The 66,491-nt window shown below is 50.5% G+C and overlaps 5 protein-coding genes across 19 annotated transcripts in view; 3 read left to right on the forward strand and 2 right to left on the reverse strand.

Moving 5' to 3' along the window:
- The window catches only part of LOC144719065 (phosphomannomutase 2-like), a 10,399-nt gene extending 4,391 nt beyond the window's left edge, over nt 1-6,008 (reverse strand). The window contains exons 1-5 of the mRNA XM_078594831.1: nt 5,734-6,008; nt 4,554-4,674; nt 4,340-4,416; nt 3,175-3,266; nt 1,716-1,815 (exon numbers count right to left, since the gene is read on the reverse strand). Of these exons, the coding sequence (XP_078450957.1) occupies nt 1,716-1,815; nt 3,175-3,266; nt 4,340-4,416; nt 4,554-4,674; nt 5,734-5,937 (594 nt within the window). The 5' untranslated portion in view covers nt 5,938-6,008. The remainder of the gene's footprint in view (nt 1-1,715; nt 1,816-3,174; nt 3,267-4,339; nt 4,417-4,553; nt 4,675-5,733) is intronic.
- A 1,553-nt stretch (nt 6,009-7,561) lies between these two features.
- TMEM186 (transmembrane protein 186) lies at nt 7,562-12,429 on the forward strand. Of its 2 annotated transcripts, XM_078594833.1 has the most exons (4): nt 7,562-7,724; nt 9,541-9,666; nt 10,780-10,933; nt 11,711-12,429. In XM_078594833.1, the coding sequence occupies exons 1-4, from the start codon at nt 7,609-7,611 to the stop codon at nt 12,071-12,073; spliced, it is 759 nt and encodes a 252-aa protein (XP_078450959.1). In that variant the 5' UTR covers nt 7,562-7,608; the 3' UTR covers nt 12,074-12,429. The 2 variants fall into 2 exon arrangements, with proteins under 2 accessions (XP_078450959.1, XP_078450958.1); XM_078594832.1 differs by lacking the exons at nt 7,562-7,724; nt 9,541-9,666 and having other exon boundaries at nt 10,392-10,933.
- Nucleotides 12,430-17,536: 5,107 nt separating this feature from the next.
- LOC144719067 (monocarboxylate transporter 7-like) lies at nt 17,537-38,290 on the forward strand. Of its 3 annotated transcripts, none has more exons than XM_078594835.1 (7): nt 17,537-18,306; nt 27,862-27,985; nt 30,926-31,298; nt 31,794-31,937; nt 34,331-34,459; nt 34,570-35,547; nt 36,473-38,290. In XM_078594835.1, the coding sequence occupies exons 3-7, from the start codon at nt 31,070-31,072 to the stop codon at nt 36,877-36,879; spliced, it is 1,887 nt and encodes a 628-aa protein (XP_078450961.1). In that variant the 5' UTR covers nt 17,537-18,306; nt 27,862-27,985; nt 30,926-31,069; the 3' UTR covers nt 36,880-38,290. The 3 variants fall into 3 exon arrangements, with proteins under 3 accessions (XP_078450961.1, XP_078450962.1, XP_078450963.1); XM_078594836.1 differs by having other exon boundaries at nt 30,972-31,298; XM_078594837.1 differs by having other exon boundaries at nt 27,884-27,985.
- On the reverse strand, nt 37,833-44,018 carry POLR3K (RNA polymerase III subunit K). The gene is made up of 4 exons (XM_078594838.1): nt 43,946-44,018; nt 41,169-41,318; nt 40,554-40,641; nt 37,833-39,898 (listed from the first exon to the last, which is right to left on the reverse strand). The coding sequence occupies exons 2-4, from the start codon at nt 41,277-41,279 to the stop codon at nt 39,771-39,773; spliced, it is 327 nt and encodes a 108-aa protein (XP_078450964.1). The 5' UTR covers nt 41,280-41,318; nt 43,946-44,018; the 3' UTR covers nt 37,833-39,770.
- A 35-nt stretch (nt 44,019-44,053) lies between these two features.
- SNRNP25 (small nuclear ribonucleoprotein U11/U12 subunit 25) lies at nt 44,054-57,429 on the forward strand. Of its 12 annotated transcripts, none has more exons than XM_078594847.1 (7): nt 44,054-44,119; nt 44,990-45,142; nt 46,361-46,554; nt 49,483-49,573; nt 53,006-53,111; nt 54,031-54,105; nt 56,351-57,429. In XM_078594847.1, the coding sequence occupies exons 2-7, from the start codon at nt 45,016-45,018 to the stop codon at nt 56,406-56,408; spliced, it is 651 nt and encodes a 216-aa protein (XP_078450973.1). In that variant the 5' UTR covers nt 44,054-44,119; nt 44,990-45,015; the 3' UTR covers nt 56,409-57,429. The 12 variants fall into 12 exon arrangements, with proteins under 12 accessions (XP_078450973.1, XP_078450975.1, XP_078450969.1 ...); XM_078594849.1 differs by having other exon boundaries at nt 46,364-46,554; XM_078594846.1 differs by having other exon boundaries at nt 44,111-44,294.
- Nucleotides 57,430-66,491: the final 9,062 nt, after the last annotated feature.

The following is a 66,491-nucleotide window of genomic DNA, read 5'->3' on the forward strand; positions in this document are numbered from 1 at the left end:
AGGCGCTATATAGATGCAAATTATTATTATTACAGGTGAACTCCTCTTATCCGCTGTCCTATTACCCACGACTCGTATTATCCGCGGTAGCTGTAGGGCCCGTATTTTTTTGAATGATTTAGAAATTTGGACTGAGGTTGCATCATCTCCCATTCGCAGAACTGGCCAATGAGCGCATTTTCACCAACATGTCAGGAGACATTTGCCAAGGTGTGCATCGGGCACTTAAGGCTTCTTTGCCTCGTGCATACAAGTCGTGAGAAACCGCGCGCACGCGAGGATTACGCGACGCTTTCCACCATGCGTTGGTGGATCGGAAGTATTTTATTAGCAGCACGGATACCAACGGATAGCTGCTTTGTGTTCTCAGATTTTTTTTTACCAATCGTTCGATCGATTTGGACGGTCAACTTTCGGGGATGTACCGAGTACCAACAAAAGTTTCTATTTCAGGTTCACCTCAACTGCAGCAGAGAGATGCGGCAGTTGGATTGCAAGTCCAGAGCTCTAACCGGCAGCCTCTGGGGGAGTAATCAATTCGTTAATCGCATAGCCCAGCTCTACTTTCAACCGTTAGTAGTACTGTGCTGGATTACACTGGAAAGTCTCACCGAGTCTCAAGACTCGGTGAGCTCGTTGCTGGACGGGGCAATATTGCTTTGTTTAAGCGCAATGGAGTAAATTGCAGGTAAATATTCAGCACTGGGATGTTTGCACTGGCGGAGTCAGTGGAGGGGGGGGTGGGGTGGCACATGCCCCCCCAATGATCCGATCGAAATCCCTAATTTCGATCGGATCATTGGGGTTTATTAGTAATAAATCGGCATTTTGCGACACCCACTGCCACTGTAGCATATTATTACGTGCCAGGGACTCTATGAGATGATAGGACAATAGTCTGAGTCCATAATTGGCAATAAGTAACGGCAAAGCAGTTATAAGTGACTCAGAATTGTGCGCAGTTGTGTATACACAGTACACGACTTCCCTGAGCGCGATGCCGATAACACACGGTTCGAATTCGACCCTCGATCGATGGCTGCGCCATCGCCGCACACGCGTCGAATAAAAAGCAAACGACAAGTCCTTACTTACTAACAACTCCTATTATTTTTCAATCCTACCTGAAATTCCTGGCTCTGCCATTGGATGTTTGGCCAATAGCAACTACATTGTGTTGGTATTGAACCCGGGATAACATACAAATTACACTCAAGTCTCACATTCACTCACACAAATATCCCCCATATACCCTTAACAGACTGTTGGGGCAAGTGCTGTTAACGAGGGGGTGGGGTGGCCAGTGCCACGCCCGGCCGCCTTTGTCTCCCCAGCTGTGATGTTTACACACCGCTCCAGAACCGATTCAGAAAATCGTCACTGGTGTTGGACGTGAACGGGAATCGAACTTGGGTCGCTGGATTCGTAGCGCAGCGCGCTAACCGCTAACATCACTCACACACTCCCTGACATACACACCCAATCACTCGCACTCCCGCACTCTCTGCAGAACAGGGGGAGGAGCGTACAAAATCCACGCAGAAAGGCGCCTGAGTTGGGATGCGAACCCAGGCACTTCTTGCCACGAGATGCGAGTGTTCACCACCGCCCATAATTGAACATCCCCGTCTGCCTCGGTGGGCGCGCGATGAGAGTGTGCGCGTGACGATCCGAGGCCATCGGGGGCGAGGCGCTGCGCACGCGAGCAAGCGCACCTTGTCAAGCTCGTAGAATTCGAGTCGCTCCTCCTGGGTGCAGCTTCTCCCCACGGGACACACGTTGAGCATGCCATTCCGGAACTCGATGAAGGTTCCCCTTGCGTGCGCACCGACGCAAAGCACAGCAGACGCACGGACACCGCGGCTCCAGTTAACGAGCGGAAATCAACGCCCACTCTCTCGATACGCAAATTATTTAATGTTGCTGCGACTGCTGCGTTGGCTGTGGTGCACAAGCACATCGATTATCCGGCGCGCAATTATGCGGCTTCCAACATAATCCGACGGTCCCGGGCCGATCTGGCGAACCTCCATCACAACTGATTGAGTTGGATTCAGACTCTGAATAACCACTTCGAATTCTACACCCCTATCATCACCCCATGCTGGGTCTTGAGATTGGAGTGTGAAGTACAGCGCAGTAAATTCAGTAACTTTTTAGGTAGGATATTTTTTAAAATCTATTTTTATGTTCATGCTAATTTCATACTGTAAACTAATTTTAAACACTAAAAAAACATATAAACGACACCTAAAAACGTGTTAAGGAATGAGCCATTAAAAAAAATACTCGCAAATTACTCAATTGGGAATACGCATAGCAACCATCACCCACTACTGCAAAACTACTTCACACTGATTCTGTGAAAACAGCAGTGCCTTCCTACACGAGAGCCTTGCGCTATAAGAATGGCACGGATTGTGAAGGTACTAGTCAATTGACGATGTAACGATTTGATTTCTAACGGTCGTGTAAACCAAACCACTAAACTATTTTTATTTTACCATATAAGGCCCACTGAGCTATAGAGATATTTTTCAGAAGTGACCCGGCCACAAATGATAGCTCAATGAAGTGGCTTATCATGTAGAAATGTATTGCAGCCAAATTCTCTAAACGCACGTTGAATCTAAATGTGGAGGGAAAAACTGGAGGACCCGGAGAAAAATCCAAGCGACCCAGAGAAACGTTGATATGTATCTATGTTGAACTTATTTCGCACCATACGTAGCCAAAGCATGCTAATCACAGATGCGGGGGAAGGACAACAAACTAAGAAAAAATTAGTTCTAAAGATGAAATGAGTTTTCAATCTAGATTTACAAGTGCATAGCTCCCACAGCTTCCTAATATCGGAAGGCATAGCAGAGCATTCCAGATGGCCACAAAAGCGCATCTGAAAGCACGCGATGTAGTGAGCGTTCCGACGGCCAGCCAAAATCCGCGATGAGGACGACTGGAGTTCGCGTAATGGTTTATGTTCCTTGACGAGATTCGCAAGGTATTGAGGTTCGTGGCAAAAATTAACCGGCCAAACACTCTAAATGCGTGATATTGATTCTAAATGTGGAGGGAAAAACCGGAGGACACGGAGAAAAATCCACGCCACCCGGAAAAACCGCTGAGGATCAGAGGCTCGGGGGAGGGTACGGTGGGGCGAGGGGGGGCCCGAACCTCTTGCGAGGCAGGCGGATGTGGCTCATGTAGGCGAGGCAGTAGTTGATGAATTCCTGGAGGATCTCCTCACCCAGGTGACTCTGGATGCTCTGAGCGGGGATGGGGAACACGCGGGGGGGGGGGGGTGGGGGAGAAGCCTCGGTCAGCACCGCGATGGACCGTCGCCGCTACGAGGAGCACGATACGTCAACTCATGAAATCATATTAAATCTCACGCTCACAATAAATGAACTGGATCACGTGCAGAGGTAAAAGTGCAGCGCTGCAATGTCTTGCCCGTGCCTCTGGAGAACTCTATGGGAGCAAGCTCTAGAGCAGGGGTCGGCAACCTACGGCTCCGGAGCCGCATGCGGCTCTTTACGGGCTGCTTCTTGACGATATGTACGTATGTACAGTATGTACTCAGATGCATTGCGGCTCTTGAAATACTAAATTTTGTACCGAATTGGAAAGAAATGGCTCTTCTTGTTATTTTGGTTGCCGACCCCTGCTCTAGAGGGCCCCTCCCGAGGACATTTTGGCCTACTCTTCAATGCTGGACAAACGTCTTAGACGAGGTTGTAATAAAGAGGATCTGTCCTCCCACCATGCCTTGTATAACCGTCACATCACCATACCACATGCATTCCAGTTACGGGGGTTGCGTAACCTTACTTCACCACGGTGGCCAGTATGGCTGATGGCAGCACAGCCATGAGCACGTTTTAGATATCACTCACTACTGAGGCTAGCCGTGGCCGGGAATGCAATGCAGGTCGCCAGTTTCACGGTGCAGTGACCTAACCACTTCTCCACCACTATAAATTGACACAGCAAAGACATGTTTCACTATAGAATAACATTATAGACTTTAAAAGACCGACAAAACTATACATTATTAAAGATCCACACCACTATAATCGATAGAATTATGCCACCACAGACACTACAGATTCTAACCATTATAGCTACAACAGCTTTGCTCCATGATAGATTCTGTTGTGGAATCTACACCCGCCACCAGGACAAAAACGCCGGCATTTCTGAACCACACCGCGAGCCTGAATGGTGACGATTCATCGGGTTGTGGAACGGCAGAGTCGCTACATGTTTGTTAAAAAAAAAGTTGACATTTGGTGGTCGTGGCGATGGTGGTCGTGGTGGGTGTCAGACACGACAATACCTGTTGGGCAAAGAGGCGACCATCCTTGTATGCCACCAGACCGTTCTCCGCAAACACATAGTCAAACTGGTTCACCACTGCCAAGCGAGAAGGTGAAAGAGGCTGAGCGTTAGTCACAAATGCAAAGATCCCCCTGTAGCCAATTAGGCTGTTGGGGACAAGTGCTGTTAGCGAGCAAAGACGCAGCAGTGGATATGCACAAACTCGCTCTCACCATAATCCTCGCTGCCTCCCAGCTGCTCGATGATCTTGCAAAAGTCGGAACCACCCACAACCCCGATTCGAACTTGTCTCCTCAGCCTCTGCAGCAAATCCTGCATATCCGGAGAAATTGTCTGCGAAGAGATGTGGGGTGGGTAGGGGGAGGAGATGGGCAGGATCAGGAGGGACAGCAGGATTTGCTCATGATCAAAACATGTTTTGAATCCCTTGTCAATCCACTGCTGTTTAAAGGCCTCTCCGACACCGTGTTGGGGGTGGTTTGACCATACTGCACCACGCTGGTCAGTGCAGGTTGGCGGAGGTAGGGACCAGGACCAGTTAAGACATCACCGGCAACTGATATTGCCCACTGCCGTGAAAGTTAACTCAAGCCGCCAGATTAATTACACAGAGTGAAGCCTCTGCCCCACTGGATGTAGACTCTTGTTGCACGTGCTGTTTAGTGTGAGCTGGTATCTCTGAGGGGGGCAGGCAGGGGGTTCACGACAGCCATGTCACAAAGTGTCAACAATGTTCAGAACCTGGGTACAATTCCTGGGCTTGGGTGTTTTGTTCTCTCTCTCTCTCCGAGGTTCATAATGGCTGTGCGAGAAACAACGAGCCACCATCTCCGAGATTATATGTTCAAGCCTGGCTGACTCCCTCCTCTCTCTCACTTGTGCCATGTCCAGTTTTGTCAATCCACTGCTGGATAAAGGCAGTGGCGGGTGTCATGGGGAGCTGTTTCACCATAGCTTATACCACACCGGTCAGCGCGGGTTGGTGAAGGTGGAAGCATAGACGCAAAAGCATAGAAGTAAAGTACAACAATGTACATTGCTGCTCTGCCCACCGCATGGTAGCCAAAATACCTGCTTAATGAATGAGTGGTCTTTTCACGTGCAATTTCATTGAGGGTCTGTGCGTTGCCTTGGTGTGTTCTGGGACTGTTCTTGCTGTTGTTTTGCGGCCTTACCCAAGCTTGGGAATTGGTGTACTAATGACACACACAAAACCCATAGAGCCACGGGCATAACTACATCTCAGCGGGCCTCCTCCCCCACCTGGTCAAACAACACCGACAAAGTTTGAGACCGCAGTAGTTTTCGCTTTATGATTTCAGGCTGTGTCGACCTAGGGGAGGCGAGAGAGAGAGAGAGGGGGGCGGGGGGGCTGGGCTGGTGTCGCCTCACCTGGCGCGCCGGCGTCAGGGTGCCATCCACGTCGAAGAGACACAGCACGGACTCGTCGCGGGTGCCCGCCATGGCCTCTTGCCACCACCACCAGCAGCCTCCTCCTCCTCGCTCACGGAGCGCGAAACCCGGCGGAGGCGGACACAGCCGGTCGTCACCACCCACGTAACCAACCCCAACAAGTTGCAAGTCGCGTGACGTCATTCACACACACACACACACGCAGTCGTGCGTGACGTCTTCCGCTTGCGGATTACGTCATCTTGACGCTAATGACGCCGGCTTACTATGAATGACGTCGTTTTACTACGAGTGACGTCATCTTACTAATGACGTCTTCTTACTCCTGACGCCCACTTACTAATGACGTCATCTTACTACGAATGACGTCATTTTACTACGAATGACGTAATCTAACTACGAATGACGCCGACTTACTAATGACGTCTATATGAATGACGCCAACTTACTACTAAATTATGTCATCCTGCAACCGCAGTCTGATTTCTGAATTCCTCGCATTACGAGCTCGTATAGGCAAATATGATCGCACTCAGGATGTTTTTTTAAACAATAAAACTCTTTAATAATAACGAACGAAAAACGCGAACGGCCACATTCACTCCCGACTCACACCACAGTTCCACCTCACTCTCCCTAGTTTGTCTACACTATTAATAACGTCATATTATGGCTAATTGCGTCATCTTACCACTAAAGAGCATGACGTTTTATCGTGTTAACAATGGCCGGCGTCGGTGACGTCACTAGCAGGAAAAAAACTTGCGGCGAATATCAAATCCCAAAAATAAACTTTAAACTGTGGAGGAAAACATTAGCTGTAAAGCTCCTTTCCCGACAGATGTCCATAAGAGCCCCGTTTCGTTAAGCGTAACCGTTTATGAATGAGGGCGAATACCGTGTCTAATGACGTCATTGACTAGCGAATGGCAACACTTACGTGACGTCACGTAATATAATTTGAAAGTGTCGTCACTTACAATGTTTCACGTCACTTTGTGGTGTGATGTGTTATGAAATTGGGATATTGCCCGAAACGTCGCATATTATGTTTTCCCTTTAAGGCCACGCACAGTGCTACTGACGAACGTGTTGAGTTCGTATTTGTCGTTCGAGGTTAGTTCCTCATGAAGCACATTCAGAATCAACATGCATCTTCTTCTTGGTTCTTTCGGTAAAGTCACGTAGAAGGGAAATAATAAAATAATAAAAAATTCACATAATAAAATTTTAATAAAATAAAGAATAAAATAAAATCAACAAGCATCTTCTTGGTTCTTTCGGTAAAGTCACGTAGAAGGGAAATAATAAAAATACAACATAATAAAATAAAAATGCATCTTCTTGGTTCTTTCGGTAAAGTCACGTAGAAGGGAAATAATAAAAATACAACATAATAAAATACAAATTTAATAAAATAAAGATAAAATAAACAATAAAATAAATAATAAAATCTACATGCATTTAGATTATTTTGCTGCTGTAACTTTCCACACGATAAGCCACTTTGTTGAGCCATCGTGTGTAGCCCAGATGGCTTCTAAAAAAACAAATTAATACCTCAGTGGGCATTACCCGATAAGACAATATTTAGTTGGGTTTTATTTGTATAGTTCCCGAAGCGATTTACCTTTCCTATACTTTGCACTCATGTCATGTTTTATATTGTTTACATAGTTTTTTTTTTATATCGTTTGCAGTCTAAACAAATACATTCTGATGCAGTCTGCAAATGGGGCAGCAATCCATCTACAGTTCCCGCGTTGCCATGGAGACCCCCACAGGCGTGATGACGTCACAACCCCCCTCCCCCATCTCGTTGTGGGCGGGGCCTCGCTTCACCCCCTGACCAAGATGGCCACGTGGCCGCTCCGCGTCCGACTTCTGCCTCAGCTACTCCTCCGCGCCGCAAACTCGGCCGGGCGCCACCCTGCCGCCCCCCTCGTCGCGGAGCTCACGACGCTGTCGAGGTATAGAGAGAGAGAGATGGGGGGCACGGACCTTAGCACGCAGCCAGCGCGTCGTCATCTCTGACCCACTAACACCAACAACCTCCTCCATTCGTTAACGCGGCAGCGGGCATCAACCACACGGAAAGGGACTGCGGCAAACATCGTCGCGGGGTTTTTTTCATCACACTTGAAGGGGAGGGGTCGGCGCGGTAAGGGTCTGCGGTAAACGGTGCTTGATTATATTATTGGTTCTTTCGGTAAAGTCGCGTAGAAGGGAAATAATAAAATAATAAAAATACAACTATTAAATTATTACGACGTTTCGATTGCAAAACAAGCAATCGTCATCAGGTGTGAAAACCACAGCAATAAAAAAAATTCAAATTTTCTTGCTGTGGTTTTCGCACCTGATGATGATTGCTTGTGTTGCAATCGAAACGTGATAATTTAATTGTTTTATTTTTATTATTATTTCCCTTCTACGTGACTTTACCGAAAGAACCAAGACTATGAATCCCTGCAGTCACGAAAGCTTTAAATCGAAAGGGACTTGATTATTTTGGGTTGTTGCAGAAACATCGTGATCTATTATTTTTTCTACCAACGTGACTTAACCGAAAGAACCAAAGAGTAAAGAAAGGGCACTGATAAGGGGTTGACAGGTTTGTTTGTATTCGTCAACACAGCTTGACTTGGTTAATGGTTGACATGATGTACATTTGTGAATGGTTGATACAACTTGGTTGTGATTGGTCCCTTGGGTTGACGTAGCCTTTTCTGATTTGGCTGATGGTTAGACAAAAATGCAAATGACACAATCCTGGTCTCTTGAGTTTCCACCACATTGTTTAAACGAATGAACTTGACCTGACACCGGAGCTCATGATTGGTCAATATTGTGCTTTATTAGTCGACGTTTTAACACAGCTTGACTCTTGATTGGTTAACGGTTGACATGTTGTGCATGTTGAGAATGGTTGACACAACTTGGTCGTGATTGGTCCTTTGGTTGACGTAGCTTGTTCCTGATTTGCTGATGGTTAGATCAAAATGCAAATGACACAGTTCTGGTCTCTTGATCTGACACCGGAGCTCATGATTAGTCAATATTGTGCTTTATTGGTCAATGTGTAGTGACATATTTTATTATGTTTTATTTTTATTATTTTCCTTCTACGTGACTTTACCAAAAGAACCAAGAAGATGAATCCCTGCAGTCACGAAAGCTTTAAATCGAAATGTAGTGACATAGCGCTGACTGTTGGACAGCAACTGCAGGTGGGCACTTAGCGCACACGCCGCTGAGCATATACGCGGGTGTGCCGGCAGGGCGGAGAAACTGGGGCAAGGGTCATGATAGACCTCATGTGGAAGCCGCTGGAACCTTCTAGAGGGTTCGAGAAGGGAGGCGCGGCTAGTGCGGAGCCAAGCCGCGCCGAAGGGAGTATAAGCAGTGGAGAGCGAGAGCTCTGGGCTACCGGTTCTGGGATTGGACTCGTCTCGTCGTCGCTGTCATCCTCGTTGCCCTCGTCGCTGCTGTCATCGCCCGATTATGGCGCGGCCGGACAGCGGTTGGCTGTCCCGGTCGACGCCGTCAGTGCAACGCGGACAGGGTCGTGTCTGGGACGGGACGCGTGGCAGCGAGGTCGTGTGTGAGAGAGAGAAGGGGGCCGGAGTGGTGTTGTGAGCTCGGCAACAACAACGAATAAGGAGGGCAGAGCGGTGCCTCCCGCGACCACCTCGTCTTCGGCTGACTGTGTGTGCGTCGCACGCCACCCGCACGCACAGACGACACTACAAATGTTTACTGCAGATCTTCTCTCCTCCCCTGCAGGTGGCATGGACTGCGTAGAAACAACAGTAGCATCATTACCTGCGCAAGTCTCCGCAGCCGTGGGTTCAATGCTGGACGACCTCTTACGACAGCGCGGGGCTCTGCCACTCACGACCCGGCGTCAAGGTCATCATCGGAGTCAAATGTGGACTCCCCCAAATCCTTCCACTGCTAACATTCAAATGATCCAGAACACTGCCGACAGACCCATCGATCACGCCCCGTAAATGAGCTCCACATCACTCCAATTCTCAAAACTTTCCACTGGCTCTCGATCCGTAAACCGGACCTTCAGGATTCTCCACAGACTCGTCTTCCCTGCCTACATGCACGCTCTTCAGCTCCACCAACCGAGGCCTTCCGTTACAACTCACCCTCCCCCCCTGAATGGGAGGTCACTGCTGCCCCTGTGCTGGCCGTAAGGTCTGAGAATTCCCTCCCGTGGTTATTTGTGCTGTTCAGGTCCAGGCTCAAGACCTTCCTCTTATCCACTGCCCATAACTGCCTGTCTCTCCATAATAATGGTTTTTGGGTTAGATCGCGTAAATATAAAATGTGTCGTTAAAACCCGCCACCACCCGACACAGCCAATTAGCAAGGTTTGTCACGCAAACAAAACATGCTAAAACATGCCAACTCGTTCACCTGTCTCCTAAGTCTCTCTTCTCCTCTCTGCCCAGTAGCCTTGTGCTCTACGTCATCCGTCTGAAAATAACCCACAAAAAAGCCCCCCCCCCCCTCCCCTCCGGCCGCCCCTCCCCCCCCTCTTTAGTTACCAATATTTTCACGACCATTTCCCCCATTTCCCCCTCTACGTCTGTTTGCACAGTCTCCTGAGACGCAATCACATTCAGACTCTTTCAAAATCCAAATACACTTTATTTGGGGCGGTCAAACAAGCAGCATTTTTTGCAAAGGGTATGCGGTTCGTTCCCAGTGGCCCCCCAGGTTGATACTGTGGGCGTAGTAACCAAAAATGCAAGCCAACTTCACAATGGACGCTAAAGATCCTGTCACATTCGAAAAAAAAGCAGGCTTTGTGTGCCGGCATCATGGTTCAAAGTTGGCAAATTATACCCGCAAATTACCTCACTGGGTAAAGGCACGTAGTATAAACATAGCCCACTCTTGTGAGACTGCGGACTGCAATCATCTGCGGAGCGTAGCAACTTCCTTCGTGATAGCCAGCCGCTATAAGAATGGCGCCAATATCGAATGCGCTCCCGATTTGATTTGCAGGTCAACATCGGGAGAGGATGGAAGGGGTGATGTCTTCATTCCGATTTACCGCTTCCCAGCCATCAGAGCGACGCGCTTCATATCGCGACTGAAGAACGTGCAGACGATTTTCATGGTGGTTGCATTGCCACCCATCTATTACCTGCACACGCAGGTGAGACTGGGGGAAACTGGCAGTTCAAAGGGTTCATAATGGCCGTGTCAGAGCTACTAACCCGGAACAGCTGAGATCCTGGGTTTGAATCAACATTTCAACCGCCAGTAGTTAAGCCAGGTTGTCAAGTGCGGTGAAGTGATTATATGTCAATTGAAGGCACCACGCTGTCAAATGTATTCTCTCAACAATAGATCAGTCAACAGTAAGTCAATATTTCTGCCCACCCTACTCCGAAGGACCGTTTCCCAAAACGTTAGACATTTGGTACATTTTTTTTTCTGTTGAAGGCCTTGTTAATTACAAAGCTGTTGAATATATTTTAAAACGTGCGTTTGTGCACTGCTGCCAACGAAATTCCTTAATACGCATTTTATCTGATGCTTGTGGAAGATTTATATCAGGAGAATGTTCAATTTCATCTGGCCTTTGGCTAAAATGCACCAACAATGGGCAAATGGCCAAGGCACTTTTCAACCATAAATCTTGCATTTGTGCGCGCATGTGCAAGATGGCACAGTGGGGAGTGCAGGCGGTGCATGTGCCAGTCATCTCGCTCAGTTTATCCATGACACCTGGGTCACACCTGGATCTGTCCCATGACCTCTTTGCCAGCCAGCGAGCCTTGGACACTTCACGTGATGATCTCAAAGTGCACCTCGCACCCAAGCCCGGGTGGCACAAGAGCCGCGCAGTGGTGACATCGCTCTCACTCGGTGGCGAATGACAGCGGCTGTTGTTGTTTGTCGTCGTCGTCGCGTGCGGGGTGAGCGGCAGGGCCTGGTGGACGAGCACTCATTGCGGCTAACGTCGGGCGTTGCCGTCCTCGCCTGCTGCTCCCTCTACGGCATCAGCCACTACCTGCGCCGCTGGGTGGGGCTGATGGCGCTGAGCGCCGACGGGAACACGCTCCGCGTGTCGCACCTCTCCTTCTGGGGCGGGCGCCGCGACCGCCTCGTGCCCGTGGCGGACGTGGTGCCGCTCTCCGAGGGCCGTGACCGACCCCAGGACCCGCTGCTGGCGCTGCGCTGCTACTCGCACCGCGACGTGCTGTACTTCTCGCTGCGCTACGGCCGCGTGCTCGACGGCGCGAAATTCCGCGCCGTCTTCGGCGATACGTTCGTCTCACCGGATCGGTGACGGTGAAAATAAAAAAACCACCATGCTGCCGTAAGAATGTGGAGTTGAAGCCACTGGCACAGAACTAATATTGGCGAGCGGGATAAGAGGCTCGTTTGAGCAGGAAGACATGCTCTTACATCCCCTTCCTCCAGCTGTCCCGGCCGTCCCAGCCGTCCGTGCTGTCGACTCCCTGCATCTATCCAAGTCCAGGCTCGAGACCTTCATTTTACGACCGACTGCCTCTCCCTACAAATATAAACACTTCTCCTGTCACCGTACATCTTCTTGAGATGTAGTAACATCTAAGCGCTATATTATTCCACGTTGTATCCCTTATGGGGCCGATTAACCTCCAATAAAACTTTAACTGGCGACCTCCGACTGCCCTGACCATACTGCCACCTCGCTGGCCGTTGTGCCGTCATTGCGCAAAACTTGTTTTTAAAAGCACACTTTTAATCTTTAAACGAGCTGTGTAAATCTACGTTTAAACGGTGTGTGTTAAGAAGCCCAGTCCCCCTGGAACCTGTGAAGCGCAATTTTTCATTGTCAACAAGGGTCATAATCTGATGAAAATCTGCTCGATAATCAACTCTTTTGAGTTCTATTCTTGGCCACAGCTGACATCAGTGGTGAGTGATAACCAAACTGGTCCTGGGCACTCACTTCCCCGACTCTCACCGACCAGCGTGGTGAAGTATGTTTAAACCCCCATATAACCGGCATGGCATTCGTCCAGCGGTGTATTAAACAAGGGCTGTACATTCTACATTCTTGTGTAGTGCTTGTGTAAGATTACGCTCTGAATGGAATGGAAGCTCCCTTACGCTGTCTTCCCGACAGACCTGTTCTTCACCTGAGGACGGCTGCTTGCGTTGTGACCGAAACGTCGTGAGAATTATTGTATGTTTTATTTTTATTATTTTATTATTTCCCTTCTACGTGACTTTACCGAAAGAACCAAGAAGATGAATCCCTGCAGTCACGAAAGCTTTAAATCGAAATTTGCCAGCTTTGTTTTACTTTTGATCCAATATAAATACAAAACGTGAAAATAATTAAATCGGATCTCGTGACGGTTTACACGTGCGTTTTACACTTGCGTCAGTTGCAGCTGTAAAGGTATAGCCAGGGACCTGTGAACTCGTTAACACATCATTTACAACAGCCCATAAAGTCACCCAGGTCAGCGGTTCAAATGGCAGCCAAAGGTCAACTCAACCCATCATCATCCTCCAGGGGTCGATACAATTTGGCAATACCACTTTGTGGGAAGCCAACAGTGGATAGACGCCCACTTGCCATGGGAATGTGGAATGTGCACCACTGGCCGAGGAAGGACTACCAGCAGAGATGAGTACTGTCCAATGCTCATATACGGAGAGACACAATCTAAATTTCGATATAAAGCTTTCGTGACTGCAGGGATTCATCTTCTTGGTTCTTTCGGTAAAGCCACGTAAAAGGGAAATAATAAAATAAGAAAAATAAAACATAATAATATATAATTTTTTAATGTTTTCTTTTAATAATATTATTTTATTATGTTTTCTTTTTATTATTTTATTACTTCCCTTCTACCTGACTTTACCGAAAGAACCAAGAAGAAGACACAATCTAGTTTACTTTTGGTGATAGAAATAAACTACTGCCCTTTGTCATCAATCCGCTGTCAATGAATGAAACCACTGCTGGAAGCACACCTCCCCACCAGGGGGCGGGGGCTGTTTGACCATACTTCACCACGCTGGTCCACACCAACACTCGCCACTGCTGTTACCCGTCGCCGGGAATCAAACTCTGCGGGTTATCTGGATTCACAGCGGAGTGCGCTGACCATTGCACCACAGCTCCCCAAAGTTGAGATTAATTGACAGGTACATTCTTTTTGAGTATGAATTCCTGCAGCCGCAAAAGCTTTAAGTCAAGGTTTCATTGGCAGGTGTTGTTTAGCCCAGTCCCGAGCGGCTTTAATGTGCACGAGCGACGCAATACTGCACGTGTTTTATTACTTACCGTGGTTGTAAGAAGGTGCTTTCGTTTGACAGCCGATAAGGGAGGCGGATTCGATTTCAGTCTGTGTAGGATGTCAGCTCATTGCCTCATTTAACGAGCCTTGGGACCCCATGCTAGACCTTGGCAGTTTATGAAGGCCTCACGACTGAGGTCTCTACGGTATATGGAGACTTTTGCCGTGTGACATCGACAATTACAATTCACCACGGTCATTATTCTGACCTCGTATTCGACGAGTAAATTGACTTGGCCAGCTGGATACATCGCCTATTCGCGCGGGATAATAGCCGGTGGCACAAGACGGGTGAAGAAGGCGCACGACGGTTAAATGAGGGGAAGGGATCCAAGCAGAGGTCGCAACCGGGTATCCGATACCCGTACCCTACCCGATACCCGGCTACCCGTACCCGGCCAGGTACGGGTGCCCGTTTGCGACCTTGGTGCGGCCGGGTACGGGTAGGCCGTGAGTCACTGGTGAGTCACCGTTTGTCACTCATTTGGGGTACGGGTACCCATTTGCGACCCTAGTGCGGCCGGGTACGGGTACGGGTAAGGAATCAAAACCCGTTTGCGACCTCTGGATCCAAGGCTCTAGGACAACCACCACCGTCATAGCGATGTCAGTGATGGGATCAGTTCACGTGTGGGGAGATGAGAGGACCACTCACTGGTGGGCGGTTGGGGTGGCCTCCATCCAGCGGTGGATAGAAAATGGCCCGTTCTAAATAATGATTTTGAACACTTAGAACGATATCATGAAATGGCTTCATCGCCACTGAATACGTTGAAAGGCAAGGCCATTAAGCAAAGGGCTGTTTCTTTTTAGTATTTGCAAAATGGAAAACCCCTGGATGTGCCGTCTCCCCAGGCTCATCAGTCGGGTTGCAGTGGCCACGTGTATAATTAATGTCAGGAGGGTAGAAAAGCTATTGCTGCATTTAGAGTGATCATCAGTGGTGGTGGCCTCGGGCAAAATAAAACTAAGCAAACGACGAGGGGCACAAATAGCTCAATGTGTCGCGGGCTCATAAACAGCGTGAGCTATTAAACATCAGCTGGAATTCTAATTCTAAATTTAGTTTTTATCCCAGTGGTATTAAAATCAGCTGATTCATCTTATCTATCGAGTCGGCATCTATATTCACTCTCGTATCGCTCTGTATCGTCTCTTAAAAAGAGTCTACATGTACAGCGCTTTCTCATCGGTATCTCTCGTCTCCATATGTCTCTCACTCTGGTCTCAATATTCTCTGCTCTCGTTTCACCAAATCGAAAAGGGGGTCCCTAATACTTTCTGCTTCGGCCCCCTTGCTAATGGGGGGGGAGGTTATCAGAGGTGTGGACTCGAGTCATGTGACTTGGACTCGAGTCAGACTCGAGTCATGAATTTGATGACTTGCGACTCGACTTGGACTTGCATAACAATGACTTTGTCCCACCTATGAGATGTGGACTCGAGTCATGTGACTTGGACTCGAGTCAGACTCGAGTCATGAATTTGATGACTTGCGACTCGACTTGGACTTGCATAACAATGACTTTGTCCCACCTCTGGAGGTTATAACCAAACACTCATTCGTGTGAATGTCCACACTGTGTAAGCAGGACCCTCCTGGATAGAAGCCTTGAGACTCGGCGGCGAGGATTTCCTGGCTCAACAAAAGGGACACAATGCCACCGTTGACAGCTGAACCAAAACACAATTGCACCACAACAATACTGTCCAGTCTGGATTTGAAGCTTTCGTGACTGCAGGGAATCCATTCGCTTTGGTTCTTTCGGTAAAGTCACGTGGGTAGAGACATAATAGATCACGACGTTTCGATCGCAACACAAGCGACCGTCATCAGGTGAGACAATCACAGCAGGGAAACTGCTGAATAAAATGTTAAGGGTCAATTAATTGGGGAGTTGGGGGGTGGGGGCTCAAGACATCTGGACCACTCTGTAGAGCACGTGGAATTGCCGCTATTTCATGGACTAACAAAAGACAAAGCCCTCCCCCCCCACCGTGTAGCCTTAACAGACTGCTTGGGTCAAGTGCTGTGAGCGAGTAGCGCCCATGAAGAGCCGGCGGCACTGTGGAACACGAGAGGGTGGGTGGCGGTGACGTCCCCGCGGCGCTCGTGCCAGGCTAGGTGCACACTGAGGGCCATCACGTGACGTGTGGACAGGTCACGGGACAGGCTCGGGTCCCATGACTGGCGCACAAAGACAAAGGTTCCCCCCCGTGTAGCCTTCACAGACTGGTTGGGGCAAGTGCTGTCAACGAGTAGCAGCAGCACCGATGAAGGCCACCGGCACTGTGGCACACACGAGGGGGGTGGGTGGCCAACCACCACGCCCGGCCGCCTTTGTCTCCGGGTACTCATTTGAGGCTGAGTCGACCTAGCGGAGGCCCAGGACCGGTTCAGATAATCGTCACTCGTTGGTGACCGTGAGCGGGGAATCGAACCCGGTTCGTAGCGCGGCAGCAGCGCGCTAACCACTACACCCACCGCTCCCCATTGGCTGGCGTAGACCCCCACGGGGGACCATTTAGACAATGTTGTAACGCAGCCGAACTCGACAACATATTCACAAACACGCATCTTGCCCACATCCACGTTTACACCCATTGTACTATAACGTGTATTGAACAATCGCACGCACGCACAGATCCACAGCTCCCCTAGTAAATGCAATACATCAGGGTCGGTGAAACCCCCGGTGGACACAATCACCATCACCACCACCAGCATCACCATCACCACCAGCATCACTAGCATCATCACCAGCATCACCATCACCACCAGCACCACCATCATCACCATCACCACCAGCACCACCATCATCACCAGCATCACCACCACCATCACCACCATCACCACCATCATCACCATCACCACCAGCACCACCATCATCACCATCACCACCAGCACCACCATCATCATCACCACCAGCATCACCATCACCACCACCATCACCACTACCAGCACCATCATCACCACCAGCATCACCATCACCACCACCATCACCACTACCAGCACCATCATCACCACCAGCATCACCATCACCACCAGCATCACCATCATCACCACCACCAGCACCACCATCATCACCATCATCACCACCAGCATCACCATCATCACCATCACCACCAGCACCACCATCATCACCACCACCATCACCATCATCATCACCACCACCAGCACCACGGATTATCACCACCACCATCACCACCACCACCAGTATTATCACCACCACCATCACCACCAGCACCACGGATTATCACCACCACCACCACCACCAGTATTATCACCACCACCATCACCACCACCATCACCACCAGTATTATCACCACCAGCATCACCACCAGCACCACCAGCACCACCACCACCAGCACCACCACCACCAGCACCACCATCATCACCATCATCACCACCAGCACCACCACCACCAGCACCACCATCACCAGCGCCACCACCATCATCACCACCACCACCACCAGCACGGATTATCACCACCATCTGCGGCGGGGCGAGTGTTACCATGGCGCTCACGCAAACCGGACCGATCCCGTTTGAGCCGGAGAGATTCACTCTCCCCTCTCTCTCCTCTCTCTCTCTCCCCTCTCTCTCTCACGCCACTCTCGCCCCACCACCACCACCCTCTCTCTCTCTCACACTCACTCCTCCCCTTCTCTCTCTCTCTCTCGTGTTGTGTTGTCTTCCTGTCTCGATCTCTCTCTCTGTCTCTCTGTCTCCTTCGGCTGTCATCTCTCCTCATCGCTCTCTCTCTCTCTCTCACCTCCTCCCCCTCTTCTTTCTCTCTCTCAGCTCTCCCTCCGTACTAACAATTCATCCATGTACCCTTCCATTAGCGCTAACCCTATTCCTCAACGCTTATATTAACCATTATCCTCACCCTGAACCTAACCCTCCACCTTACCCCGAAACCAACTCTAACCGTTAACCCTGATCCTAACCCCTACCATTATTAACCTTATTCCTAAACGTACCTTTTACCCTCACCCCTAACCCTGAACTCAACCGTCACCTTAACCCCTTCTAACCCCAACTGCGACCCACGCCGCAAGAGACCACCTTGGGAGCCGGTTCAAAGTGCCACCGCTCTCTGTGTGTGTGTAGTGTGTGTGGACTGTATATGGGGGCAGTCCTATAGAAACTATCGAGCCTAGACGAGCATCGGCACATGGAGGTGGAGGAGACGACACCCGGCTGCACGTGATACAGGTGCCCACACACACCACACCTGTCATGTACCTGTACATAGACACACCACACACACTCACCTGTACCTAGACACACCACACACACTCACCTGTACCTAGACACACCACACACACTCACCTGTACCTAGACAGCACACACACCTGTACCTAGACACACCTGTCATGTACCTGTACCTAGACACACCACACACACTCACCTGTACCTAGACACACCACACACACTCACCTGTACCTAGACACACCACACACACTCACCTGTACCTAGACACACCACACACACTCACCTGTACCTAGACACACCACAAACACTCACCTGTACCTAGACACACCACACACACTCACCTGTACCTAGACACACCACACACACTCACCTGTACGTAGACACACCACACACACTCACCTGTCACTAGACACACCACACACACCTGTACCTAGACACACCACACACACTCACCTGTACCTAGACACACCACACAAACTCACCTGTACCTAGACACACCACACACACTCACCTGTCATGTACCTGTACCTAGACACACCTGTCATGTACCTGTACATATACACACCACACACACTCACCTGTACCTAGACACACCACACCTGTCATGTACCTGTACATAGACACACCACACACACTCACCTGTACCTAGACACACCACACACACTCACCTGTACCTAGACAGCACACACACCTGTACCTAGACACACCTGTCATGTACCTGTACCTAGACACACCACACACACTCACCTGTACCTAGACACACCACACACATTCACCTGTACCTAGACACACCACACACACTCACCTGTACCTAGACACACCACACACACTCACCTGTACCTAGACACACCACACACACTCACCTGTACCTAGACACACCACACACACTCACCTGTGTCTAGACACACCACACACACTCACCTGTGTCTAGACACACCACACACACTCACCTGTACCTGTACCTAGACACATCACACACACTCACCTGTACCTAGACACACCACACACTCTCACCTGTATCTAGACACACCACACACCTGTCATGTACCTGTCTATAGACACACCACACACACTCACCTGTACCTAGACACACCACACACACTCACCTGTACCTAGACACACCACACACACTCACCTGTACCTAGACACACCACACACACACACACACATGTACCTAGACACACCACACACACTCACCTGTACCTAGACACACCACACACACACTCACCTGTACCTAGACACACCACACACACACATGTACCTAGACACACCACACACACTCACCTGTACCTAGACACACCACACACACTCACCTGTACCTAGACACACCACACATACTCACCTGTACCTAGACACACCACACACTCTCACCTGTACCTAGACACACCACACACACTCACCTGTGTCTAGACACACCACACACACTCACCTGTACCTAGACACACCACACACTCACCTGTACCTAGACTCAGCACACACACCTGTACCTAAACACACCACACACACTCACCTGTGCCTAGACACACCACACACACTCACCTGTGCCTAGACACACCACGCACACTCACCTGTATCTAGACACACCACACACACTCACCTGTACCTAGACACACCACACATACTCACCTGTACCTGAGTCTAGACACACCACACACTCACCTGTACCTAGACACACCACACACACCTGTACCTAGACACACCACACACACTCACCTGTACCTAGATACACCACACACACTCACCTGTACCTAGACACACCACACACACTCACCTGTGTCTAGACACACCACACACACTCACCTGTGTCTAGACACACCACACACACTCACCTGTACCTAGACACACCACACATACTCACCTGTACCTAGACACACCACACACACTCACCTGTACCTGTACCTAGACACACCACACACTCTCACCTGTACCTAGACACACCACACACACTCAACTGTACCTAGACACACCACACACACTCACCTGTACCTAGACACACCACACACTCACCTGTACCTAGACACAGCACACACACCTGTACCTAGACACACCACACACACCTGTACCTAGACACACCATACACACTCACCTGTACCTAGACACACCACACACACTCACCTGTACCTAGACACACCACACACACTCACCTGTCTATAGACACACCACACATACTCACCTGTACCTAGACACACCTGTCATGTACCTGTACCTAGACACACCTGTCATGTACCTGTACATATACACACCACACACACTCACCTGTGTCTAGACACACCACACACACTCACCTGTACCTAGACACACCACACACACTCACCTGTACCTAGACACACCACACACACACCTGTACCTAGACACACCACACACACTCACCTGTACCTGTACCTAGACACACCACACACACTCACCTGTACGTAGACACACCACACACACTCACCTGTACCTAGACACACCACACACACTCACCTGTACCTAGACACACCACACACACTCACCTGTACCTAGACACACCACAAACACTCACCTGTACCTAGACACACCACACACACTCACCTGTACCTAGACACACCACACACACTCACCTGTACCTAGACTCAGCACACACACCTGTACCTAAACACACCACACACACTCACCTGTGCCTAGACACACCACACACACTCACCTGTGCCTAGACACACCACGCACACTCACCTGTATCTAGACACACCACACACACTCACCTGTACCTAGACACACCACACATACTCACCTGTACCTGAGTCTAGACACACCACACACTCACCTGTACCTAGACACACCACACACACCTGTACCTAGACACACCACACACACTCACCTGTACCTAGATACACCACACACACTCACCTGTACCTAGACACACCACACACACTCACCTGTGTCTAGACACACCACACACACTCACCTGTGTCTAGACACACCACACACACTCACCTGTACCTAGACACACCACACATACTCACCTGTACCTAGACACACCACACACACTCACCTGTACCTGTACCTAGACACACCACACACTCTCACCTGTACCTAGACACACCACACACACTCAACTGTACCTAGACACACCACACACACTCACCTGTACCTAGACACACCACACACTCACCTGTACCTAGACACAGCACACACACCTGTACCTAGACACACCACACACACCTGTACCTAGACACACCATACACACTCACCTGTACCTAGACACACCACACACACTCACCTGTACCTAGACACACCACACACACTCACCTGTCTATAGACACACCACACATACTCACCTGTACCTAGACACACCTGTCATGTACCTGTACCTAGACACACCTGTCATGTACCTGTACATATACACACCACACACACTCACCTGTGTCTAGACACACCACACACACTCACCTGTACCTAGACACACCACACACACTCACCTGTACCTAGACACACCACACACACACCTGTACCTAGACACACCACACACACTCACCTGTACCTGTACCTAAACACACCACACACACACACCTGTACCTAGACACACCACACACACTCGCCTGTACCTGTACCTAGACACCACACACACTCACCTGTACCTAGACACACCACACACACTCACCTGTACCTAGACACACACTCACCTGTACCTGAGTCTAGATACACCACACACTCAGCTGTACCTAGACAGCACACACACCTGTACCTAGACACACCACACACACCTGTACCTAGACACACCACACACACCTGTACCTAGACACACCACACACACTCACCTGTACCTAGACACACCACACACACTCACCTGTACCTAGACACACCACACACACTCACCTGTACCTAGACACACCACACACACTCACCTGTACCTAGACACACCACACACTTTCACCTGTACCTAGACACACCACACACACTCACCTGTACCTAGACACACCACACACACTCACCTGTACCTAGACACACCACACACTCACCTGTACCTAGACACACCACACATACTCACCTGTACCTGAGTCTAGACACACCACACACTCACCTGTACCTAGACACACCACACACACCTGTACCTAGACACACCACACACACTCACCTGTACCTAGATACACCACACACACTCACTTGTACCTAGACACACCACACACACCTGTACCTAGACACACCTGTCATGTACCTGTACCTAGACACACCACACACACTCACCTGTACCTAGACACACCACACACATTCACCTGTACCTAGACACACCACACACACTCACCTGTACCTAGACACACCACACACACTCACCTGTACCTAGACACACCACACACACTCACCTGTACCTAGACACACCACACACACTCACCTGTGTCTAGACACACCACACACACTCACCTGTGTCTAGACACACCACACACACTCACCTGTACCTGTACCTAGACACATCACACACACTCACCTGTACCTAGACACACCACACACTCTCACCTGTATCTAGACACACCACACACCTGTCATGTACCTGTCTATAGACACACCACACACACTCACCTGTACCTAGACACACCACACACACTCACCTGTACCTAGACACACCACACACACTCACCTGTACCTAGACACACCACACACACACACATGTACCTAGACACACCACACACACTCACCTGTACCTAGACACACCACACACACACTCACCTGTACCTAGACACACCACACACACACATGTACCTAGACACACCACACACACTCACCTGTACCTAGACACACCACACACACTCACCTGTACCTAGACACACCACACATACTCACCTGTACCTAGACACACCACACACTCTCACCTGTACCTAGACACACCACACACACTCACCTGTGTCTAGACACACCACACACACTCACCTGTACCTAGACACACCACACACTCACCTGTACCTAGACTCAGCACACACACCTGTACCTAGACACACCACACACACTCACCTGTGCCTAGACACACCACACACACTCACCTGTGCCTAGACACACCACGCACACTCACCTGTATCTAGACACACCACACACACTCACCTGTACCTAGACACACCACACATACTCACCTGTACCTGAGTCTAGACACACCACACACTCACCTGTACCTAGACACACCACACACACCTGTACCTAGACACACCACACACACTCACTTGTACCTAGATACACCACACACACTCACCTGTACCTAGACACACCACACACACTCACCTGTGTCTAGACACACCACACACACTCACCTGTGTCTAGACACACCACACACACTCACCTGTACCTAGACACACCACACATACTCACCTGTACCTAGACACACCACACACACTCACCTGTACCTGTACCTAGACACACCACACACTCTCACCTGTACCTAGACACACCACACACACTCAACTGTACCTAGACACACCACACACACTCACCTGTACCTAGACACACCACACACTCACCTGTACCTAGACACAGCACACACACCTGTACCTAGACACACCACACACACCTGTACCTAGACACACCATACACACTCACCTGTACCTAGACACACCACACACACTCACCTGTACCTAGACACACCACACACACTCACCTGTCTATAGACACACCACACATACTCACCTGTACCTAGACACACCTGTCATGTACCTGTACCTAGACACACCTGTCATGTACCTGTACATATACACACCACACACACTCACCTGTGTCTAGACACACCACACACACTCACCTGTACCTAGACACACCACACACACTCACCTGTACCTAGACACACCACACACACACCTGTACCTAGACACACCACACACACTCACCTGTACCTGTACCTAAACACACCACACACACACACCTGTACCTAGACACACCACACACACTCGCCTGTACCTGTACCTAGACACCACACACACTCACCTGTACCTAGACACACCACACACACTCACCTGTACCTAGACACACACTCACCTGTACCTGAGTCTAGATACACCACACACTCAGCTGTACCTAGACAGCACACACACCTGTACCTAGACACACCACACACACCTGTACCTAGACACACCACACACACCTGTACCTAGACACACCACACACACTCACCTGTACCTAGACACACCGCACACACTCACCTGTACCTAGACACACCACACACACTCACCTGTACCTAGACACACCACACACACTCACCTGTACCTAGACCACCACACACTCTCACCTGTACCTAGACACACCACACACACTCACCTGTACCTAGACACACCACACACACTCACCTGTACCTAGACACACCACACACACTCACCTGTACCTAGACACACCACACACACTCACCTGTGTCTAGACACACCACACACTTACCTGTGCCTAGACACACCACATAAACTCACCTGTACCTAGACACACCACACACACTCACCTGTACCTAGACACACCACACACACTCACCTGTGTCTAGACACACCACACACTTACCTGTGCCTAGACACACCACACACACTCACCTGTACCTAGACACACCACACACACTCACCTGTACCTAGACACACCACACACACACTCACCTGTTCTATATCTCTGCCTTTAGACTAAACGAACACCTGTTTTTTTTATTATATTTATACGATCAAGAGCACACACCTGTTCTATAACTGTACAGTGCACAGAGACCAAACACACAAACACTTGGGACGAATACATTAGACAGATGTTGTGTTCCCTGTATAAATACGTAGGATCCTAATCTACATCGCAGGTAGGTGCTCTGTGCAGGTGACATAGTACGGAGGCTGTTCCACACCTCTGTAGACGATATTCACACCTGAGTCCCTCATTAGCATAGCAAGCAGACGCACGACACTTTAAAGGTTAAGCGATACAGTGCAGCCACACACAAGGGATCCTAAATTAAGACCGGTGGTAAACATGAAACGGTGGGGCAACGTTGGCCTCGCGGTTCCAACGGTTGGGCCGCGTACGGCGCGAAGGAAATTCAACAACAACAACCGCCATTCACCACGAAGTGGCGGTGACGTCACTACGGCGCTTGTGCCAGGCTAGGTGCACGTTGAGGCCACGTGAAGTGTCGAACGCCCGCTGGCAGGAGGGTCACGGGACGGACCCAGCAGGTGCCACGGGTTGCCTGACTGAGATGACTGGCTGATACACCGCCTGTGCCCCCTACTGTGCAAAATTCACACACATCTGGAACTTTAACCTGGGCAGACAGGTGTTGTGCATTTGTCTAGATTTAAAGTCGTGGAGTCTGGCCACAAGGTGAGAGAGAGAGAGAGAGAGCTCTGTTTACGTTTTGAAGGAAGGCATCTGCCGCTGCTACACACCACGGCGTCTGTTTTCACAGGGGGCGGGGAAATGAGTGAAAATCCGTAGTGGGGGGTGGGGGGTGGGGGGGTCCACGCAGGATGAATCACGTGGTCTACGGGAGGCTTGAGCCGATGTTTGATATGCGGTAGTCCCTCGATTAACGTTTGGAATCCGTTCCACGAAGATTGCTGTTAACCGAAATAACTGTCGATCGGATTTTAACTAATTGCACGTTGGAAGCATTCATCCGTTCCGAATCGGTCGGAAGTTGACCTTTTTTGACCCTAAACACATCGTATGCAACATTTAAACACTCGATATCAATAAATAAGCATGATAAGAAGACGTTAAATAAGGGGTCGTCCATAAATGACGTCACGCACCTGGAGGGGGGGGGGGGGTCAGACATTTGTGACGATCTGTGACGAGGGGGGGGGGTTGAGAAATGTGACGTCACATAAAAGTGCGCAACTTTAAAGACATATAGACAACACGTTCTACTTACATTTTGATTTAAAGCTCTCGTGACTGCAGGGATTCATATTCTTGGTTCTTTCGGTAAAGTCACGTAGAAGGGAAATAATAAAATAATATTGTTGTTTTATATTAGTATTATTTTATATAAATATTATTTTATTATTTCCCTTCTACGTGACTTTACCGAAAGAACCAAGAATACGTTCTACTTAATTAAGTATACTTTTTAACAAATGTTTTCTCCTACAACATCAGAGTGCAGCGGCACATTAAATACGCACTACAATGACAATAGTTTAAAGCGATTTGAAGCATGTTTTATTTTGGGGGTGGGGGGGGGGGCAGAGCTTTGTGACGTCATATTTGAGGGGGGGGGGTCTTACTTTTTGTGACGCCGTGTGACGACGGGGGGGGGGGGTTAAAAATCGTTCAAAATCGCGTGGTAGCTGCCTCCCCTGGTGCTATTTCATTGCAGTTTCATGACGAGACCAGCGAGCCTAAGTATCTTCATACACATCGTGAAATAATTTCGATTTAAAGCTTTCGTGACTGCAGAGATTCATCTTCTTGGTTCTTTCGGTAAAGTCACGTAGAATGGAAATAATAAAATAATAAACATAAAACATAATAAAATAATTCTCACGACGTTTCGGCCACAACGCAAGCAGCCATCCTCAGGTGAAGAACAGGTCTGTCGAGAAGACAGACCTGTTCCATTCTACGTGACTTTACCGAAAGAACCAAGAAGGTGAATCGTGAAATAAGTTACCTGGCGTGTGGAAGGCGAGGACATGAAATGAAGGGGTCTACAAACATTACATTGGTGACATACTGAGATAGTAACAGGCACGCGCTTATTGCCCACGCTCCATCCAGTTACTGAGGGGTTGCGCAATCAGAGGGGAGGCCGAGCTCGTCGCTGCCTCACCTCTCGTCTCTTCCTGTATTTACAGCGGAGCTCCACAAATTTGGCGATTTTGACGATAAAAATGATTGGAATCGTACAGAAATGACATTTATAACACACATCAGTGGAAAATTTTTAATATCTATTTAATTAGATTATTCTTTTTTTTTTACTTTTCGTAACAGCTATTTTCATTGGAGTATCACAGGTGAGGCTCTGCCTCCCCTGCCTCCCCTAACCGCACATCCCTGCAGGAGATACATCCGCATTGCCTGTGTATAGTATGTGTGTGCATTTTAGTGTTGTGTATAGGGTATGACTACAGACTTTGTGACCAGTTTATATGTTTACTTTAGTGTTTATGACAGTGGCTGTCTTTTTAATGGACTGGGCCCCGCCATTGAAATGTGTAATTTCCGGCTCATGGCCACCAATGGAAATGAGTGCTGTCAGCTCATTCGAGCAGAGAAACACCGACTTCCTCATCTCGAGCGGTGGGCCCGGGCCAGTGGTGAGCATTCCACATTCATATGACGGGGTGCCGGTCCGTCCACGGCAACAACAAAACATATTGACCCCGACGATGTAAAGTGAAACCGGCTAGAAACGTCAAGCACGCTTCCTTTGTCCACCAACGGCACAACAGCCTGGATACAAGGAGTGTTTACGTGGACGCAAATAACAAAGTCTGCGAAACTCTGCTTCGGTCATCCACACAGTGTCACCGCGTGACCCACACGGAACGGCAGTGGGGGCGGGATGACCCAGGGTGGTCTCGTAATGGCCGTGACGACGGCGGAACAGCTGAGGTTGTGGATTGGAATAATAATTATTTATATTTTCAGCGAGTAACGTGACGCCACACAGTGTCCGCTTGCTGTCGGAAGGGGAAGAGGGAGGAGAGAGAAGACAACTCAGAGGCGAGGGGAGGAACCCACAGACAAGCAGGGAAGGCAGCAACGCCACACGGTGAGCACACCCCCCCACCCACCCCACAAGCTCTGCGGTCCTCTATATATTAAGATGCTATCAGGCAATTAATGAGCGTTTACATTTAGGATGATACCGGAGCACCCAGAGAAACCTCGCGTGTATGAGTGTTTCAGTTGCGGGTGATCTACCAACCCTTGCTTCTGCATCCATAGTGCTGTACCACCGCCACCACCGCCGCCACCGCCACCACCGCCACCACCGCCACCCGGCGAAATGCTGCGTGGCATTTCGCTGACCCCGGCACATTTACCACCGCAGTAGCACAGGATCTTGCACCCGTGATCTGGCCTGGTTTTTTTTTTTCGGTGGTATTGACAATGTCACGAGGCAATGAATTCCAGAGCAATGCAGGAAGCTTCTGTGTTGGGCGAACGGCCCCCACAATTGGTGGACATCACGCAACCGCTTCTGAGAAGTGACCCACCTTGCCCCAAACCTTTCTACTCAACCTGGCGCAGCGAGTGACCTCCGTCACACGACAGCCCTGCCCGATACGAAGCGGTCTTCCCACTGGGATATTTGCACAGGGTTGGTGTACGGTGATTTTTTCTGCAATATTTTGCTGTCTTTTCTTGGATTTTCTGTTTGCACATAGTTACTTTAAGATGTTTTCGTTTTTTGTTTGTTACGGTTGCACCCGATTCAAGAGCCGAATGGCTCACAGGGCTACACCTAATGAATGAAGTTTTAACTTTTAACTTTTACATTCTCAAGCGCTGGAATTGAGCACAAAAGATTAGCCAGGTGCAGAAGCAGATTTAATGCGATGGGGAGTTTTGTGCAGTCTTTGGTGGCCGGGGTTGAGACATCAACTCACAACACTTGAGAGAACCCAGTTTTAATTGGAGGTAACCGAGACCTGGATTTGAACCCAGGTAGCTCAAGCAATGCCGGTTCGGCCATCTGATCTTCAGAGCCATTTCGCCACCCTGGGTTTTCCAGTTCCATCGATTTATCATGAGCTAGCCATTTTTATAGCAGTGTGTTTTTTTGGCATTCTTAGACTAAGAATATATTGTAATCAATAAATGCACTGTGACACCTGTATTGCCACAGATCCTGCAAGTGTAGTGTAGTTATTGTCTCAGTCTTTTGTTACCCAATGACTGCTTAGAAACCCATGAAAAACCCATCCCAGCTTTTGAAATAAAATAAAAACAATTAAGTCTGCCTAATAACATAGTACATTTTTCTTCTTGGTTCTTTCGGTAAAGAAGGGAAATAATAAAATAATAAAAATAAAACATAATACAATTATTATGTTTTACTTTTATTATTTTATTATTTCCCTTCTACGTGACTTTACCGAAAGAACCAAGAAGATGAATCCCTGCAGTCACGAAGCTTTAAATGGAAAAATAGTACATTTTACGCCGTACATGTTTATATTCATTGCAATGAATAACTTCTTCAGCAGCCGGATAACGATTGGAACTTCGTTTTGAGCAGACATCAAATCAAGTGTTTGGCAATGCAACATTTAGCCCTTAAATCATACAGTACTGTAAACTGCAAAGAGCTGCAAATACTAAAACCCTCACATTTTTTTAAAAACATTTTTTATGTATATATATCAAACATTTTTTACACATGCCAGAAAAGTTATCCATGTTTTGGCGGAACAAGTAACGTGTAGTTTTCCTCACATCCCACGACAGATGTAATCGTTTACAAAAAAAGCACGTTCCGTAGCATAGCCTCTGGCGGATGACATTGCAAATTTTTTTTCGAGGTCCATGTCCATGCCGCTCATCCATACAATACTGGGTGGGGGTAGCGACCGGGTTCGCAGGGGGAAGGGATTCATTTGTTTGCAACTGCCTTTCGTGTTTAGTTTGATGTCTTCCCTCACTACGTACAGTGCGACAAAACCTCTTCTTGGTTCTTTCGGTAAAGTCACGTAGAAGGGAAATAATAAAATAAAACACAATAAAATACAATTCTCACGACGTTTCGGCCACAACGCAAGCAGCCGTCCTCAGGTGAAGAACAGGTCTGTTCGTCTGGCTTGGTGTTCATTGGCGTTTCATTCAGACGCTGTCTTTCCGACAGACCTGTTCTTCACCTGAGGACGGCTGCTTGCGTTGTGGCCGAAACGTCGTGAGAATTGTATTTTGTTATGTTTTATTTTTTTTATTGTATTACTTCCCTTCTACGTGACTTTACCGAAAGAACCAAGAAGATGAATCCCTGCAGTCACGAAAGCTTTAAATCGAAATTTAAACAGGCATTGTCAGGGTTAACATCTCACCACCTCAACGGTATATCTCTATGCGTGTGAATATATCTCTACGCGTGTCTGTGTAGACATCTCTATGAGTGTGTGTGTGTACAGCGTGGTCCAAATGTCTTGTGACTCCCCCCCTGCCATTTAATTCTCTAAAACTCAATTTATTTTTTATTAAAGTAAGGTTTATTTAAACAAATAATTTACAATGCAATGGGGCAAAAATTGTTAGGGGTCAATAAATTAGAGGTCACAAGACATCCAGAACACCCTGTACACAATCCTACGAGTGACTCAATACAGTTTAACCCGTATTAGGCTTTCGCGACCAATATTATTCATAAGAGGGTTTTTTGGGTTAGATCGCGTAAATATAAAATGTGTCGTTAAGCCCACTACCACCCGACACAGCCGATTATTAAGGTTTGTTTCGTTACTAGTTCAGCACGCCGGTATAAATGCTGTGGGTTTATTCTCCAACACACCGTTGTGCTGAACTAGTCACGAATTGCCTCGTTTTGTTCAGCGTGACAAACCTCCTTACTAATTGGCTGTGTCGGGTGGTGGCAGGATTAACGACACATATTTACGTGATCATACCACAGATAAAAAAACACCTCTTACGGATGACTCCATACAAACACGCAGCGAGCCTTGCGTTGCTTCCTTTGCTTGGGTATCCTCCGCAGAGTCCATCCTATTCGGTTTACCCGACACGGATTGTTGACGCCGTAGTGGTGGCGGTGCTGCTGGCGGTGCCTGGTCGCGGTGAAGACGGCGACGGTGGCGGCGACGACGGTGACGACGACGACGGTGGCGTCTGTAGGCGGGCCATGGCGAGCTGGTGGGGGCGGCTGTGCGCGCCGCGCGTGTACCCCGTCGTCCCCGACGGCGGCTGGGGCTGGGTGGTGGTGGGCGCCCTCTTCTCCATCAGCGCCGTCACCATCGGCTCGTTCAAGGCGTACGGCGTGTTCGTGCCGGAGCTCATGGCGCACTTCGACACGCACGCGCGCGGGGTCTCCTGGATCTTCTCCATCTGCATGTTCGTTGTCGCCTTCTGCGGTGAGACGTCGTCGCCCGCCCGCGTTACCCCACTCCGCGCCCCCCCCCCGCACCACCCCCCCCCCCGCACCACCCCCCCCCCCGCACCACCCCCCCCCCCCGCGCCCCCCCCCCCCGCACCACCCACCCCCGCACCCCTCCCCCGCACCACCCCACCCCGCGCCCCCCCCCCCGCACCACCCCCCCCCCCCGCACCACCCCCCCCCCCGCACCACCCCCCCCGCACCATCCCCCCCACACCACCCCCCCCCCGCACCACCCCCCCCCGCGCCCCCCCCCCCCCGCACCACCCCCCCCCCCCGCACCACCCCCCCCCCCCGCACCACCCCCCCCCCCCCGCACCACCCCCCCACCACCAACTTTGGGACAACGTTGGGCCAACGGTTCCAATCACATTGATCCCACCACGTACCAACATTGATCCAACCGCATGCCAACGTTGCTCCAAACACACGCTAACGTGCCGTCGCCCCCCTCCGCGTGCCTCCCTCCCAGCCCCCGTCACCACGGTGCTGGGCAACCGCTTCTCGCCGCGCGCGGTGGTGATGGTCGGCGGCGTCATCACCAGCGTGGGCACCATGAGCACGGCGCTGTCGCACACCCTGACGCACGCCTACCTCACCCTGGGGCTCGTCACCGGTGGGCACAACTCGGCCAAACCAACACCCGCCGTTCACCGCTAAGTGATGGTAACGAGGGCTCACTGCTGGCAGGAGGTCACGGAACAGACCCAGCAGGTGCCATGGGTTGGCTGACTGAGATGACTGTCGGATGCTACCAGCTGTACCCCCCCCTACTGTGCCAGCTTGCTGCATTTTAGCCGTCCGCCGCTCCGCTCGTTGTCGTGAGCGTCACTCCTCTGCCCTCCATTGTTGTTGTAGGGCGACTGCCTCCAACTATTCAGTAACGTCCTTCATGAGCCTCACACACAACTCACACACGTACACACACAAACAGACAAAGATCTCCCGTGTAGCCTACAACAGGCGGTTGGGGGCAATTGCTGTTTGCGAGTAGCACCAATGATGCTCCACTAGGGGGGTCCACGTTTCGCAAGCGTAGAGAAGGGAGGGAATGACCGTGGCCGAGAAGACCTGAAGCTTCGTGCGGAGCGACAGACCAGGTAGCTTCCACACAGCGTTACGCAGCCAATGAAAAGATAATGCCGCTCGACTGATTCGGAGTGAGACCTCTGCTATCAAACCGGAGCCGGTCATGAGCATACTGCCCAGGTATGGGAAACTCTCCACTCTCTCCACAACAGCCCCATCACCAATTGGGTGATGGGGCTGGTGGATTGTCCGATGGTACAAAATACCCAGGCAGGTGCTCAGTTTTGGTGGGGCTGATGGTAAGGCCCCACCTCTTAGTGGCAAGCTCCAGGTTCAGCAGCAGCACCTCCAACTCCTCCTCTGAGTGAATAGCAAATACCAGATCATCGGCATACATAACGTGGTTGGCCAATAGGGAGCCATCCCTTGACTGCACCCGGGCATCGATCAGCCTCCCATTGTAAATGTATCAGATGGAAATTCCTCCGGTACAGCCATCGAAGGCTTTACGAACTACGTGGTCGAAAAAGATGTTAAATAATGTGGGAGCCAGAGGACATCCCTGTCGCACCCCAAGGTATACAGGGAATGGCTCCGACTCCTGGCCACGTAGTTTTACCCGGGCCCGCTCACCATCATGTCGGTCCTTAATGATCGTGAGCAGAGGGTCAGGGACTCCGAAAGCAAGAATAACCCAGAGCCCAGGCCTATTGATGGTATCATAGGCTTTGACCAGGTCAATAAAGCAGAGATGTAGGTTTTGTTGGAATTCCCTACACCTCTGCTGTAACAGACCGACAGAAAATATGGCATCTGTGCAAGACCGCCCTTTCCTGAAACCGCATTGGGGCTCCGCAAGCCTCTCCTCAGCGTGCCTGGCAAGGCGATGTTGAATAATCCTTGCCAGGACGTTTCCCGGCACACTGAGGAGTGAGATGCCCCTGTAGTCGTTACAGTCTGTGCGGTCCCCCTTCTTAAAGTGGTGGTCCCCCAGGGCATCCTTCCAATCGTGCGGAACCCGGCCAGTGGTCCAGACTGTTGTTATGATGTTATGTAGGTCAGTCTGTGCAGAAACGCCACCCTCCCTCAGCATTTCGCTTACGAGATCATCTCTGCCCGGTACCTTTCCTGGTCTCAGACTCCGGATCGCCCTCTGTACTTCCTCAACAAATGGCACCTCAGCCAGCCACTCACAGGGGGTGACTTCTTCCAATATTTGAGACACCGCAGCCTCAGCAGGGTCATCCCCACTTTGTCCTACAATGTTTTCCAGACTGAGGGATTTCCCCTCCCCCAGGACCTCACAGAAATGCTCAGCAAATCTGCAAACCTGTTCCTGGGGGTTGGAGATTGGATCACCGTTCTTTCCCCTAATGATGGTAATAGGTGTGGCGCTGCAGGTTACTTTTTTGTTGGAGTTAAAGAGCGATTGAAGGTGGAGGGGTTACCAGGCCCTCGCACCCATCCAAAGCCCCCATTTGGCCGCTGTGGTGGCTACAAACGCCATGAGGCTAAAGGTCAATCTACATTGGCCCTGCCCCCCACGGCACTGCCCACCGCAGCGTTGCTGTCCAGCAGCAACGAGAAGGTAGGGGGTTGTTTTTGTACACTCATACACACAAAGACAAAGATCCCCCGTATAGCCTACAGACTGTAGGGGCAAGTGCTGTTTGCGAGCACCTATGAAGGCCGGAACGGTACACGAGGGGGTGGGTGGCCAGCACCACACCCGACCGCCTTTGTCTCCCCAGTGCCGATGTTTACACACCGCCCCAGGTACTCATTTAAGGCTGAGTCGACCTAGGGGAAGCCCAGGACCGGTTCAAATAATCGTCACTGGTGTTAGCCGTGAGCGGGAATCGAACCCGGGTCGACAGGTTCATAGCGCAGCGTAGCGCTAACCGCTACCCCACCGCTCCCCGAGTCTATTCCACAGGGCGAAGCTCTCGTTGACCTCCCTTGTGTGTCGTCGGCTCGTAGGCCTGGGCATCTCGCTGAGCACGCTGCCCTGCTACTCGGCGCTCTCCTGCTACTTTGAGCGGCGCCGAACCCTCGCCATCGCGCTCGCCACAACCGGCGAGTGCCTGGGCACCTTCGCGTTCGCGCCTGGTGAGATGGGGCCCAGGGGGAGCTTGGGGGGGGGGGGGGGGGGAGGCGCCATGCAGTTTGCCAGATGACGATAGTTGGTTAACCGCCTGTTTGCCGCCTCCACGGCGCAGGCTTCCAGCGTCTCAACGAGGCCGTGGGCTGGCGCCATTCCTTCCTGGTCATCGGCGCTGGACAGGCGATCATCGTGGCTTGTGGAGTGCTGCTCCGGCCGCTGGAGCTGCGAGCGCCGTCACCTGCCGACCGGCCGGGCCGGCGCCAGCCCTGCACCGACGACGGTGCTGCCGTCACCGCCGCCGCCACAATCGTCATCATGCGGGAGAACGAGCAGACGCGGACGACGGTTCACTCCGACGACTCGGGCGTCTGCGTGCAGCCGCCACCAGCGACGGCGGCGTCGCTGTTCTTCCCGGCGACGGCACAACCGCTTGTTGCCGACGACTTCTGTGCCGCCGGCGGAGACGAGGAGGAAGAGGAATTCGACGAGGGCGGTTGCTCCAAAGCGGCGTCGATATGGAGCGACGACGAAGCTGGCGCCGCCGACGACGACGGAAGAGAAGAGCCGGCACCCGCGGCAATGACCTTACTCGACCTCTCAGTGCTGCGAGAGCCCGGCTTCGCCTGCTACGCGCTCTTCGGCGCCTTCATCTCCTTCGGATTCTTCCCGCCGGGGCTCTTCCTGGTGCCGCTGGCGCTGGACGCCGGCGTGCCCGCTACCGAGGCCACTTACCTCCTGTCGGCGATGGCCGGCGCCGAGCTGGTGGGCCGCTCGGCCGCCGGGTGGCTCTTCTCGCGCCCGCTGGCGCTGCCGCGCGTCTACCTCGAGCTGGTCTGCGTGTGCGCCGTCGCCGTCGCGCTTTTCGCCTTCCCTGTGGCGGCCGCCGGCAGCGGCGGCGGCGGCTGGGGGCGGCCGATGGCGGCGCTGGCGTCGTGCAGCGCCGCCTTCGGCCTGGCGTTCGGCGCCGTCGCCGGCACGCACGTGTCCGTGCTGGCCGAGCCCGAGGTGGTGGGGCCCGGACGCTTCTCCTCGGGACTCGGGGTCTACGTGTTCGTGCAGAGCTTCTCCGGGCTGCTGGGGCCGCCCCTCGCCGGTAGGGCCGGGGCTACGCCGACGGTTGTCGGAGACGGGCAGAACGCGGCGGGGTGCTGGGGGTTAGCGGCGCGGTTGTGGTTTGCGAGAAGGGTCGTGCCCGTCATGGCTGCTTGCCTAGTTATGGTTAGTGGGAGTACGAATAATTAAGTTGTATTTTAACGTTTCTAAAGTTTTTTTTTTTTATCAGTGTATGTTACCTGCTATGGTGGCATAGGATTAATCAACATGAACATCGACAGTGTAGATGTAACACAAGCTAAAGAGTGTGCAAAGAAGCGTGGAGAATGCTTGGAATTACACTGACAGCCAGAACAAATGCAAGTTCAAACGTTGTATTGACTTAACCCTTCCCCATTCCGATGACGTACGTTTACGTCATCGGAACAGAATTGGAATAAAAAATAAAATAACTTTATCAGTACGTCTTCAGGCTGGAAGACTTCAGGTCGGTAGATGTACCGAGGCTCCCACAATGCCATGCGGGAGGCTCATGTGGCAGTTTGTCGCCAGCTATCGTGGAGTGCGGCGGTTGTGTCGCGACGGTTCTCTGCGGCGAGTACAATGTCTCTAAACAAAACTAAACGCTGAGCCGCTCGTGCGTTCCGAGAGTTAGCGGTGAACAGGACACCCCACCCTGCAACTTACAGACGTCTCGGAGTGGGAAAGGGTTAAGAAGAGCAAAGTAGGCTCGGGGCAGGACACGTCGCTGGCAGAGACGTCGGTGGCCGGTGGTCAAGACTAACGTCGGAGTGGCAACCAATTGAAGGAACACACCCTGAGGGAAAGCCACCTAAGATGAAGCGATCAAACCGAGCGCGGTGTGCATCGCAGCATCTCGAGATGCCAACGTTCATCTAGCAGTGGATTGATTATGGCTGACTATGATCCCTCCCTCGCCCCCCCCCCCCCCACCGTGTGCTCAGGCTGGTTGGTCGACCTGGCGGACGAAGACTACCTCATGGCGTTCTACACCTCCGGCGTTGCCGTGGCCCTTGCCGCCATTTGCATCGCGCTCGTGCGGCCATGCGCTCTCGAGTTTGGCGGCGGACTTAATTACGATCAGCGGCAGCGGCGACGGCACCGGCGTCGCTGCGGCGGCAGCTGCTGCTACCGACGTAACCACAAGCAGCAAGACAACGGAAGTAGCAGCAGCAGCAGCAGCAGCCACACGGGCGTTAACGCCAACCCCGGCGTCCTGGCGTTTGCGATGCCGTTCGCCGACGTCGCCGCCACCACCGAGCTGCTGGAATGCCGGAGCGGAGCGGTCGTGCTTCGTGCCGACAGCGCCGAGTTCCTCGAAACGGACCTGCAAGACGACGCTCGCAAGTGAAGCCGCCCCCCCTTGCCGCGCGTGCGGCTGGTGGCACCCGAGAACCAAAAAAACAAACGGTTTTTTTTTGGTGGTCTTGTAGCTGGCACACAGGACTCGTGTCCCAGGCTGTCTTATACGAGTCTGAAGATCGCATAATTAAAAAAAACAACAGATGCTTCGCCTTTTGGGACGCATCTTCTTCCTTTAACCGACACACGGGGCCAGCGTCTCCATGAATCAGAGGGTTTGTCGTCATCCCTGGGTGCCGTCAGTTACCGTCGGCCGCTCACTGCCCTCCCAACACCTCGTCTCTTAACGACCCACAAAGTCGTGAAAACAAAACCGGCTCCAGTGGCGCTGGGCAGGAATGTAAGATGGCTTCAGTCATGGTTGGAGGAAGTGGTGCTTGTTCAGCTGGGTTGACAGCTATTCTTTTTTTATTTCAGGAATGATTTAAGTTTTGTTTACAATTTATAAACGTTATGGAATCTGACCCAAATGTTTACAGCTCCATTGATTTTACCAAACATAAGTGAATCACCTGGCCGACCCTGCCACCCCCCCCCCCCGTCCCCCCACCAACGCACACCCCCAAAATTTGTCGCTGGACTGAACGCACGCGGGTGAATTGGCGGTATCAGCGTTTTCAGTGGCCCGGATCCACGTACAAAATCAACAGGATTGTCCGGGTCATGAAGCAAGCACAGCCATAGCAGCGTCTGCACAATGAGGGGTGGGGGGGGGGGCTCGAGTCCCACTTTTAAAGAACAATAACTTTGGTCGAAAAATGAAGTGTGCACCTCCTGAATTTTTTTAGCCAATTTTTTTTTGTTGCTCCTCCAAGCCGTGCCTTTGTCCTCCTTCGAAAAGAATCTTTAAGTTGAATTTCGCCGTTTCTGGGAGCCATTCGAGGCCGCTCGTCGGTGAACGGCGACTTGCACCTCCCAAGAAGTGCACTTACACGTTCCATCGTTTGTCAATATGTAAGTTTAATTGATTTTTTTTTAATACGCGCCTTGCTGGTCCGCACTTAAAGCCGCGAGTTTTTTTGTCGCGACGTCCGAACGCACTTCCACGAGAGTCAGGGTCCTCGCGAGACTCGAGTTTTCATTTCCGTAACGACGACGACGGCTTCAGGCACTTGAATTTTTAATCGAGTAATGTATTGCGAAGTCGTAGAGGCACTTTTGTTCGCCTTGTCATGAATCCGCGTTCCGTCTCTCAGCGCGGTAGTTGAAATGAGTTTTTAAACTTTGTTTCGAACGCATGTCACACCGACCCGTTGCATCTTCTTATTTCTAACGAGGATCGACTTTGCGTGCAACTCGCGTGTAATTCGTCGGCGTGCATCGCACACTTATTTAATGTTCAAACGTGAAACGGCACACTGGAGGCATTTGCGTTGAAATAAAGGACGATGAAACGCAAACGTGGAGAAGCAAGCGATCTTCATTTATCATTCGTGACGACAATAATTTCGCTCTGATGTCCGATTAAATCCCACCCGTGACGTATGCTCGTTTGGCTGAATGTGTCTTGTGGCAACTTTCAAATATTTAAATTCGACAACCTCGCACTCGGATGCATGAGATCGAAAACCCACCAGGGAGAGCTGAACAGATTTGAATTTCAGTTTTTTATGTTTATTTTTATTTATTGCTGTGCAGTATAAAATAAGCAACACTTTAAAGTTAGGACACAAAATATCTGATGCCAGAAAGCAGTGCTGAGTGTAACTCTGAATCCTGTGTTTTTCATGGTTCCAGGAACCGATGTCAGTTCAATTGAGAAAAATCTGTACAAATCAAAGTAACAATCATGCCAAGTTTTGAGATCAGTGAAGGAGATTGTTGTTTTTCTCTCTATCTGGAACAGTTTTTCTGGTTCAGATAACTCCTTGAGTATGTATGTTGAACTTCTTTCGCACCGTACGTAGCGAACTGCTAATCGGAGGTTACGGGGTCTTCATCTTGGTCTTCGTCATCATATTTGTCTACGTCATCATATTTGTCTACGTCATCATATTTGTCTACATCATTATATTTGTCTATCCAATTATAGTTGCAAGTCAAGTCGTCTCAACGATCATACGAGCAATGGAGGCCACACTTATCTCCCTTGCCGACTTGGAGCCAGTGGCGAAAAAAATCCACATTTCTATGACGGGGGCCAGTTTCACTTAACTTCCTTCATTGGGACGCTGTCTTTCCGACAGCTCTGTTTTTTCACCTGAGAATCTTTTTATGTTTTATTTTTATTATTTTATTATTTCCCTTCCTACAAGAGTTGGCGCTCATTTCCCTGACACCTGATGGACTGGGCTCCTGGTTGACCTCTGACCTGGATTCGAGCTCACAACCCTCGTGATTCGAACGTCCTAACTACAGCTGCGTTAGTGACCCAGAAAATACATTCACATCCAGGATACCTCCCGCCATGTCCGCGATTAGTATTCACGCACCATTGCGCAGTCATCACAGTGAAACACTCCGCTACTACTGAAAGCGATTATCTGGCTCAACTGCTTTAATGTAAAATAATACTTGTTGATCGACATCAACATCAGCCATCTGCAGAAGAAGAACACTTCCCAGGTCTACCAACTACCAGGAAAACATTCAGCGATAATGTAATAGTTCCTGTGCGCGTGTGTGTGTGTGTATCACGTCACGAAATGTTTCTCACTGGCACCGCCACACGGTGAACCTTTGCCGGACGGGTCCATAAATGAAGCCACCGTACGATCCTTTCCGCAAGGGGATCAACAAAGCGTTCTCCACACCGATTCCGTCGTGTCCGCTGCCTCGGGGGGGACATTAAAGAGACCGCATGACGTCGTCGTCGTCGTCGCCGTCGTCGTCGCCCCATCACGGGCGGCGCTGCGGCCTGGCAGCGTCGCGCCGCGCCGATCACTCGCGCCAGTTGTGGCCGCACTGCGCGTTGCAGCACTTGTAGAACGTGGTCATGGGCTCGTCGGCCGAGCGCGTCTGGATCTGCATGAAGTACGCGCGGGGGTGCTGGCACTTGGGGCACTGCTCTGAAGAGGAGGGCAAGACAAAGATTCCCCCCCCCATGTAGCCTTAACAGACTTTTGGGGCAAGTGTTGTTCGCGAGTAAAAATAAATAGTAATGAATTATAATAAAACATTCCCAAGTCAACGGCCTATCACGCAACATATAAGGAACGCTGCGCGCACCCACACCCGAGCAAGCGAAGATTATAACGGACACCCATAGAGGGTTCAGAACATTTAGAGGATTTAAAAGTGCGCTTCACAGTCCAGAATTGATCTATAGGGCGACAGGGGGAGGGGGGGCGGGGGAAGTTGTGCTGTGCATGACGGTGAGGAGATGATACAGCGATATAAACTACGTTAAGATGTACGGTATGTTGAACTTTTTTCGCACCATACATAGCCAACCGTGCTAATCGGCGGTGCGGGGTGGGGGGACGATGAACTCAACACAAAGAGCAGTTTGAAAGAAATGAGTTTTCGATCTGGATGATTTAAAAGTGCAGAGCTCCAACGGCTTCCTAATATCGGCAGGAGCATTCCAGACAGTCACAGAAGTGCATCTGAAAGCGCGAGCGACGCCGTGATCGTCTTCGTTCGATGGCCAGCCAAAAGCCGCCGCTGCGAGGATGACCAGGAGTTCGCGTGATGATGGTTCATGCGAGAAAGGGGAGACACCTGCGGTGGAGTCCACGTTCTCCCAGGCCTTGGCTCCACCCAGCACATCGTCCACCTCCTTCAGCTTCGGGTAATTCCGCGACGTAATCTGCTCCGGCACGTTGCGACAGCGTCGACCAAAGGAAGACAACGACAACAAAAAACGTAAACGGCTCTTGCACTGCACGTGGACACATAACTAGGTACAAACACGTCATAGAAAGCTGTTGAGGCACATGCTATTCGCAAGCACCTAGGAAGGCTCACACGGCACATGAGTGGGTGGGTGGCCAGCACCATACCAGATCACCTTTGTCTCTCGAGAGCCGATGTTAACACATCACACCAGGTACTCATTTTAGGCTTTGTCGACCTAGGGGAGGCCCAGGATTGGTTCATATGATCGTCACTGGTGTTGGCAGTAAGCAGGAATCGAACTCGGGTCACTGGATTCATAGTGCACTGCACTCACCACTACACTACCGCTCCCCACTCCCAACACACACACACACACCACATCACTCCCCCACATCTCATCCTTCACATCACACACAAACAGTTCTCATCACATCACTCCCCTCGCATCACACACACACACCACCCGTCACAGTACCCAAGGACGCGCCGATGCCTCACCTTGCGTGTGATGCTGTGCACATAGGGGCACGTGTTGCAGGCGAAACGGAAGCATTTCTGCCCCTCCTCCACCACGAGCACGTTCCCACACGTCGGGCAGAACAGCAGCATCGCTCCTCTCCTCGCAGCAGAGCTCACGGAGCCTGGGGACTGAACACGCAGACCCGCAGTCAAACCCACACCCTGTACAAGTCCTAAACAAGCAGTTCTCAACCTGTGGGTCACGCTCCCACCCTGTCTCCCGGGGCGAGGGGGAGTTACAGGCTGCAGAATGGATACCGTGCAGGAGATATTTCGAGCGTGCCAGGAGGTAACATCAGTGCCACGTTTGGGCAGCAACGCACACCACTAATGCACAACATGAAACAAACGCCTTCTTAACAACACCACGTTGACCAGAGGCGTGGACATGTGATCTCTCCGAGGAGAACGAGGGGTCTCAGGGCACTCTTTGGGAGGGGTGGCCTTCATACCAAACATGTTGGGAACCATAACCGTGGCCCAGGGGTCGACAATCTGCGGTTCCGGAGGTGCGTGTGGGCTCTTTAAAGGGCTACTTCGTGACGCGATTGATGGACCCACCATCTCGAATTCGCCACGTGGCATTGCGGCTCTTGAAATGTCGTTTTGTTTTTTTACTGGTAGCAACCACCTGGTTCCACATGCCCACAGGGGATTATTGTGTCCATCCGTCGTGCATACAAAAATGGGAGGGGTGGGGCTGGGTGGAGAGGGGCTGGGTGGGGCTGGTCATCCCGTGGTGCCCGTATAAAACTCAACGTTTAACCTACTCACGCCGACTTGTGCCCGCCCTCACAGTCGGGCATATTTGCGGAATACACCACGCCGCCGTTGACCCTGGCCATTGACCGAGCAACCCAACGTTCCTACCAGCTCCCTCCGCAGGACAATGTGTTTACTGAATAAAAAAAAATCCCCTTGTTTTGGTTGCCGGTGCCTGGCCTAGCCCCTTTGTGTCAAGCAGCCAGGCGTAATACTTACAAGAAAACCCCGGGGTCGATCCTAGGCCGTTGGATCTCAACAACCAATGGAACACAAAATCAAGAGTGCGGATAAACAGGGGACGCCTTGTGTCTCGATAAAAACTTCCCCAGAGGCAAGGCTATAAAGTAAATATTCATATTACACCACCCACCCATCTGACTCTCATCCGTTTCCCAAGGCCAATCAACCATAATGATTTTTTCTCCCTCTTAATGAGAAAAAACGGTGTTATATATTCATCAACATGTATTTGTGTACATGCTCACTGAAGGAGAGATAAGAGAACGTATAGAGAATGAATATACGTTGAAACATTCGGCAATAACACCGTGACTTTACAAGGGTTAAATATATAACAGGCGACGTTTCGGCAACGACCCTTCTCCATATAAACCGTCGGCGATTAGTGGCGCCGTGAGCTCGCGAGTGGGTGCAGTCCATCATCATCATCGTCGTCAGCTATGATCACTCCACTGCTAAATGATAGCCTCACAAAGCCGTGGGAGCGAAATGTTGACTACCTCGCCTGGTACGCAGGAGGTCGTGGGTTCGAGACCCCGACGCCTGCTGCGTATTTGCAGTTTGCGTGTCTCTCTCTTTCGCCCCCGTGGTCGCGTGGATTTTTCTCCGGGTTCCTCCGGGTTTTCCCCCTCCACATTTAGAACCGACATGCGTTTGGCTTCTGCTTTAAATGCCTACATGATAAGCCACTTGGTTGAGCTATCATTTGTGATGACCAAAGTCGCTTCTAAAAAAAAATTTGCTATACAGCTCAGTGGGTCTTAACTGTTAAAATAAATCTAGATTTGAAGCTTTCGTGACTGCAGGAATCCATACTCTTTGGTTCTTTCGGTAAAGTCACGTAGAGTATGGTCAAATGAAATAACAATAGTAAAATGTTGACAATGGCCATGTGCTTGACCCTACTACACCGTGGGTTCGTACGAGTTGATGAAATCACTCAAGTTTTGAGAACAACACAAAACCCGCAGTCAAACCCGGACACATGAGTCTCTGTGGGCATTTCATTTCTGGCGATACATTTTTGTAATTTAAAATCGTAAATTAACACCCGAGTCTCACTATGAGATCTCTTTTACCAGTGGCAAAATATAGTAGGTGTTTACCCTTTTAAAGTGGTACAAAACTGACACCTTTATTCAAGGCATCATGTTTGCAATGACCACAACACAAGTAGTCAAAAAAGCAAACAAAAAGAAGCAACTCTGATAATGATAATAGTATGCACTGTCCTTGAAGTTGATTGGTCCACACCCGAGACAGCTTTCTTTAGAGCCTAGTCCCCATTGGTGTTGGACCAGATGACACCAGAAGGCGTACAACTCAAACACAGTGCAATATCAGAGTCTTGAGAGCTCGGGGTAAGCATTTACACTATGAGATCTCTTTTACCAGTGGCAAAATATAGTAGTAGTAGGTTTTTACCCTTTCAAACTGGTACAAAACTGACACCTTTATTCAAGGCATCATGTTTGCAATAACAAACAATAACAAACATGATGCCTTGAATAAAGGTGTCAGTTTTGTACCAGTTTAAAAGGGTAAAAACCTACTACTATACCCGAGTCTCACTTTCATTTCTGGTGGTATTTTTTTTTTGTCGATTAAAATCGTAAATTTGGCCCCGAATTCTACCCCCCCCCCCCCCTCATAATACTTTCGGCGAGGTAAACGCCGCAACTTTAAATTCACCACCCCCATCGAAACGTAAAACATTAATTACTGTACAAATATTGCACTCCTTACTGTACCTCGCCGCGTGGAACTGTACGAGCCGACCACGTGACCGGAACGAGACGCCCCTCCCCCCCTCATTAACATTGCTCGCGCGTGATTGGCTGATATCGGCGGGGGGGGGGGGCGGCGGTGGGAGGGGTGGTCACGTTGTCGTGAACCAACCAATCACGAGGAGCCGCGTATTTAAGGTACAGTACGACCAGTGCAGAGTGGCCCGACTCTTTCCACTGCTGGATGAGGGCCGTGCCAATCGTGGTGACGCGGCCATGCTTCACCGCGCTGGTCAATGTGGGTCGGTGTGAACGAGGGGAGAAGAGACGTGGGGAGTGTACACAATACGTCTATAGGACAGCCATTGTCAATGTGAGTCACCCTCGCAAACGAGACTCATCCCCAGGTCTTTGGAGCTGCTCACATGGTGACACAAATACAATTGGAACTTGAGTTTGTGAGTCCTGGTTACTTGAGTTGAAGAGTCCTGGGTTCTTGAGTTTGTGAGTCATGGGTGCATGGATTTGTGAGTAACGGGTTTCAGTCCAGGGTTCTTGAATGTGTGAATCCTGGGTTTGATTCCTGGGTTGTTGAGTTTATGAGTCCTGGGTGCTTGAATTTCTGAATTCTAGGTTCGAGTTCTGGGTTTGAGCCCTGGGTACTTGAATTTGTGAATCCTGGGTTTTTGAGTTTGTGAATTCTGGGCTCTTGAGTTTGTGAGTCCTGAGTTTGAGTCCTGGGTTTTTGAGTTTGTGAATCCTGGGTTCTTGAATTTGTGAGTCCTGGGTTCTTGGGGTTTTTGAGTCCAGGGTTTTTGAGTTTGTGAATCCTGGGTTCTTGAATTTGTGAGTCCTGGGTTCTTGAATTTGTGAGTCCTGGGTTCTTGGGTTTTTTGAGTCCAGGGTTTTTGAGTTTATGAATCCTGGGCTCTTGAATTTGTGAGTCCTGAGTTTGAGTCCTGGGTTCTTGGGTTTGTTGAGTCCAGGGTTTTTAATCCTGGGTAGGGTTGCTGAGTTGAGGTCCCAGGTTTTTGGTTCGCGGCCCAATTCTCCTGTCCCTTCTCACAGAGTGGAACTTCTCCCCCGCTCGTGAAATGGAGACCAACGTGGAGACCAAGGCAGAGGAGACCAAGGCAGAGGAGACCAGGGATGAGACTCGCGATGGAGAGACTGGAGGTCGCATAGACGATGAAGAGGAGCGACGAGGTGATGGGGATGGAGGTGAAGTTTAATGATATAATCGTGTTAATACGCTTGATGATTGTAAAGGAAGTGATGCTGAATTTGAAGGATGGTATTCAAGTTCAAGTTGATTTATTAGGTATAGCCCTGTGAGCCATTCGGCTCTTCAATCGGGTGCAACCGCGACAAACAAAAAACTTGAACAAAAAACATCTTAAAGTGAATATGTGACTAAGTGCAAACAGAAAATCCAAGAAAAGACAGCAAAATATTGCAGGAAAAAAATCACTGTACACCAACGCTGTGTGCAAAAATCCCAGTGGGATGCAAGTCAAACAACCAACAACAACCACAAGACAACTTAGATTAAGGCCATCAGTCTAACTCTGTACTACAACAAACAAACATGGCGAAACCAATACACTTTTCGAAATCACCAAAATAAAGCCATGAAAGCAATGAAACAGTGATCATAGGAACTGTGACTGAATTTTCACGGTATTGATGGTAAGGTTCGTGGTGATGGTTATGGTGATTATTAACAGCAGCGTCAGTGATATTAATTGCAGTCCTTTGTCAGTCCACTGCTGGATGAAGGCCTCCCAATGCCATGTCGCTCACAGAGGTTGTTTGACCATACTTCACGCTGGGTGATGGAGGTTGGGGAAGGGGATTGGCCCAGGACTGATGCAGATGTCACTCGCTACTGATATGAGCCGTGGTCGGTAATTAATCGTGTGGTGCGCTAACCATGGCACCACCACTCCACCAGTCCATGGTCATAGCTGTGGGACATTGGTGTGGATGATTGTGGTGATAATGATTAAGGTTGCGATGATGGTGGCGATTGTAACACAAGTTTTGTTCCTGGGTACTAAGTGTTATTTTTTAATTGCTTATGCCTAAAAAGTATAGAAAATGACTTATTCTCCACAAATTTTTTTTAGAAAAAACTACGACGTTTCGATCGCAACACAAGCGGTCGTCTTCAGGAAAAGACGACCGCTATCTACGCGACTTTACCGAAAGATCCAAGAATATGAATTCCTGCAGTCACGAAAGCTTTAAGTCAAGATTTTTCACTGTCCTGGTCAAAAAAGCAAAGTTTGTGGGGAATAATAACCATTTTCTGTACTTTTGAGGCATCAGCAATTAGGAAATAACACTACCCAGGAACAAAAAAAACTTTTGTGTTACACTGTTAAAACAATGACGGTGATATTTGTGTATTTGATGTTGACGTTTCCTGTGATGAAGAAGCTGCTCGCGGCAAAGTTCATGAAGATGCCAAACGAGATCGTGATGAGGAGGATGACGATGACGAGGAGGACGAGGAGGATGATGACGAGGAGGACGAGGAGAAAATGAGCCACACACAGTTCCTGGATGTCTTCCAGGAGGGCATGGCCAGGATTCTCCAGGACCCGCTGCTGTGCGACCTCCCCGTGGGGGTCAGTGGGGGTGGGGGGAGGAGGTAGAGCAGTGGCGCAGCGGTTCGTGCGCTGCGCTACAAACCCGAGTTCAATTCCCGCTCACAGTCAACATCGGTGACGAATATCTGAACCTGTCGGTCCTGGGCCTCCCCTAGGTCGACTCGGCCTCAAATGAGTGCCTGGTGCAGTGTGTAAACATCGCCACTGAGGAGACAAAGGCGGGCAGCGCTATACAGGGAATCTTTGTCTGTGGAAGTGGTAGAGTAATGTTTCTTCATCGTCACCATAGCCTATGACCTCATCACTTATAACACTGGTCAACACACTTTTTCTGGAATAAGGTATTCCAACGGTTTTAATGTAATTTTGGGGTGCTGATTCCAAATCTGGCATCAGTTTTTGTCTATCACATCAGGTTTTTGAGATATCAAATATTGCATTTTCAATAAAAACTGCCGAAGAAAAATATTAAATAAATGTGGATATCTACATAAAATGATATTATAAACGCACTATCCTAAAAATACAGCACTATATTTTAACACTAAAGCAGTCACTGACTCGCAACAACTTGCAATCATGAGTGACAGAGTTAATTTCGGGTAAAATGAATGAAAATGGGGTATGCCGATAGCATAAAATGAGATGTGATAGAGCAAATCTGAGATCAGATTTGGAATCAGCACCCTGAAATTAGTCTAAAACAGCTGCAAAAGTCCAGGCCAGAAAAAAACTTTTTTTTTTGTTGACCAGTGTAATGCACCCCATCTGGTCAAATCTGAGACGCCAACCAGGATTTTACATGAATAGTGTGTGGAAATTAATAAGCCTCTTTTCACACATCTCTCCCTCTACATAAAAAATAAAGTTTTTTTTTCTTTACACATTCTCGGCCTTCTGGGAGCGCATCATTCCAGCACCATTGGTTCAAGATGAGTGGACCGGTTTCGACAATCATTGTCTCATCAGCAGAGTCGGGCCTGTTTGAATCTGTGCTGGAGGACTACCAGATTGTGTACAGGCCTGTACCCTCTCTCTTAGATATGGGTCATAGTTTGATGCAAAGCGTGTGGATTGGCAATCGCCATGCACACAGAGGTTGTTATACTGCAGCACAATCTATTGTGCTCGGTTTCAATGCTCCCACATCTATACTACTTGTCCTAAATCCACACTGATCAACACGGTAAAGTTTGGTCGATCAACTCCCACGACCCGTATCGCGTAGGCAGGCTGTCATTTAGCAGTGGATGTCCAGAGTGGTCGAGATGTCTTGTGACCCCCCCCCTTCGAATTTATTGACCCCTAACATTTTGTTCCCTTTGCTTATTTATTTGTGTTTTAAATAAACCTTACTTATTTATTTCAGATGGCTGATACGAGTTCATATACTATTGAAGAACGGCTTGTAGTGAGCATATGGGCGCATGAAAGATCACACACCAGAAAAACTATGAAAGATGTCCGAAAGGATTTTTGTGAAAGATTTAACAAAGACGCTCCACCCAAATGGACAATACTGAGGTGGGAGCATAAGCTGTTTTCCACAGGATCGATATTGGACAAAAAAAGGACTGGGAGACCTTCTAAGCGAAAGGAGCAATGCGCAGCAGTTGCCCTATCGGTCGAGCGCTCGCCCGAAAAGTCACTCCGAAAAAGATCATCCGAACTTGGTATCCCAAAAACCACACTGTTAACATGCATGAAAGATTATCGTAAATTGAAATCGTTCAAGCCTACGTTTGTCAACGAGCTAAGCGATGCGGGCTTACAAAAAAGGAGCGAAGCTTGTGGCCAGTTTGGTGAAGTTTTTGAGATTCTCCCACAACTTGGTAAGGTTTTTTTGTTTTCAGACGAATGTGCAATTTATCGCGGTGCACGTAATAGAAATGTAAAATATTTTGGAGTAAAGTTAATCCACGTTATTACGAACAGTCAAAACATAATCCACCACATGTTGTGATGTGGGCGGCGATATCAAGCAAACATTTGTTTAGTCCTTATTTTTTTTATGGTTCTGTTAATCAACATTTGTATCTAACCATGTTGAAGGATTGGTTTGTTTCACAGCTTGAAAGTTTAAATCTTCTTGGGCTTGTTTGCCTTCAGCAGGATGGGGCACCTGGCCACTACGCAATCTCTGTTCGAGAATTCCTAAATTTAGTTTTTTGGGGGATAATTGGATAGGCAGAGGCTCAATACATTTTACACCACCGCTTAATTGGCCTCCGAGGAGTTCTGATCTCTCCTCCTGTGATAGCTCACCATGGGGATTTATCAAAGGATGTGTCTCAAAAGAAAGGTACAGGACAACAGAAGAATGGAAAGATACTATTAAGAATAATACATTTTTCTCAAGTGGACCTGGCAATTTTGCCTAAAATGTCTCGTAGGAAATGCCGCCGAAGTCGATGCTGGTTCTCGGATAGACTTACTGGACCCTTAACAAGGACATTATTAATATTGACAATGATGATATTTAATGAAGTGATATATTGATAACATTACATTACGCACCCATTGGTACGTATTAAATGGGGGTAACAAGACGTCTGGACCACCCTGTACATCGTCATCCGCGTTGTCATCGTCATAAAACAGTTCACGACGGCATGGACCCAACATCCCAGTCCAGGCTCCTCAAGATTTTTCATCAACCAATTTACAGCGCAATCAAAGTTGTAACGTACGAGAATTGAGCAAGTTTACTCTTGTAAGAACTTGGGGGGGGGGCGGGGGACGGGGCAGGGAGAGAGGGGGGGGGGGCTAAGAGACGGCGAGTCTGAATTCCCAGAGCGGAGCAATGCGAGCGAGCGAGGGAGCGGAAGAGAGGAGCGCTGCGACCCGCGGCAGTTGCACGCGGTGTGGATGTGACGACGCGGCAACAGTATTCTGACAGAGCAGAGAGACTGTGACCACGACTGCTGTTGCCGTGGTGCTGCGCAGGTGACGCTGGAGGAGATTCGGTCCCAGATCGCCCTGGAGCACGGCCGCGCCATGACGGTGCGGGTCGTGCGCGAAGACGGCGATGTCCTGCGTAAGGAGCCACCGCTCGGCCGTGCGATGGTGGTGGTGATGTTGGTAGTAATAGAATGATGATGGTGGTGATGTTGGTAGTAATAGAATGATGGTGGTGGTGATGTTGGTAGTAATAGAATGATGGTGGTGGTGATGTTGGTAGTAATAGAATGATGGTGGTGATGGTGTTGGTAGTAATAGAATGATGGTGGTGGTGATGTTGGTAGTAATAGAATGATGGTGGTGATGGTGTTGGTAGTAATAGAATGATGATGGTGGTGATGTTGGTAGTAATAGAATGATGATGGTGGTGATGTTGGTGGTAATAGAATGATGGTGGTGATGGTGTTGGTAGTAATAGAATGATGGTGGTGATGGTGTTGGTAGTAATAGAATGATGGTGGTGGTGATGGTGTTGGTAGTAATAGAATGATGGTGGTGATGGTGATGGTAGTAATAGAATGATGGTGGTGGTGATGTTGGTAGTAATAGAATGATGGTGGTGATGGTGATGGTAGTAATAGAATGATGGTGGTGGTGATGTTGGTAGTAATAGAATGATGGTGGTGATGGTGATGGTAGTAATAGAATGATGGTGGTGATGGTGATGGTAGTAATAGAATGATGGTGGTGATGGTGTTGGTAGTAATAGAATGATGGTGGTGGTGATGTTGGTGGTAATAGAATGATGGTGGTGGTGATGTTGGTAGCAATAGAATGATGGTGGTGATGTTGGTGGTAATAGAATGATGGTGGTGGTGATGTTGGTAGTAATAGAATGATGGTGGTGATGGTGATGGTAGTAATAGAATGATGGTGGTGATGGTGATGGTAGTAATAGAATGATGGTGGTGATGGTGTTGGTAGTAATAGAATGATGGTGGTGATGGTGTTGGTAGTAATAGAATGATGGTGGTGGTGATGTTGGTGGTAATAGAATGATGGTGGTGGTGATGTTGGTAGCAATAGAATGATGGTGGTGATGTTGGTGGTAATAGAATGATGGTGGTGGTGATGTTGGTAGTAATAGAATGATGGTGGTGATGGTGATGGTAGTAATAGAATGATGGTGGTGATGGTGATGGTAGTAATAGAATGATGGTGGTGATGGTGTTGGTAGTAATAGAATGATGGTGGTGATGGTGTTGGTAGTAATAGAATGATGGTGGTGGTGATGTTGGTGGTAATAGAATGATGGTGGTGGTGATGTTGGTAGCAATAGAATGATGGTGGTGATGTTGGTGGTAATAGAATGATGGTGATGATGTTGGTAGTAATAGAATGATGGTGGTGATGGTGATGGTAGTAATAGAATGATGGTGGTGATGGTGTTGGTAGTAATACAATGATGGTGGTGGTGATGTTGGTGGTAATAGAATGATGGTGGTGATGGTGTTGGTAGTAATAGAATGATGATGGTGATGGTAGTAATAGAATGATGATGGTGGTGATGTTGGTGGTAATAGAATGATGGTGGTGATGGTGTTGGTAGTAATAGAATGATGATGGTGGTGGTGTTGGTAGTAATAGAATGATGATGGTGATGGTGTTGGTAGTAATAGAATGATGGTGGTGATGGTGTTGGTAGTAATAGAATGATGATGGTGATGGTGTTGGTAGTAATAGAATGATGGTGGTGATGGTGATGGTAGTAATAGAATGATGGTGGTGATGGTGTTGGTAGTAATAGAATGATGGTGGTGATGATGTTGGTAGTAATAGAATGATGATGGTGATGGTGATGGTAGTAATAGAATGATGGTGGTGATGGTGATGGTAGTAATAGAATGATGGTGGTGATGGTGATGGTAGTAATAGAATGATGGTGGTGATGATGTTGGTAGTAATAGAATGATGGTGGTGATGGTGATGGTAGTAATAGAATGATGGTGGTGATGATGTTGGTAGTAATAGAATGATGATGGTGATGGTGATGGTAGTAATAGAATGATGGTGGTGATGGTGATGGTAGTAATAGAATGATGGTGGTGATGGTGTTGGTAGTAATAGAATGATGGTGGTGATGGTGTTGGTAGTAATAGAATGATGGTGGTGATGATGTTGGTAGTAATAGAATGATGGTGGTGATGGTGTTGGTAGTAATAGAATGATGGTGGTGATGTTGGTAGCAATAGAATGATGATGGTGATGATGTTGGTAGTAATAGAATGATGGTGATGGTGATGGTAGTAATAGAATGATGGTGGTGATGATGTTGGTAGTAATAGAATGATGGTGGTGATGGTGTTGGTAGTAATACAATGATGGTGGTGATGTTGGTAGCAATAGAATGATGATGGTGATGATGTTGGTAGTAATAGAATGATGGTGATGGTGATGATGTTGGTAGTAATAGAATGATGGTGGTGATGGTGTTGGTAGTAATAGAATGATGGTGGTGATGGTGTTGGTAGTAATAGAATGATGGTGATGGTGTTGGTAGTAATAGAATGATGATGGTGGTGATGTTGGTAGTAATAGAATGATGGTGGTGATGATGTTGGTAGCAATAGAATGATGGTGGTGATGATGTTGGTAGCAATAGAATGATGGTGGTGATGGTGTTGGTAGTAATAGAATGATGGTGGTGATGATGTTGGTAGCAATAGAATGATGGTGGTGATGGTGATGGTAGTAATAGAATGATGATGGTGGTGATGTTGGTAGTAATAGAATGATGGTGGTGATGGTGTTGGTAGTAATAGAATGATGATGGTGATGATGTTGGTAGTAATAGAATGATGGTGGTGATGGTGTTGGTAGTAATAGAATGATGGTGGTGATGGTGTTGGTAGTAATACAATGATGGTGGTGATGGTGTTGGTAGTAATAGAATGATGATGGTGGTGATGTTGGTAGTAATAGAATGATGGTGGTGATGGTGTTGGTAGTAATAGAATGATGGTGGTGATGGTGTTGGTAGTAATAGAATGATGATGGTGATGATGTTGGTAGTAATAGAATGATGGTGGTGATGGTGTTGGTAGTAATAGAATGATGGTGGTGATGGTGTTGGTAGTAATAGAATGATGGTGGTGATGGTGTTGGTAGTAATAGAATGATGGTGGTGATGGTGTTGGTAGTAATAGAATGATGGTGGTGATGATGTTGGTAGTAATAGAATGATGGTGGTGATGGTGTTGGTAGTAATAGAATGATGGTGGTGATGGTGTTGGTAGTAATAGAATGATGGTGGTGATGGTGTTGGTAGTAATAGAATGATGGTGGTGGTGATGTTGGTAGTAATAGAATGATGGTGGTGGTTTTGATAATGACGATGGTTGTGGAGATGATGGCAATGGTGGCGATGTTGTTTGTGGTAATGATGGTGGTGATGGCGTCGACGATTGTGATGGTGGTGGTAATAATGATGATGATAGTGGTGGTGGTGTTTGTGGTAATGATGAGGGTGGTGGCGATGACGACGACGCTGATGATGTGTGTGGTGCAGCGGTCGTCGTGCAGCAGGATGCGTCGGTGCTCGACCTGAAGAAGGCGCTGCGGCGCCACGTGCAGCTGAAGATGGAGCGCGAGTCACGGACGCGCCTCGTCAGCTGGTGCGTCCCCACTTCGCACATCGTCATCGTCAGCCGTGATCTGTCCACTGGTGGATGAGGCTCTTCCCATGCCATCTTTCGCGTTTTCACAATGCAACGCTTCACACGGAACGATTTTACTTCTCCGTCTCCGTGGCGTGAGGGTCGTCCTCTTGGGCGCATGACCTCTTTCATCTGCCATTCCATTGTTGGCCTCGACCACCCGGCCATCGTCAATTCCGGCGATGACGTGTCCTGCTCACTTAGCCTGATTCAATAGTCGGCGTGATGTCTAGAACTCGTGCGTCTTTGACTCGTGCCTTTATCTTCCTTACCCTTGCTACACAATCCAAAGCATTCACAATCGGCATGCTTTGGAAACATTTTCAGCTTGATGTATATCGCAGAGGATTGAAATCTTTCTTCACATTAGGCACATATATTAACGTGCTTAAATATACGGAGACTCCCGTGGAGTTTCACAAACTCATGCCATATACACGCTCACATGAGAGGCATGTTTGTTTTGTGACGCACACACATTAGGAGTGTCATTCATTGCCCGGCCAGCACTTCTGCAGAACATGCGAGTGCGTATGTTCGCGTGTGGAGCGGTGACACAGTGGTCAGTGCACTGCCCTACGAATATCTGAACCTTGACACGCCTGTATTATTGACGGAAAGGCTAAAGCCTATTCTTTTTTCATAATTTTTTCTCATCATCTGAACCAGTCTTGGGCCTCCCCTAGGTAGACTCGGCCTTACATGACTACCAGGTGCAGCGCGTGAACATCAGCATTGGGCAGACGAAGGTGGCTCGGCGTTGAGCCGGCCACTCAAACCCTCGTGTCACCTGCTGGCTTTCGTGGGTGCTCGCGAACAGCAGCACTTGTCCCAACAGTCCGTTAAGGCTACGCGGGGGATCTTTGTCTTCACGCAGGAGGTACGTGTGGAGGACCTACCACATGGTGTTTGAGGGTCACCAGCTGCTCGATGACTCCAAGCTGCTCAAGGAGTGAGTTTCGGCATCCACCTCGCGTCCACCCACTGGGGGGGGGGGTGATGACGACAGCCCTCCCACGCCCCCCCCACCCTCTTCACGCGATCCCTCGCTGTTCTCGGCATCGCTTCGGGTACCGTTTCTGACGACCTCCCGGTACGGGGAGCAACAATCAAAGTCAAGGATCGGAAAACAAAGATGGTCCTTACCAGGCCCAAACAAACGCTGCCATTGGGACCCCTGGCATCCACTTGCAGATGCCGTAATGCAGAGATCCGTAGCAGCGCAGAGGGTTAACACTGCGCTGCTGCCGCTGAGAAACCTCAAGCCTCTTAAGTTGACGCTGTATTGTTTGGTGACGCCGCATCGTGCAGCGGTGCATGAGCACGGATACAAACTCAATATGCTCGTCAACAGCACTGCCGGAAAAAGAAAGATATCGGTGATTTTATTTTTGTGCGATCACCCTTCCACATAGCTCGTAAATGGAGATTCCAGAGAGGAAGTGGACACGAAAACGTGGGCTGCACATGACTCCGTGTTTTAATGTTTGCTGATGAACACTTTTCAATGGGCATATCAAAAGTTACATATTAGTTCCTGTTGAGTAACAAACCCCATCGGTATTGACAAGAGTATTAATGAATACACTTATTTATACTGAAAGTAAAGTTTCATAAGATGTTGCTGTCACATTCCATTGTGGGAAGAACAGTTGTACGTCAACACTGGGTGGGTAATAATTCACCTCCGCACTCCTCAACCGGTCCACAAATTGCCACGATGATCCGGGGGTCATCCAGGGGTCGCGTGATTCAAGAGCGCAAACATTCGACAGGCGCATTGACATGGGTGGCAGGAGACGTGAAGAGGCTTTGAAATTAAATGGAGTTTTACTGGTAGGAACCTCCTGGTTACACCAGCCCACGGGGGATTATTGTGTCTGTCCGTCGTGCCTGGAGGGGCTGGGTGGGGAGGGAGGGGCTGGGTGGGGAGGGTGGGGTGGGGCTGGGTGGGGTGGGACTGGGTGGGGAGGGGCTGGTCACCCCGTGGTGCCCTTATAAAACTCAACGTTTAACCTACTCACGCCGGCTTGTGCCCGCCCTCACAGTCGGGCATATTTGCGGAATACACCACGCCGCCGTTGACCCTGGCCATTGACCGAGCAACTCAACGTTCCTACCAGCTCCCTCCGCAGGAATGTGTTCTCAACGATTTAAATTTCAGTATTTGTGGGATGTCTATAAATAGATCACACTTTATAGTGCGTAATACCTGCACGCGTTTGTGTGTGTGCAGTCGTGTACGTGCTTGCTAAGAGCACTTGCCCCCCTCCCGATGCGTTGTACGTGGCACTCCGTGCCGTCCTTGAGCCCCGCCCCCCTCCCTCCCGATACGTTCCATTCATTGGCTACCACATTCTGATGAGCTCCCCCCCCCCTCTCCTCCCCCCTCAACTTGCTTTTAAGGGATTACATCTTGAATCATTGCCTCACTTGATGCAGCTAATCTGGCTGTGACGGTCCCACCTGATGACGGAGACTTGTGTTGCCTCCGAAACGTAGTGATCTTTATTTTATTTTATTTTTATTAATTTTGATGTTTTACCTACGTGACTTTACTGAAAAAAAACCTAAGAAGATGAATCCTTGCAGTCACGAAAGCTTCAAATCTAGAATTATTGCCCCAACAGTTTAAGGGTGTACGGGGGTCTTTGTCTTTGGTAGCGTAGCGGCGAGCACGCTGCACTACGAACCCGGCGACCGAAGTTCGATTCCTGCTCATGGCCAAATACCAGTGATGCTTGTCTGAACCTGTCTTGGGCCTCCCCTAGGTTGCCTCAGCCTTAAATGTGTACCTGGTGTGATGTGTAAACATCGCCACGAGGAAAGCAAAGGCGGTGGATATGGTGCGAGCCACCCACCCCCTCGTGTGCCGTACCAGCCTTCATAGATGCTACTCGCTAACAGCATTTGCACCAACAAATTATGCTAAAACTATACGGGGGATCTTTGTCTTGTGCACTTAAGCGTCTCCCTGCTCTAACAAGCAATGTAACCCAGTCTTGATTTCCCATAAAGTGACTACTCATTTTATGGACCCAAGACCAATTTGATGATGATGATGATGACAATGATGACGACGATTGAATAATGAGGATGATGATGATTGGCTGCCTCGAGTCCTGACCGTAAGTGCAAGTCTCGATGTCCGACCACGACCGCATCTCCAATTAAATGAACGTCTCCTGTCGCCACAGCTATGGCATCCGGAACCGCGACGAGGTGACCTTCGGCAAGACGCTGCGCAAACGGTAGCCGACCATCGCCGACCCAGGTCGCCGGGTCGACACCGCGGCAACTTGGTGTTGACGTTCGTCACTGCCGCCGCCGCGATGTTTCAACTCGACGGACGGTGTCGGCTGGAGGAGACCAGGAACCAGAGGTCGCAAACGGGTTTTGATTCCTTACCCGTACCCGGCCGCACCAGGGTCGTAAACAGGTACCCGTACCCAGCCGGGTACGGGTAGCCGGGTATCGGGTAGGGCACGGGTATCGGGTACCCGATTGCGACCTCTGGGGTGAAGCCATGTTGCAGGCGCGGGTGGGTTGATTCTAGGAACTTGAATTGTGAGAAGAGACAAGACGTTGGGAAATGAGTGACAAACGGTTACTCACCAGTGACTCACGGCCTACCCATACGCGGCCGCACCAGGGTCGCAAACGGCTACCCGTACCCGACCGGGTACGGGTAGCCGGGTATCGGGTAGGGTACGGGTATCGGGTACCCGGTTGCGACCTCTGCCAGGAACCCCAAGGGAAAGGGGGACTGGTGACCCTGGAAGATCGGATACCGATAACCTTTATTTCATACCATCTGAGAACCGATTTGAGAACCAGGCATTTGTTTCAAGGGAGGTCAACGAACCTGGGAGGAATCCGTCGGCCCTGAGATATAAGCTCGTGGAGATCAGGGCTGCATTATTGAGCAGATGGAGACCCAGGGCAGAGTACCCGGTTGAGACCAGCAGCCCAGGAAAATTATGGGAGATCAGGGATACCCAGGAGAAGGCTGAGACCGAGAGAGAGAGAGAGAGAATATCGAGGCGTAGAGGAAAGGCCCCTTACCCAATATTTCAATTTGTCGGTGAGCACGCGTCTAACCAGGCCACCCACACAGGTGGGAATGGTTTCTTTTTACAGTTGTGTTATTTTTCACGTCGGATTTTATATTTAAGTTGTTCCGGTTGTCGCGCCTACGGCATTTGAAGATGGTAATTGCGATGGCGTTTCTGCGCACTTGAAGTAAAGAAATAAACTTTTCCCCGCTTTCCTGAGATATTTGAGTGGCGTGTGAATGTGTCATGTTCTCAGGCCAGCCACAAACCACCTACTAGAAATCCCCCCCCCCCCCCCATCGAATACAATAGATTTGGTTTTGCGTTTCATTCCATCGACCCTGCCCTGTTAGATGATTCGACACAAAAAGGTCAACAATCTCCGGGTTGTGCCAAGTGGAGTGGTGGCATTGTGGTAAGCACAGTGAGTGCTCTCTGAACCCCAACGACTCGAGTTTGATTATCGCCTACAGCTCCAACAACAACTTTCGCAGCAGCAGGGTTTTAATTTGTCTGAGTAGCGCGCTCTACCACGTGGTGGCGCTGTGGCTCAAGTGCGATTCGCAGCCTAAAGAAAGTGCTTAATATTCTTAGGGTTTTTTCGGTAAAGTCACGTAGGTAAAACATTTAAATTAATAAAATAAAATAAAAATCACGACATTTCGGAGGCAACACAAGCTTCCGTCTTCAGGTGGAACCGTCACAGCACGATTGCTGTATCATTATTTTACTTTTATGAATTTAAATTTTTTACTTACGTGACTTTACCGAAAAAACTTAAGAATATGAATCCTTGCAGTCACGAAAGCTTCAAAGTGCTTAATGCTGTGAAGGGTCATTGCCTGAAACGTCGCCTGTTATATAATTTTCATTTTTAAGGCAACAGTGTTCATGACGAACTCGTTGACTTCATTTAAGTAGCTTTGCTTGTGCATCACTGGCAACACAGCATCACCAAATCGTCTGAATGGGGTTCGGGCTGGGTTATGAACAGGTTATGGGTTGGGTTTGGCTTGTAGTTTGTGATTGGGTTGTAGGTATGGTAATGGTTGAAATTATCGTTTGGATTATGATTAGATGTGTGGTGAGGTTTAGGATTTACTCGAAGGTAATTGAAGTGTAAATATGCGTAAAATTGGGATTTGGAATTATACAGTAAATTAGACTAGGTGTATTTCTTGGGAGTGGGTAGGATACGGGATACGGTTAGGATCTGCGTTAGGGTTATTGTGTGGATTGGGGTGTTTGTGTTGGGTGTAGGGCTGGGTGTAGGGCTAGGTGCTGGGTGTAGGGCTGGGTGTAGGGCTAGGGCTGGGTGTAGGGCTAGGGCTGGGTGTAGGGCTAGTGCTGGGTGTAGGGCTGGGTGTAGGGCTAGGGCTGGGTGTAGGGCTGGGTGCTGGGTGTAGGGCTGGGTGTAGGGCTAGGGCTGGGTGTAGGGCTAGGGCTGGGTGTAGGGCTGGGTGTAGGGCTAGGGCTGGGTGTAGGGCTAGTGCTGGGTGTAGGGCTGGGTGCTGGGTGTAGGGCTAGGGCTGGGTGTAGGGCTGGGTGCTGGGTGTAGGGCTGGGTGTAGGGCTAGGGCTGGGTGTAGGGCTAGGGCTGGGTGTAGGGCTGGGTGTAGGGCTAGGGCTGGGTGTAGGGCTAGTGCTGGGTGTAAAGCTGGGTGTAGGGCTGGGTGTAGGGCTGGGTGCTGGGTGTAGGGCTGGGTGTAGGGCTAGGGCTGGGTGTAGGGCTGGGTGTAGTGCTAGGGCTGGGTGTCGGGCTGGGTGTAGGGCTGGGTGCTGGGTGTAGGGCTGGGTGTAGGGCTAGTGCTAGGTGTAGGGCTGGGTGTAGGGCTGGGTGTAGTGCTAGGGCTGGGTGTCGGGCTGGGTGTAGGGCTAGGGCTGGGTGTCGGGCTCGGTGTAGGGCTGGGTGTAGTGCTAGGGCTGGGTGCTGGGTGTAGGGCTGGGTGCTGGGTGTAGGGCTGGGAGTAGGGCTGGTTGTAGGGCTGGGTGTAGGGCTAGGGCTGGGTGTCGGGCTGGGTGTAGTGCTAGGGCTGGGTGTCGGGCTGGGTGTAGGGCTAGGGCTGGGTGTCGGGCTGGGTGTAGGGCTAGGGCTGGGTGTCGGGCTGGGTGTAGGGCTGGGTGTAGGGCTAGTGCTGGGTGTAGGGCTAGGGCTGGGTGTGGGGCTGGGTGTAGGGCTGGGTGTAGGGCTGGGTGTAGGGCTAGGGCTGGGTGTAGGGCTAGGGCTGGGTGTAGGGCTGGGTGTAGGGCTAGGGCTGGGTGTAGGCCTAGGGCTGGGTGTGGGGCTGGGTGTAGGGCTGGGTGTAGGGCTAGGGCTGGGTGTAGGGCTAGGGCTGGGTGTAGGGCTGGGTGTAGGGCTAGGGCTGGGTGTAGGCCTAGGGCTGGGTGTGGGGCTGGGTGTAGGGCTGGGTGTAGGGCTGGGTGTAGGGCTAGTGCTGGGTGTAGGGCTAGGGCTGGGTGTGGGGCTGGGTGTAGGACTGGGTGTAGGGCTGGGTGTAGGGCTGGGTGTGGGGCTAGGGCTGGGTGTAGGACTGGGTGTAGGGCTAGGGCTGGGTGTAGGGCTAGGGCTGGGTGTAGGGCTGGGTGTAGTGCTGGGTGTAGGGCTGGGTGTAGGGCTGGGTGTAGGGCTGGGTGTAGGGCTAGTGCTGGGTGTAGGGCTAGGGCTGGGTGTGGGGCTGGGTGTAGGGCTGGGTGTAGGGCTGGGTGTAGGGTTGGGTGTGGGGCTAGGGCTGGGTGTAGGGCTGGGTGTAGGGCTAGGGCTGGGTGTAGGGCTGGGTGTAAGGCTAGGGCTGGGTGTAGGGCTAGGGCTGGGTGTAGGGCTGGGTGTAGGGCTATGGCTGGGTGTAGGGCTGGGTGTGGGGCTAGGGCTGGGTGTAGGGCTGGGTGTAGGGCTAGGGCTGGGTGTAGGGCTGGGTGTAGGGCTAGGGCTGGGTGTAGGGCTGGGTGTAGTGCTGGGTGTAGGGCTGGGTGTAGGGCTAGGGCTGGGTGTAGGGCTGGGTGTAGGGCTGGGTGTAGGGCTAGGGCTGGGTGTAGGGCTAGGGCTGGGTGCTGGGTGTAGGGCTGGGTGTAGGGCTAGGGCTGGGTGTAGGGCTAGGGCTGGGTGCTGAGTGTAGGGCTGGGTGTAGGGCTAGGGCTGGGTGTAGAGCTAGGGCTGGGTGCTGGGTGTAGGGCTGGGTGTAGGGCTAGGGCTGGGTGCTGGGTGTAGGGCTGGGTGTAGGGCTAGGGCTGGGTGTAGGGCTAGGGCTGGGTGCTGAGTGTAGGGCTGGGTGTAGGGCTAGGGCTGGGTGTAGAGCTAGGGCTGGGTGCTGGGTGTAGGGCTGGGTGTAGGGCTAGGGCTGGGTGCTGGGTGTAGGGCTGGGTGTAGGGCTAGGGCTGGGTGTAGGGCTGGGTGCTGGGTGTAGGGCTGGGTGCTGGGCTGGGTGTAGGGCTGGGTGCTGGGCTAGGGCTGGGTGTAGGGCTGGGTGCTGGGCTGGGTGTTTGTGTTGGCTACGGGCCTAGTGCTCGTGCTGGGAGCCGGGTGAGGCACTGCAGTGGCAGTGACGAGCAGCGGGTGACTGGGTGAGCTTGGCACGGATCGGGTTTCCGTCGCGCGCGCCCCGAGCTCTTTCATCTCTGCTCGTGCTGAAGCCATTAGCGCGACGCCCCGTGACCTCAACGAATCGATGGGGGGTTTAATTCAATTTTATTTACGTGTACATCAGTGCATGCTCGCGATGGCAGCTGTGAAAATACAAATAGATACGTTACGCCTGTGTAGCGTTTTTACGCGCATTTTGGATTTTGGTCAAATCCATATTTGGGGCCCAAATCAATCGACCACGATCATCAGCCCTTAGTGGGTCGATGAAAAAAATATGATGTAGTACCGTACCACTTTGTTGAAATCCGCCTTCATCATATGTGAATAGACCGGCGTCGGTCATAGGAATGTGGAATTTCCACCACTGGTTCAGGGTTGTTAGATCGCGCAGATAGGCACTTTTGGCCTTGTTTTGAGGATTTAATTACAAACAACCGTGCAGATGGTGCCCTACCTTATTACAGACCAATTCAAACCTTATTGGTCACCCAGTGCCCTTATAAATGTCAACGTTCATCCTGCAAAGTCCCATCGCAAGGGAGAAACACAAACAAGTCGACAAAAACTGGGTTTTTTGCCCGTATTGAAACCGCTGTACGCGGTATGGACCTGAAAACTGAATTTCCCTGTACGAGAATACGGGGTTAAATCGTATGGGTTGACAGCTATGAGATGGAGCAATGCAATCAGCTGATGTGCAGGAGTGCGAGGGATGGCAACGACTTTTGGGAGGCCTTCATCCAACAGTTGATCGAGCAGGGATGATGATGATGGCGATGACAATGGATATTAATTCTAGATTTGAAGCTTTCGTGACTGCAAGGATTCATTCTCTTAGTTCTTTCGGTAAAGTCACCATGTAGGTAAAAAATGAAATAAAAATTAATAAAAATAAAACAATAAATCACGTTTCGGAGGCAACACAAGTCTCCGTCATCAGGTGGGACCGTCAAATCTGGCTGTGACGGTCCCACCTGATGACGGAGACTTGTGTTGCCTCCGAAACGTCGTGATTTATTACTTTATCTTTATTAATTTTAATTTAATTTTTTACCTACGTGACTTTACCGAAAGAACTAAGAGAATGGATATTAATTTGAAATCGCGATCTAGAACGAGCCTCTCAGAGTCTCGAGACAATCTTTCCAGGAGGGTCTTGCTGAGAATATTTGTCCCAAGTGTCGGAGCTCATCCACAAAACCTACTTTTGCTGTATTGCCTACGGCAGCAGTTCAAATCCTGCTCACGACCAAATAACAGTGGCGAATATTTTCAACCTATAGTCCTGAGACCCCCCCCCCCCCTCCAGGTCGACTCAGCCTTAAATAAGTACCCAGTGCGGTGTGTAAACAACAGTGCTGGGGAGACAAAGGCGACCGGGCCGTGGATGATTTCCACCCACCCCATTTTCTTCCGTGCCATCCTTCATAGGTGCTTGCTATAACAGCACTGCTCCTAACTGTCTATACGGGATCTTTGGTTTTGTGATGATATTTGTGTGTTAAGTGCGTAACGCTACGTGGAAGCTACCTGGCCCATCGCTCCATGTTAAGCTTCGGGTCTTTTCGGCCACAGTTAAGCCTCTCTTATCTTCTGCGTGCTTGCGAAACGTGGACCCATTTACAGGAACGGACGCCTCAACTGGCTTGAAACATTCAGTCAGGCCTGCCTACGGTCCATCCTGGGTTTAATCAGACTGGATTGTGTGAGGAGCTCACAAATCCTTGAGCGACCTGGACACAGTCCCATCGGTGAGCTCCTCCGGCGGGCAAGGCTGCGTTGGCTGGGTCACGGAGCCCGCATGCCCAGCCACCGCATGTTCAGCCACCACATGCCCAGCCACCGCATGCCCAATCAGCTTCTGTTTGGCCGGTTAGAGGCGGCTAAAAACGCACGCGGCACGGGCTGGAGAAGAGATTGACCGATGCGGTACGGGAGGATGTGGAGCTGAGTGGACTTGCCGATGACTGGTACCAGCGGTGTCAAGATTGACCTCTGTGGAGGAGGCTCGTGAAGGACGCTGCTGGACAGTTGGAGGCAGTCGCACTCCAGCAACAACGGAGGGCAGAAGAGCGACGCTCACAACAACGAGCGGAGCGCCGGGCGGATAAACGCAGAAAGTTGGAACAGTAGCATAGCTGATGGATCTACCAGTCGTCTCAGTCAGTCGACCCATGACACCTGGGTCTGTGCCGTGACCTCCTGTCAGCGGCGAGCCTTGGACGCTTCACCCGGGCTCAAAGTGCACCTTGCCTGGTACACACTCGCCGCGGTGACGTCACCGCCACTTATCGGCGGGTGTTGTTCAGCGTGTCTGTGTGTGTGGGTCTCTCTCTGTGTGTGTGGGTCTCTGTTTATCTCTCTGTGTGTGTGGGTCTGTGTGTGTGTGGGGGTCTCTGTGTGTGTGTGGGTCTCTGTGTGTGTGGGTCTGTGTGTGTGTGTGGGTCTGTGTGTGTGTGTGTGTGGGTCTCTGTGTGTGTGTGTGGGTCTCTGTGTGTGTGTGGGTCTGTGTGTGTGTGGGGGTCTCTGTGTGTGTGTGGGTCTCTGTGTGTGTGGGTCTGTGTGTGTGTGTGGGTCTGTGTGTGTGTGGGTCTCTGTGTGTGTGTGTGTGGGTCTGTGTGTGTGGGTCTCTGTGTGGGTCTCTGTGTGTGTGTGGGTCTGTGTGTGTGTGTGGGTCTCTGTGTGTGTGGGTCTGTGTGTGTGTGTGGGTCTCTGTGTGTGTGTGGGTCTCTGTGTGTGTGTGGGTCTGTGTGTGTGTGTGGGTCTCTGTGTGTGTGTGGGTCTCTGTGTGTGTGTGGGTCTCTGTGTGTGTGTGGGTCTGTGTGTGTGTGTGGGTCTCTGTGTGTGTGTGGGTCTCTGTGTGTGTGTGGGTCTGTGTGTGTGTGTGTGGGTCTCTGTGTGTGTGTGTGGGTCTGTGTGTGTGGGTCTCTGTGTGGGTCTCTGTGTGTGTGTGGGTCTCTGTGTGTGTGTGGGTCTCTGTGTGGGTCTCTGTGTGTGTGTGGGTCTGTGTGTGTGTGTGGGTCTCTGTGTGTGTGTGGGTCTGTGTGTGTGTGTGGGTCTCTGTGTGTGTGTGGGTCTCTGTGTGTGTGTGGGTCTCTGTGTGGGTCTCTGTGTGTGTGTGGGTCTCTGTGTGTGTGTGGGTCTCTGTGTGTGTGTGGGTCTCTGTGTGTGTGTGGGTCTCTGTGTGTGAGTGGGTCTCTGTGTGGGTCTCTGTGTGTGTGTGGGTCTCTGTGTGGGTCTCTGTGTGTGTGTGGGTCTGTGTTGTTGTTCTGGGGGAGCGCTGGTGTAGCGGTTAGCGCTACGCTGTGCTACAAATCCGACATCCCTGGTTCGACTCCCGCTCACGGCCAACAACACCCGTGACAATTATCTGAACCGGTCCTGGGCCTCCCCTAGGTCGACTCAGCCTCAAATGAGTACCTGGTGGCGGTGTGTAAACATCGCCACTGGAGAGACAAAGGCGGCCGGGGGAGTGCTATTGGCGACCCACCCCCTCGTGCGCCGTGCCTACCTTCATAGGTGCTCGCTAACAGCACTTGCCCCTACAGTCTGCTAAGGCTACACGGGGGGGGGGGGATCTTTGTCTTTGTCCTCAGGGTGAGCGTGCTCGGGGGTAGACGTCGTGCTCAGCGCGTGCCAGGAGCCGCGTGTGGAGTGAACGGGTTTGGAGTGTGACCGCTACGGTAACGCGCACTGAACACCCGCCCCCCTGGGCATCGTAAGGCGGAGGAGGAGGAGGGGGGAGGAGGGGGGGAGGAGGAGGGGAGGAGGAGGGGGGGAGGAGGAGGGGGGGAGGAGGGGGGGGGGAGGGGAGGAGGGGGGGGAGGAGGGGGGGGAGGAGGAGGGGGGGGAGGGGGGGGGGAGGGAGGGGGGGGAGGAGGGGGGGGGGAGGAGGGGGGGGGAGGAGGGGGGGGGAGGAGGGGGGGGGGGAGGAGGGGGGGGGGGAGGAGGGGGGGGGAGTGCGCCTCTGCGCGGCGCCACTACGGCCGCTCCACGTCCTCCTCGCAGAAACAATGGAAGAAGAGTCGCGGGCATCCTCATCACTACTCGCACGACCACCACCATCAGCAGCAGCAGCAACAGCAGCAGCATCAGCAGCAGCAGAAACAACAGCAGCAGCAGCATCAGCAGCGGGTCTGGAAACTCCATCGGACATCTCCGAATCGTCTGTAAGAGCAGCAACGGCACTCGTGTGTGTGGTGTGTGATGTGTGTGTGATGTGTGTGTGATGTGTGATGTGTGTGTGATGTGTGTGTGTGATGTGTGTGTGTGGTGTGTGTGGTGTGTGTGGTGTGTGTGGTGTGTGTGATGTGTGTGTGTGGTGTGTGTGTGGTGTGTGTGTGGTGTGTGTGTGGTGTGTGTGTGGTGTGTGTGTGGTGTGTGTGTGGTGTGTGTGTGATCTGTGTGTGATCTGTGTGTGATCTGTGTGTGTGTGGTGTGTGTGGTGTGTGTGGTGTGTGTGGTGTTTGTGGTGTGTGTGGGTGTGTGTGTGTGGTGTGTGTGTGTGCGGTGTGTGTGTGCTAGGTGTGTGTGCTATGTGTGTGTGTGCTAGGTGTGTGGTGTGGTGTTTGTGTGTGTGCTAGGTGTGTGTGTGGTGTTTGTGTGTGTGGTGTGTGTGTGTGTGGTGTGTAATGTGTGTGTGGTGTGTGTATGTGTGCGGTGTGTGTGTGTGTGGTGTTTGTGTGGTGTGTGCGGTGCGGTGTGTGTGTGTGTGTGGTGGTGTGTATGTGTGCGGTGTGTGTGTGTGGTGGTGTTTGTGTGGTGTGTGCGGTGCGGTGTGTGTGTGTGCTAGGTGTGTGTGTGCTCGGTGTGTGTGCTAGATGTGTGTGTGTGCTAGGGTGTGTGTGCTAGGTGTGTGTGTGGTGTTTGTGTGGTGTGTGTGTGGTGTTTGTGTGGTGTGTGTGCTAGGTGTGCTAGGTGTGTGTGTACTAGGTGTGTGTGTGTGTGTGCTAGGTGTGTGTGTGTGATAGGTGTGTGTGTGTGCTAGGTGTGTGTGTGTGTACTAGGTGTGTGTGTGTACTAGGTGTGTGTGTGTGTGTGCTAGGTGTGTGTGTGTGTACTAGGTGTGTGTGTGTGCTAGGTGTGTGTGTGTGTGCTAGGTGTGTGTGTGTGTGCTAGGTGTGTGTGTGTGTGCTAGGTGTGTGTGTGTGTGTGTGCTAGGTGTGTGTGTGTGTGCTAGGTGTGTGTGTGTGTGCTAGGTGTGTGTGTGTGTGCTAGGTGTGTGTGTGTGCTAGGTGTGTGTGTGTGTGTGCTAGGTGTGTGTGTGTGCTAGGTGTGTGTGTGTGCTAGGTGGTGTGTGTGTGCTAGGTGTGTGTGTGTGCTAGGTGTGTGTGTGCTAGGTGTGTGTGTGTGCTAGGTGTGTGTGTGTGCTAGGTGTGTGTGTGTGTGCTAGGTGTGCGTGCTAGGTGTGTGTGTGTGCTAGGTGTGTGTGTGTGTGCTAGGTGTGTGTGTGTGTGTGCTAGGTGTGTGTGTGTGTGCTAGGTGTGCGTGCTAGGTGTGTGTGTGTGTGCTAGGTGTGTGTGTGTGCCAGGTGTGCGTGCTAGATGTGTGTGTAGGGGTGTGTGTTCTAGGTGTGTTTGGGGGTGTGCGTCGGGAGATCCGTTTTCCTCAGTGCGTTGTTCTGTGTGTATGTGTATGATTGAGGTGTGTGGTGTGTGTGTGTGTTGGAGTGTGTGTATGTGTATGATTGAGGTGTGTGTGTGTG

The sequence above is a fragment of the Lampetra planeri genome, chromosome 5 (assembly GCF_965212315.1).
Source record: "Lampetra planeri chromosome 5, kcLamPlan1.2.h2, whole genome shotgun sequence".
NCBI lineage: Eukaryota > Metazoa > Chordata > Hyperoartia > Petromyzontiformes > Petromyzontidae > Lampetra > Lampetra planeri.

Excerpts from the sequence above, each read along its gene's own strand:
- SNRNP25 (XM_078594840.1), top strand. The coding sequence starts at position 45,016 with ATGGAGACCAACGTGGAGACCAAGGCAGAGGAGACCAAGGCAGAGGAG. Across the intron at positions 45,143-46,360 it reads ACGAGGTGATGGGGATGGAG|AAGCTGCTCGCGGCAAAGTT; the intron begins GTGAAGTTTAAT and ends CCTGTGATGAAG. Across the intron at positions 46,555-47,905 it reads TGTGCGACCTCCCCGTGGGG|ATGGCTGATACGAGTTCATA; the intron begins GTCAGTGGGGGT and ends TATTTATTTCAG.
- POLR3K (XM_078594838.1), bottom strand. The coding sequence starts at position 41,279 with ATGCTGCTGTTCTGCCCGACGTGTGGGAACGTGCTCGTGGTGGAGGAG. Across the intron at positions 40,642-41,168 it reads TGCACAGCATCACACGCAAG|ATTACGTCGCGGAATTACCC; the intron begins GTGAGGCATCGG and ends GTGCCGGAGCAG. Across the intron at positions 39,899-40,553 it reads GAACGTGGACTCCACCGCAG|AGCAGTGCCCCAAGTGCCAG; the intron begins GTGTCTCCCCTT and ends CCTCCTCTTCAG.
- LOC144719067 (XM_078594835.1), top strand. The coding sequence starts at position 31,070 with ATGGCGAGCTGGTGGGGGCGGCTGTGCGCGCCGCGCGTGTACCCCGTC. Across the intron at positions 31,299-31,793 it reads GTTCGTTGTCGCCTTCTGCG|CCCCCGTCACCACGGTGCTG; the intron begins GTGAGACGTCGT and ends CCTCCCTCCCAG. Across the intron at positions 34,460-34,569 it reads CACCTTCGCGTTCGCGCCTG|GCTTCCAGCGTCTCAACGAG; the intron begins GTGAGATGGGGC and ends TCCACGGCGCAG.
- TMEM186 (XM_078594832.1), top strand. The coding sequence starts at position 10,517 with ATGCAAGCCAACTTCACAATGGACGCTAAAGATCCTGTCACATTCGAA. Across the intron at positions 10,934-11,710 it reads TCTATTACCTGCACACGCAG|GGCCTGGTGGACGAGCACTC; the intron begins GTGAGACTGGGG and ends GGTGAGCGGCAG.